Genomic DNA, 72,089 nt, shown 5'->3' on the forward strand with positions numbered 1-72,089 from the left:
CCCTTGCATTGCATCCTAGCAAGTAGGTAGTTTTTAAATTTCAAAATTCTATTATTTGTTTGCTTTGGTCGTGTTGTCATCAATCACCAAAAAGGGGGAGATTGTAAGGAAAATGGACCCTAGGCCCATTCACTTTGGATTTTGATGTTTGATGACCAACACAACCAAATTGGACTAATGAATTTGCAAGTGATTATTTTGTAGTTTAATAGGATGCAAGATGTGACTTGGACAAAGGCGACGTGATGATCCAATGATCAACACCATAAGCAAGACATTAGAAGCACAAGAGAAGACCCAAGATATCAAGCAAAGTCCAAGCACGAAGATACGAACCAAGCCGGGCACAAGATCGTGAAGAAATGAGCTCACAGAGGTGACAAGCACAAGACGCTCTGATGCATAGAACGCTGCATCGGACACTGCATAGGACGCTGCACCGGACGCTCCGATCAAGAGGCTCAGCAACGCAAAGTCAACAGCAGCGACCGGACGCTGCACAGGACGCTACACAGTACGTTGCACCGGACGCTCCGATGCACAGGACGCTGCATTGGACACTGCATAGGATGCTGAGTGTCAGAGTCTAGTCAACATCAGTAAGGTTCTAGAGAGCCATTTTCGTGACCGAACGCGTCCGGTCAGTGCTAACCGGACGCTGGTCAGAGTCCGATCAGTAGTAGAAAAGTGAGATTTCATCCCCAACAGTTACTTTCTTAGTGGGGCTTATAAATAGACCCCCCAACCGGCCATTTGAGGTGTGTGGAGCTGAGGAAACATACCAAGGGTGTTGATACACCATTTTAGTGATCTCCACTTGCATAGTGCTTAGTGATTCATTAGGTGATTAGCGTAGGTGCTTTGCGAAGTGCTTAGGTTGATTAGACCACCGCTTATGCGCTTGCTCTAGGTTTAGGCCTAGTGTTTAGTGAGGTTTGCATACCTCTTGCCACTCGGTGCTTGTGAGCACCATTGTTCTACATTGGAGGGGCTTTTAGTCTTGCGAGATCACACCAACCGCATTTGTGGTGTGGCCGCCACCGTGTACCGGAGGGAACATGGCTTGTGGTGTTTCGGTCGGAAGCTTGATAGTGAAGACGGCGGGGAGCATCTGGGAGAGTCTTGCCGGAAGGCACGTCGGAGACCCACTTGCGCGTGGGGAAGGCCCGAGGCTATCCATAGAGTTACTTGACCGGGAGCTTGGCCCTTGCGAGGGATTCCTTGCGAGGGACTCCAACGAGGACTAGGGGGAAGCTTGCGCGCTTCTCGATACCTCGGTAAAAATACCAGAGTCATCGATGGGAGTTTGCATATCTCTACCTTGCTCTTTAGCTTCCGCATTTACATTGATTGAATTACTCCTTTTGCGGTAGAGATAGCAACACACTAGCAAAACCGTAGCTACACATTTAGATTATCTTTTGCATAGGTTTTGCTAAGGTTAGAAAAAGAGGCCATAGTTTAGAGTTAGAATTTTAAGTTGCCTAATTCACCCCCCCTCTTAGGCGTCACGGTCCCTTCAACCATACTGCTATTCATGTTGTTTATCTTCATTTTACTGAATATGCGAGCAATGCTCACACTAGCTAGTATGCGTTTATGTTGTTTAATTTAACTAGTATTTGGAATTTGCCTACTTTCTCAATAGGTGAATGTGGGCATGACGGTGTCTTGAGCCTCAATGGCCCTAGAGCCTGGTTCTTCATCCGTGGTTGCGCTCGAAAAGTGTCCCACGAGGCATCCCCTGATGGCGTAGCCACTCACGATTCTGTGTCGTGCTACGCCGGTTAGTTCAGTAAGTCATTTGCATTCTCAATCCGATCCCTCTCCCCCTTATCCTATATGGGCTTTAACTTGGCTTGCATTGTGCAGTGCTTTCTCCATGACGGTGCCATCCCCGATCATGGGGCTTCCACCTGATGTTGCCAGAGAGTCATCTCATTACCGCATGACGGCGCCATCCCCAGTTGAGGAACTAAGGACGTGGATCTTGACCCTATAGCTATGTATGCAATCCGCCTATGACACGGCCTTCCTTGTGGAAACAATGGACAATCTGGTCACCGCAAAAGAGTTCCTCCAAGCTCTATCGGCCCGCCTTCGAGCCGTGGTGACTGAAGTCATTCTTCAAGGGGCTACCATGGTGCTAGCTGCTGCCTAGTTTTAGATTGACGTAGCAATGAATGTCCAGGTGGTGGAGCGGGGTTTTTCATTGGGTTCGATGGATGATGACATCACCAATCTGATCGAGAGTTTCGAGCCAGCCACCAATGCCATCTTACCAAAGGTGGACATTGAGTTGATCTTGCATGGCAAACTTGACCCTTGATCTGTGGGACATATCAGTAGTATTAGTAGTCATGAATAGGTTTGATCTGTGGCACGCCCATGCAAATATGTGAACTCTTATTTGCATGTTGGTGTTAACTTTCGTTGAACTTTGTATTAGGTGGGTTAAACTCTATTGATCATGGGGTAGCTCAGGTCCTTTGGTCATTTTGTAGATGGTTTCTAGCCCCTATTGGTTGCTTTTCACTATAGATTTCTTTCTAGTTGTCTTTGATCTGATCAATAATATGCTAAACATTCATGAGTGCCTTTGATCACTGTTGAACACAACTCATGTCTTCAATAAATTTTGTTGACCTTGAAAGAACCATGCAGCAAGGAGTTTATCTAAAAAAGTCTCGCCTCGATCTAATGCAGAACGGAGGAGCCATAGCTGTTGACTTTTACTACGAACGTAAGATAGTCCGCCCGCTGAGTATTTGATCTCATAGGACATAATAAAGTGTCATATAGAGTAGCAATTAGTCTACCCCTTGACTATTGTGACTGCTTGGATTGGAGTGAAATAAGTACATAAAAGACCTATCATAACCGCACTAGGTATTCAGGTATCAAGCGTGTCATGGTGGTCAAAAGCTCTTTCTCTGGATTCACTTCTTGTGTCTAGCTTTGTTGCCGCATTCGCTTCACTCTCGTCAGCCATGCAAGGTCTATATGAAAGGAGCGCCCCCTCTTCCCTCATCTGATAGCATTTTCATCAATCGTCTACCTTATGGCTCCCCCCTCACCCATTTGCATTTTCCCAACCGCGTTCGATGCTGGTTTGAGGATCTGAATAAAGGTAATGTGCTTCATATCAAACCGTACTATTTGTATGAACTTATTATTGCGTTCCATGCTGGTTTGAGGATCTCGATTGACATTTATTCTAACCAAAATCATGCTTATAGATGCCAACTAGTTACCATACCATGGATGTTTACTCTACAACAAACGATCACGACTTTCCCCTGACCATGTTCGTCTATGATATTAGACAAAATGACATTTACCTATTTCTTGTAAACCATATGTTCGCATGATAGTCCGAGCAGCGTAAATTTGAACGTGCTGAACATGTAACTCTTATACTCAGCTATGAGTAAAACTTTTGCCTGATCAGTTGTGCTACAAATAGGAGCTGCACCATCTGTGGCTGCATGCTTGAAGTAGTAAGGTAGGAGTAGTTAGATTCATGAAGCGACAACTTCAAACAAGCTAAGGGAGTGTAGACGATCAGAACCGATGAAACCATGTAGCCATCTCTAGCTATCTGCTGCCCCTCGACTGCTACGAGCATGCGACTCCTTGCATTGGACTGCACTATACTTCACTAGATGATAGAAGATCCGACCATCTAAAATATTCACTACCTAGATACTAGTAATGCTAAACGTGGTGCGTTCGTGTCAGAATCCTATTCCAGCCCTGGCATCCTTGTGTGTACAAAGCCTAGCCTTACTCCCATTGTTTTTATGGTCACCTCACTTCCATTGTTTTACTCCTCATTGCATTGTGCGAAAGCCTTCGCCTTGCATGTCTCGCAAAGTCCCCACCTCTAGCTCTCCATTGGTTCCATGAAGGCCATCCCTGTGAAGTGCTCTAGGTCCTCCTCGAGGAACCATGGCTAGGCTCTAGTCCATGCTTCCTCTAATGCCTTGGCACACCCTGTTTTGATGCCTCCTCGTACCCTACTTGACTGCTGGTACCTGTCGCGCTCCCACACGCCATCTCCAAGGCTACCATTTGTCTCCCCGTCGCCCACAATGACACCATTAACGCCTCTAGGACCATTGGTTCCATCGCCACCGCCACTCCCGGTGTGGTCCACCTCACTATCATTGCAGGCCCTGTCATGGTCCCACATGTCGTCTCCTAGGCTGGCATTGGTCTCCCCATCGCCCACAATGATGATGTTGATGCCACCAGCACTGGTGGTTCGCTCGTCACTACCGCTCTTGGTGTGGTCCACCTTGCCATCATCATAAGCACCATCGTGGTCCTGCACGCCATCCCCTAGGGTGGCATTAGTCTCCCTATTGCCCACAACGATGACGTTGATGCCACCAGCACCAGTGGTTTGCATGCCACTGCCGCTCCTAGTGTGGTCCACCTCGCCATCATTGGTGGCCCCATCATGGTTGAGCTCACCATTGTCGGATCTGCTCCCAGCGCCCCACGGTGGGAGCGGGTCTCCTATAACATCATGGTCCCACTCCCTGTTCATCGAGGACATGTCCAAGGGCTCTACGGTGGTGGCCCCATTGTGGTCCAGCTCGCCTTTGCCGGATCCGCTCTAGGCGCACCACGGCAAGAGCAGGTGAAGTGATCCTCTGGTTCAACGTGGTGGATAGGTTTGCTGATTTCAACCTAGACAGGTTTACCTTGTAGGCATTGGATTTTGATTGGGCCTATTGGTACCCTTATTGCTTAGAGCTAGGATGGCACAGCTCATTAAATTAATTAGTAGTATCAAGTCATGTAAACATTTGTAGTTAGGACGAGTACGCTGTCGGGTGCTCATTACTACTACAAAGTCATGTTAATCATCTGTAGTTAGAACTAGTATGTTTATGTAGTAGTTGTATGACTTTGAGTAGTGTGGCACATTTCTCCTCTTATTATGGTCGATGAAGGCATGGTTATGTAGTATGAACTCGTATCGTTGTTGTACTCCACATAATATATATGAAGTCTGGTTTGATGTTATGTTATCTTTCTAGTAGCACTGCTCTCCTCTTATTATGCATGTAGCCATGCCTAACTTTGCAAAACAAACCAAGACCTAGGAATAGGTGCCTAATCTTTTATGCCACCAAAGCATAGTCCGACCATGTTGTATTAGACGAGGCCAGACCATATATTAGGTGTTCGGCCAGCTCTTTTATCTTGGACATGCAAAATCAATAACCAAAGGACAGTCCACCCCCTTGTTTTGCCATAGGCCGGGCATGCAAAAAAGGGTGTAGAAGCGGAAGGCCAACAAGATAAGTTAGGTGATGGTTTGAACTTAGTTAATTTTGGTATGTATCTGGATGTCAATAATGCCGATGTATCTCAATCTGTAATTGGCAGTGCGCTTGTTTATTCAGTATTTGTTCAGTGTTTATATCAGTTAGTTCATTTCGTCATAGTGGTGTTAATTGTTCAAAGAAAGCCATTACCTGTGCGCCCTCATCAAAATCACATTCCAAAATACATGAAAAGCACTAAAATAGTTAAAACCACCATTATATTGATTCCTAATATTTACTATCTAGGAACATGAGGCCATTAGAAACAGACCAAAAGTACACTACAACACACCTGCCATTGTACTACTACTAGTTCCTACTACACCTACTGCTACTGTACTAATTAACACCTACTGATCGATGCTGCTGCCCCCATCGTCGCCGTTGTGCCTGTCCTTCTCGTCATCGTCCTACTCTAACGAGGAGTCATCCTCATACTCCATGATCATGTTGGAGGATGGAGGGTTGAGCCTATGCTTCTTGTAGCGCGGCATGGGGGCAAACCCCAGTAGAATGGTCTCGATGATGTGGTCCACCTCTTCCACCGGCGCCTCCTCCTTCTCATTGTTGGTGAACTCCCCTTCATCTTCGGTGGGCTCCTCCACCGACAAATAGATACTCCTCGTGCTTGAGGCTCGATGTTGGTTGATTCACCTCCTCACCGTCCTCATCTTCGTAGTCAATGGAATACTTGCCGAATGACTAGTGCCCCATTACTCGCTCTACGCTGTAGTTGGTGCCTGTCGACGAAATATGGTCGGCAGTCTACCTAGGGGTATACCCAAGGTAGTAGATTGTTGGCAGACAGATGCGCAAGCCACAAACAAGATGGTGACGCAAGATAGACACGAGGTTTTATCCAGGTTCGGCCGCCAAGAGGGCGTAATACCTACGTCCTGTGTCTGATTTGTATTGCTGTATGTCAATGAGAGATGATTTTTAGAGGGATCCCATGCCCACCTTATATAGTCTGGGGGGCAGGGTTACAGATCTGGAAACCAATCCTAGTCAGTTACAATTGCTATATGTGGCCAGATAAGGATTCTTATTCTAACCGACCAGGATCCTGCTTGATCTCCAAATCCGCCTTGACTCCTTGTGCGGGACTCCGATCAAGTTGGTTGGGCCGCACGTCGTCTTTCGGGTAGACCGGACCTGTCGATCTGGGCCAGCCCAAGCTTAGCCGTAAGGGTATAGGGGTTAATACCCCCACAGCTAGTCCCCGAGCACCATGTATTATGCTGAGACACACCATTTTAACCTTCTCTGACAAGTAAGGCTTGAGTTCTTGACATTTCTGACCACTGTCATTGCCAGAGAAGTAAGTTGTCCAAAGAATGTATGGTGCTCTTAAGAAAAAAGAAAAAGATTTCCATTCTGAGAAGTGTGCCCACTTGTATTTCTAGAAAGAAATGTAAGTGGTCTTGAAGCCTAGCGTCCTTGAATCGTCAGAGGTGTAGGGGTAAAAAAAACAACACATTCACCGCAAGGTGAAGTGTGCCCACTTAGTCCCCGAGCCTGGTAGTAGGTGACGTAGGCACGTGGTGCCAGGGTCCAAAAAGAATTCCCGGTTAAGTTGAGAACCCAATTGTCGTACAAACAAAAACAAGATGCACCGGCAGGTGCATCGTACCGACGTAGTCCCTGAGCTTGCTTGAAGGTGATGTATGAACCTTGTAGCAAGGTCTAAATAAATGTCTCTCAACTGTATGTGAGTACAACTCACATGTAGCCGAGGAGAACCATTCTCCGAGCAGTGGTCGGGACAGCCCCCGAGCACATTGATAATCCTTACAATCATTCAAAGCACAGGGGTCAGTTAAAACACATTCACCGCAAGGTGAAGTGTGCCCACTTAGTCCCCGAGCCTGGTAGTAGGTGACGCAGGCACGTGGTGCCAGGGTCTAAAAAAGAATTAGCACCGAAATTAAAAATACAATCGTTGTACAGGCGATACAAGATGCACCGGTAGGTACATCGTACCGACGTAGTCCCCGAGCTTGCTGAAAGGCATAATATCAGCCTTGTAGCAAGGTCTAAATAAATGTCTCTCAACTGTATGTGAGTACAAATCACATGTAGCCGAGGAGAACTATTCTTCGAGCAGTGGTCGGGACAGTCCCCGAGCACATCAGTTATCGGAGCAGTCCCCGAGCACGTCAGTGGTCGGAGCAATCCCCGAGCACGGTAGTGGTCAGAGAAGTCCCCGAGCACATCAGTGGTTGGAGCGACCCCCGAGCATGGTAGTGGTCTTGGCAATCCACGAGCACAACAGTGGTCTGAGCAGTCCCCGAGCACGGCAGTGGTTTGGGCGGTCTCCGAGCATTGTAGGAGTCTGATCCATCCTTGAGCACAAAACAAGCATAAAAAATACGAACGCCATTGATGTATTTATTTGGTGTATTTATTTATCTCCCTTCTCTGCCAAGTCTAGTCTAACACGCCTGGTCAAAAAAGCAGATGGGTATAGTGCGTCATTCTGTCTTCTTACTCTTTTCTAGCAAATAGTCGCTTGGCACCTGTATGGAGGTGCGTCAGTGTGGGCCCTCTTACACTATCCACGAAAAGGCGCGTACACTAGTACCGAAGGGGCGCATTTATTGGCGTAAATCTCAAGGTTGTGTGAACAACCGTCTGCGGCGCGTACGCATGTCTCCCAATAATCTCAGGCGGACGAAACGACGGAGCTCTTTGTTATTTATAATGTAGATCTGGTAAGTTACTCATATCATTCCCCATTGTCATTCGCCGCCGCGACCTTCTTCTTCCTCTTGCCGAACCCTATTCCTCCGAAAATCATCGCTAACCCCCTCGCCACCGCATCCACCCCCTTAGTAAAGACAGACTAATGGTGAAGAGAGACGCCCAGAAGAAAGACGGAGTCATGGTGAAGGAGTGGTGGAAATCGTGGAGCAATGAGCAGACCATCGAAGACCTCATTGCCATGGGAGTGCTCCACAACAAGGCACTCGCGGGATGGCGCATGCCGGAAGGAGAAAGCTTCCCCGATCCACAACCAGGTGAGATTGTGGTGTTCGAGGATTTCTTCAAATGGGGTTTCGAGGTTCCAGTGCACCCTTTCCTTTAGGGTCTCTGCTTGTACTACGAGATTGGGATTTGCAATCTGCATCCCAACTCGATTCTTCTTGTCTCCACCTTCATCCATCTCTACGAGGCTTATGGTGGCTTCCAGCCCCATTTTGACCTCTTTTGCCACCTATTTTGTCTGCGAAAGAAAGGGAGCGGTGGCTCAAAGATAGCCGGGGGTGTCTACCTCAATCTTCATGATGGCATGAAGACCCAGTACCTACACTACCCCTGGAACACCTCGCTGGACGAATGGTACAAGAAGTGGTTCTACATCCGTGAAGAGCCGAACACAATCACCCTCTGCGACGTGGGGTTGATTCCGAAGAGGAAGAATAGCTAGTTATACATGTAGCTAGAGGCAGCGTTTCACAGGCCGTAGGGCTGGACCTGGTGGTTCTCCATCAAGGCTTCGTACTCGGAGAGCCAGAGACCCATCGTAGGGGCTGGCCGGCGACGAGCGGAGCGCCCTTCGGGAGTAGATATGACCACGAGATCTGTACTGAGTCGTGCAAGACGACTGGTCCAAGCTGGTCGGGTAGATCTATTATGGGGAGCGGTTACCTGCTCGTTAGGTTGACTTTGAATCGTACTTACCAGAGCTAGGGTTTCAGTGAGTTTGGCACTGACCCGATCGATGGAGTTGAGCAGGTCGGTGTTGTCGATCTACTTCACTTTGTAGTGGGGAAGCGGACGACGAGTCATCAGCGTGGCTGAAGATGATGCAGGCATGGTCGGAGCCAGATGTACCGTGGTCAGAGCCAGATCCATCGTGGTCGGAGCCATACCCGTCGTGGTCAGAGCCGTAGCCGATGTAGGTGAAGCAGTGGTCGGCGCAGATTGAATCCATGCCTCCTCCATGGTCATGGCGATGAAGTCGTCGGAGCCGGTGGTCCAGGTGATCTGGCCAACGGTGAACGTGAGGCCGTTCAGCGTAGCCATGGAGGCGGAGACAATGACCATCTTGTTTGCTTGGAGAGCAGTACGCACACCCCCTACCTGGCGCGCCACTGTCGACGAAATATGGTCGGCAGTCTACCTAGGGGTATGCCCAAGGTAGTAGATTGTCGGCAGACAGATGCGCAAGCCACAAATAAGACGGTGACGCAAGACAGACACAAGGTTTTATCCAGGTTCGGCCACCAAGAAGACGTAATACCTACGTCCTACGTCTGATTTGTATTGCTATATGTCAATGAGAGATGATTTTTAGAGGGATCCCCTGCCTGCCTTATATAGCCCGGGGGGCAGGGTTACAGATCTAGAAACCAATCCTAGTCAGTTACAATTGCCATATGTGGCTAGATAAGGATTCTTATTCTAACCGACTAGGATCCTGCTTGATCGCCAAATCCGCCTTGACTCCTTATGCGGGACTCCGATCAGGTTGGTTGGGCCACATGTCGTCTTTCGGGTGGACCGGACCCATCGATCCGGGCCGGCCCAAGCTTAGCCATAAGGATATAGGGGTTAATACCCCCACAGCGCCGGTGAGTAGGGATTAAAGGTGATGTGATGCACGGGTAAGTTGAGTATGTATGAGAAAATATGCTAGTCGGTGGTGCTCTCTACAGCCTATTGGTCATTTTAAAGAGGGGAGCTTAGTAGTTGCTCTCCCACATGACACAACTCTTGAGGCTTCGCGGTTGGTTGGCATCCCCCGTTTCACATTTTGACTCCTGGGTTTGGATATAGTGTACATTCAATCCATCCGGTAATCTAAACCGTGTCGTCGTTGCGAGTTCCCACGACAGTTCGTAGAGTGTATTTATGAAATCCTACTATAACCCCTACTCAGCCACCTCCCCCGCCTCCTCCTCAATCATCCTAAGTTGATCGTGCCACTCCCCTCTCCAGCCCACCATCTCGCCACCGTCCACATGCCGTAGCTCCATCCATGCCGGCAATCATGTCACTGATGGTGCTCCCTACCAATGTGCAAATTGAGATCACCGGCCACCTCGCTATGACCTTGGATCGGCCCATGGATGACCTCCGTAGCCTATGGGCGACCTGCTCATCCCTACGCCGCATCTGTGGCCACCCCACCAATAGTCGACGTTTGGCATTGGATCGGTTCAAACGTGGGAGGACGGGGCCCGACCCCGTCAACTACTATGCCCTCCTTGCTAACCTAACCCAAGTCAACAACCTAGAGGCTTGCTTCCTCACCAGGATACAAACTTGATTCATGGAAAAGCGCAGCCTCCACCATGCCTCGATGATCTCACCTGTGCCATCGATGGCGGGAACAATCTGGCAGCCTATCTGGTCACCATATTGCTCTATAGGCACAATGGTGGTGCCAGCAATGATGACACTCCGAGGTGGTGCATGATGGGTCAAGAGTGAGGAAGAATCATGGGCGGAGGCGGCAGACAAATGAGTAGGTGGATAAGCAACAATGGGTGTGTGATGGGCCGCCGCCCGACTGTCAAAGTGATCTACAATACGATGTGGGGACGGTTGTCGCTGCCGCTGCCGGCATAGGTGCGCGGCGATTTTCCTTGCGTAGGCGGTGGTTGTAGCAATGCAGACGGATGGGAAGGAAGGGCTATGTATTACAACGAGGACTGTAGGCTTCGCCAAGAAATGCATTTTTTGAATGGGAATTTGGAATAAGAGACTAGTAATTCACTCTTTTCGTGCGAGAGTGAATTACTCCCTCCATCCTAAAATATAGTGTATTCTAGCATTTGAAATTTGTCCTCAAATATAGTATATTCTATAGCTTATGATTTTCTGTTGCTTTTGTTTTTCTGTTGTTTTATTTCAATTATATTTGTTTCCTTTAGGGATTTAACGATAGTACTAGTACGAAATAGGTTTCCCTGTATAACGTGAGATATGTCTGGCCTGATCAAATTTACAATGCTCAGACTTTCTTATGTGTGCAGTCAAATTTGAATAGCTATGTGGCTCCTCCGTTAGGCATTAGATCAACGTGAGACCGGATCAGATGAATTCTGTTATGCATGTTTACCGCACTACAGATCAGTTAGAGAACCAGAAAGAAACCTATAGGCAAAACCAACCAACAAGGGCTAGAAACCAGCTACCAAATGACCCCTGGTTCAGTAGTAGTAGTCATGAGTGGCTTTGATCTATGTTGAACCCAACTCGTCTTATTTTTGTGACTGCTTCAGTCTTCAGTCTATAACTTGTTAGTCTTCAGCCTTCAGTCTGCCCCTCGGCTGTCATGACTGCTTGTGTGCTCCTGCATTGCCACATAGACGCACGCGCGTGGGTGGTGTTAGCAGCGTGTTGCAGTAGGGACATCACCTCATGGCCCATCACATTGACGTGACGTGGCCAAGACACACCGCCAAAAAACTCAAACTTCTCATTGCTCGTTGGTTGTGGGGTGTGGTACTTTGTATTAGGTGGGTTGAACTCTATTGAGCGTGGTGTAGCTTAGGTCATTTAGTTTCTATTTGTTTTTTTGTTGCCTTGGTGTCTTTGTCAATCTTTGTCGAACATGCAAGAACCTTGCAGCGAGGAGCAAGTCTCGCCTTAGTCTAATGCAGAACTAAGTAGCCATTGGTGTTGAAATGTTATTACACACATAAGAAAGTCCGACCTCTATACATTTGGTCATGTTTGATAGTATCCTCCATAGTTTTTCCCCATTTGGACGTGTCTGTCACGTAAGAAACTCCCAACTCCCATCATAAGGAAGATACATCAAATGCAATGTGACAAAACATAAAATGGAACTTTATTTACTCCTCTACTAATGACTCCAAGAACAAGGGAACATAGGACTAAAGTATAACAACAAAGATCCTAGGGTGTTTGGTTTAGGTGACTAAAAGAGACTAAAGCAGTTAAAAAGGACCAGAATGCCCATATTGATTGCCTAGGATCTTTGCTACCGCCGTAGTTTGAGGGGCAGGGGTGTCTTTTTTGGCCCTCTGCATGTCTATGTTTACTTTTTTTCAAATTTGTATTAGGTGGGTTAAACTCTGTGGAGCATGGTGTAGATCAAGTCCTTTAGTCATTTGGTAGATGGTTTCTAGCCCCTATTGGTTGGTTTTGCTTGCAAATTTCTTTCTGGTTCTCTTTCTAATCTGTAGTATGGTAAACATGCATAATGGAATTCATCCGATCAAGTCTTGCATCGATCTAATGCCTAAAGAAGGAGCCACATAGCTATTCAAATTTTACTGCACACGTAAGAAAGTCTGAGCATAATAAATCTGACCGGGCTAGACACATCTCACATTATATAGGGAAACCTGTTTCGTATGAGTACTTTCGTTGAATCCCTAAAAGAAACAAATAAAATTGAAACAAAACAATAGAAAATCAAAAGCTACATAATACAATATATTTGATGAGCTCGAACTACTTCAGCAGTACTTTTTAGCAAATGTACAGTGTTTTCCTCTCACAACAAATTAGCATAAGCCAAATTTCAGTGAATAATTCATTCTTGCATGTAAAGAGTGAACTACTAGTTCTTATTCCAAGTTGCCATGCAAACAACTCAAATTCACGGTGAAGCCTATAGTCCTAGCTGCAATATACAACCCTTCCTTCCCATCCGTTTGTATCGCCGCAAGCGCCACCTACGCACGGAACATCGCCGCGCACCTGTACTAGCGGCGGCGGCGACAACTTTCCCTAGGCCCACCTTGTTTCGTGGATCACCCTGACGGCCACCTCGCAGCAGCACAGCACACACCCCTTGTTGCATAGCCACCTACTTGTTGGTCCACCACCACCGCTTGCCGTCGCCACCCATGATTCTTCCACATCATCAACCCATCTCATGTACCACCTCATAGTGTCATCTTCGCTAGCATCGCCATTGTGCCTATAGAGCAATATGGCAATTAGATAGGCCGCCAGATTGTACCCGCCATCGGCGGGGCGGGTGAGACCATCGAGGCATGGTTAGGGCCTATGGGTTTCCTCGAATACCATTGGTTTCCCGATGAGGAAGCAAGCCTCTGGGTTGCTGAGTTGGGTTAGGCTAGAAAGGATGGCGTAGTAGTCACCGACATCGTCCCACCCTAGCCCGTGTCTGCACTGGTGTAGTGCCATGCGTCGACTGACGGCGGGGTTGCCGTAGATATGGTGCATGGACGAGTAGGTCACCCATAGGCTACGGAGGTCGTCCATGGGCCGCTCTAAGGTCATAGCGAGGTGGTCAGCAATCTCAATGGCTAGCTCATCAGGGAGCACCAACAATAGGGACGTGGGGTGCTGCCTCGCTGCCATGATTGTCAGCGTCGAGATCGCGTGATGTGGAGCGTGAGGAGGCCAACTGAGGGCTCACGCGACGACGTGGATGGAACTATGGTGTGTGGATGGCGGCGAGACGAAGGGCTAGAGAGGCGGAGCAGCCCAATCAACTTACATTGATTGAGGAGGAGACAGGGGACACGGTCGAGTGGGGGTTACTATAGGAGTTCTTAAATGCCCTCTGCGAACTAGCATGGGAACTCGCAATGACGACACGGTTTAGATTACCCAGTGGGTAGGCGACTGGGTGGACGAGACGGTTTAGATTATCGGGAAATATGGAGTTTTCTGGTTCTCTTTCTGGTCTCCACGTTTCTTCATGTTCACATTTTAGTGCACATGCAAGAAAGTCCAAACGTTGTTCATTTGATCTCGTCGGACAGCTACGAGTAGAATTATTGCCTAGGTATGATGTCTTTTGATCTCATCGAACACGTCTCAGTAGTAGTAGCAGTAGTGTTGATATTTCTTAGCATCACTCTTTACTAAGTTGTCATCCCTAGCATGATGCCAAAAATGCATTGTTGGCAATTATAAATGACACTTGTAAACTCAGAGAAAATTATATATGTTAAAGTATCCGCAAGCGCATAGATAATACACCATTGTAGCATTTCACCCGGGAGTATACCAGGTATCATTATTTATATTTTGTCCACAGGGAGGAGCTAGGGGATTGTTGGCATGGAGATATTGACAAATATGTATACTTAAGATAAAATCACTCTCATGCTATGGCAGGGGTAAGTCAAATGATAAATAAATGATAAGTGTGAAGCATTGATAGTAATTCTAGAGATAAAAATATAGACTCATAAAATATAGTATGGCTAGGCAGAAGATTTAGTAAGAGCAAAAATTCCTAAGTCATTCCTTATTTACTAAGTCTTTTGTGCACCCAAGTATATACACTCTCATCTATAGCATAATTAATTCTAGATCGATGCATAAGGAACATTACTAAGGAAGATCAAGAATAGAGCTTGTCTCCCTTTGCAACGGTGTTCTACTTGCTCTACAAACAAGGAGTGGACTGCAAAGAACTCAATGGGAGTGTCACATTCATGATCTACCACATGACCCAAAGTGTAGAATGCATTCATAGGTAAACAATATCTAAGCACCATGCTTACATAATGTCGACCACTTAACCCACGCGCGTCTTCGGCTAAGCACTTTGCGAAGATATGCATAAACTCATCATCAATCACAACTATATCTAGCATATAACTAGAGCAAACTAGGAACATAATAAATAGAAACATAATATTGAAGTAGCACAAAGTCATAAATAAAGAGATACAATGGCTATACCAGTCTCTAGATGGCAGATCCGGAGTCCTGAGCAATATCCCACACTCTTCTTAAACCTTGCTAGCTAGCCTATACTAGAACTTTGAAGAATTGGAGCTCTATTTGCTTCTCTTTGGAAACCCTAGTTTCTGATCAACTCTTGACTTATGGCAGCATGCTCTGGAAGGGGCAAGGGCTGGTTATATAGGCCAAAGCATCAATCCTGAGCCCTTGGATCAAACTGACTTGAATAAATAGTGTAGATGCAATCTAGGATGTGGTGGATAACTGACGTAGCGACAGGGCTTACATGTGGGCCCTGGGGGGCCGAGCGGTCTATAGGTGGGGCTAGCCGACCCCACCTATCATCCCATCCAGGTCTACCTCGAGGGGGGTGCCTTCTGGTGGCCTCTGGAACCTAATAGAGTAGTTTTCACCGTGAATAAGCACAATTTTATTTGATGTTTTGATCCCCCTTGCTGGTTTTTTGGAATAACCCTGCTAAAAGCACAGATTCACCAAAACTCATAAAAATTGTCAGTTTAAACCCCTAAGTCTATGTTGGTGATCCTTTTTATGTATTTATTCAAGTTATGTTGATGGTTTATGATGGATGATAACTACCGTCAACAAGTGGGATGAGTGGCTTCGGTCTAATGCAACGAACCATGCAGCGATGATTTTATTTGGACAAGTCTTGCCTCCAACTAATACAGAATGGAGGAGGCATAGCTATTGAATTTTTTACTACGCACGTAAGAAAGTCCACCTGCTGTACATTTTATCTCATAGGACAGTATATAGTGTCGTCTATACATTTGAAAGTCGTAGCAAATTGAGTGCATCTGCTCACAGTTGACGAAAGTACTCTAGCCCCACATCATACATTAAAAAAAGTTATTTTTTTATGTGAGCAGAACTTGCCTGATTGGTTGTGCTACAAACAGTAGCTGCACTGGCTGTGGCTTCATGCATGAAGTAGTAAGGTACGTTAGTTAGATTCGTGAAGCGACAGCGTCAACCATAGCCCAGGGAGTGCAGTCGATCATAATCTATGAAACCATGTATAGTAGCCATCTCTAGCTAGCTGCTGTCCCTCGGCTGCTATGAGCTTATGACTGCTGGGGTTAGAGTGCACTATATACTCCACAGGATGACAGAAGGTCCGACCATCTAAAATATTCACTACTCAGATACTAGTAATGATGAACGTCGTGCGGTCACATCAAAAGCCTATTCTATCCGTAGCGTCCCTATGTGTACAAAGCGTAGCCTTACTCCCATTGTATAGCCATCTCTAGCTAGCTGACTGGTTCTGCTCCTCCTACCAAGAGAAATTGCTTAATAGGGAAGAAACTCCTCTTCACTCTTCGGTCTGCCTGATTGCCCCTTGACTATTGTGAGTCCTCTTCACAACCGCACTAGGCTTTCAAGTCTCAAGCATGTCATAGTGGTCAAAAACTCTTCTTCTAACACCTCTTGTGTCTAGCTTTCCTGCGCATTCACTTCACTCTCGGCAACCACGCAAGGTCTATATGGGAGGAGTGTCCCCCTTCCCTCAAAGATTCTAAATTTTGACCAAATATACATATAGAAGTATTGATGATTATGATACGTAATAAGTATCAATACATTGATCTTAAATTATACTATTTTCGTAATAAGATTCTATGTCAAACTTTGTTCAACTTGCAAGAATCTTGCAGTGAGGAGGCCTGATTGGTTGGCTTCCAAAAATTTCCAAACCAAAGAATTGGCAAGCCATGATTTTGGCTATTGATTGGTTTGCTACCCAAACTTGCCAACCTCTCACATTCGGCTTGCCAAATCCATACAAAAAATTCTACCTAATTTTGGATTGCTAAATCCTTGCCATGGCAAATTTTGGCCACAAACCAGTCAGGCATGGAGAGGGATGTTGTATGGTGTACCTTCTTCTATTTGCCTTTTACTTAAATTCCTCAAAAAAAAGGTAAAGTTTTGTCTCCTATAACTTGGGTCTAGGATCCTGGCTCCCCCCTCTCTTTTCTAAATTGGTAGGAGTAGCCATTCTATTTCAAACTGGTCGCCCCCTCCCATCTCTCTCTCGCTGGCCCCTTCCCTTGGTGCAGCTCTATTGGCACCATGTCCCATTGGATCTAATCCTCTTGTGGTAGAACCACGTCGAACAGGATGCATGGACAGAGCAGCTCCTGGACAACATATCGGTTGTTAGATCTTGTTGGTGAAGAGACTAGCCTTCCATTGGTGATTTGCCCCTGCTACAAGCTTGCTAGAGCGATTGAGTGACGATCTATGAAAGAAAACCCGAACCTTGGTTGTGTCTACTTCAAGTGCGAGAGGAATGGGATGAGCTTCTTATTTGTCACTTCTTTGGCTATAACTATTGCAATGCTTGGTTTAATATTTTTAAACAAATTTGTGCAATATTTGAAACTTTGTGGTTACTACGTATGGCAGCGATAGTATCTTGAGGATTTGAAAAAGTCAGGCATGATCCAAGTTAGACCAATGGACTCAGAGGAGGAAGAGGAGGAAGGAAGCGAAGGCCACTCGAATGGCGAAGGTGACAGGAAAGCATTGGAACTCAGCATGTAGAACCTCCAGCGGAAGTTGAACATGTTTTTTCTTTATTGTGTTCAAGTTGTTGGATTTGGAATCATGTATTATGTTGTATTGAAGTAGGTCATCAACATGTTAAATTTGGAATGCTCTGTTTCGTACTAACAGGAGGATGTATGAAGAATAGGAACTAATGTCCTTGGTTTGTGAAGGGTGTTTGGTTGTTTGTAGCTATGGATGCAAGCTTAGCTAAGATTGTGTTTGGTATGCTGAATCTTAGGTTGCACGAGCGGATGCAACTTGTTGAGAAGGTGTTTGGTTGTCTGTGTTCTATAAGGAGAAATTACCTTGCATCTAAAGAAGGTCAGCTTACCCCCTCTATGCTGACATTGGCAGTGAGTAAATTTTATAAATCCACAACTCGTACCAAAATGCAACTTTAACAACCATTAATAATATTCATGGTAGGCACTGCACAGACCTTAGCTTACATTACAAATAAGTTAAAGTTGCTGCAAAATAATGACAACATCCATCCAAGACAATCCAACAACATTGATCCATTTAAGCATGTCATGATAGAGAGATACATCATGGAACTCTATTTACTCCTTTGCTAATGACTCCAACTCTGAGAACAAGGGAACATACGGAAGATAGTAAGGTCTGTAGGTATTTTGGGGCAGGACATCCCATTTGAAAAACGCACTCTAACATGTAGGGATGACATGAACTTTTCTACTGTCCATGTTATATGCGATGATGTCATTTTCGTCCCCAACCCCAACAAAGAGAAGTAAATTCCATTCCGGGTGAACCATTGTGTAGTACTGATCAACATCCAAGTAACCAAATTCAATGTTAGTCTCCAAAAGAACGTCCAAAGTGCTGACAATATGCTTCAATGTCCATTTATTTGTACCATAGTCTTCAATAATTCAGATGTTAAGCTTGGGCATATCGCAACAACAAACAATACATACACACAAGTGACCCTGAGCTTGATGGATGGAACCTTCAGAACCACACGGGCAAGGAATTTTCCTCCATGTCTCTCTCTCTCCATATCCACAGCAAGTATCTGACAGCTTGTTGTCATTTCTTAGCATCACTTGTTACTAGGTTGTCATCCCTAGCATAATGCCAAAAAATGTGTGGTTGGTAATTATAACTGACACTTGTAAACTTCAGAGAAAAATATATATATTAAAGTATCGGTAAGCGCATAGATAATATACCATTGTAGCATTTCACCCGGGAGTATACCAGATATCATTATTTATATTTTTACCATAGGGAGGAGCTTATGGAGTGGTGTTGGCATAGAGATATTGACAAATATGTATATTTATGATAATAATCACTCTCATGCTATGGCAGGGGTAAGTCAAAGGGAAAACAAATAATAAGTGTAAGGTAATAGTGGTATTCCAGAGATAGAATTAGAGACTCATAAAATGTAGAAACTTTTCCATAAGAGTTTCAACTTTTCCAAGGGTGAGTGACATAAATGATCCTCCAGCAGTGGCATCGAGTTGTTCATAAGCTTTTTGAGTTAATCCATGGTAGAAACTTTGCATGAGCAACCAATCTTCCATCCCATGGTGAGGACAATTTGAAATGTATTCCTAAAAACATTCCCATGCTTCTGGAATTGTTTCTCCTTTCTGGTGTTGGAAGTTTGAAATCTTTCCTCTTAAGGCATTGTCTTGCCCGCAGGGAAGAACTTTTCTAGAAAGGCCTTTGAACATCTTGCCCAAGTGTTGATATGATCTTTGTTGATGTAGAACCACTACTTCGCAATTCCCACTAGTGAGAATGGAAACAGGCGAAGTAGTATGATGTCTTGAGCAACATCCTTGATGATGACTGTGCTGCTAATCTCTAGAAAATTCTAAAGGTGAGCACTAGCATCTTCATGTGCCTTTCCGCTGAATGGAGTAGCTTGCACCATGTTGATGACGCTTGGCTTGAGCTCAAACTCGGGATTGTTGGTTTTGAGTGTTGGTCCAGTGCGGATGTTCTCAGTGCTTGGAGCAGAGAATTCACACAGAGTCTTCTCAGCCATGACTTCAGAAACTGGTGTTGAGCTTCCTCTTGATTCGGTTGATTCTAATAAAAAATTATTGGTGAATCACAACCAAGTCTGCAATACCCTGTATAAGAAATGAACAAAGACAAACAAGGGTAAGCCTGCTAAAGCAGAGGTTATGATTTTATCAATAAGTATTTATTTGGTCAATTCTCTTTAGCCATGTGCCTCTCCCCGGCAACAACGCCAAAAATGCTTGTTGGCATTTCTTAGCATCACTTGTTACTAGGTTGTCATCCCTAGCATAATGCTAGAAATGTGTGGTTGGTAATTATTAATGACACTTGTAAACTTTAGAGAAAAATATAGATATTAAGGTATCCACAAGCGCACAAATAATATACCATTGTAGCATTTCACCCGGGAGTATACTAGGTATCGTTATTTATATTTTTACCACAGGGAGGAGCTTATGGAGTGGTGTTGGCATAGAGATATTGACAAATGTATATACTTATAATAATAATCACTCTCATGCTATGGTAGGGGTAAGTCAAAGGGTAAATAAATAACAAGTGTAAGGTAATAGTGGTATTCCAGATATAGAATTAGAGACTCATAAAATATAGTACAACTAAGCAGGAGATTCGTTAAGAGCAAAAGATTCCTAAGTCATTACTTAACTACTAAGTCTTTTGTACACCGTAATATATACACTCTCATCTATAGTATAACTGACTCTAGATCTATGCATAAGGAACATTACTATGGAAGATCTAGAACAGAGCTTGTCTACCTTCGCAATCACGTTCTATGTGATCTATAAACATGGAGCGAACTACAAAGGACTCAATGGGAGTGCTACATCCGTGATCTACTACATGACCTAGAGTGCAGAGGGCATCCATAGGCAAACAATATCTAAGCACCATGCTTATATAGTGTCAACCACTTAACTCACGCGCATAATGAGCTAAGCACTTTGCAAACATGTGCATAAACTCATCATTAATCATAATTATATCAAGCATGCAACTAGAGCAAACTAAGAACATAATAAATAGCAACATAATAATATTAATGTAGCACAATATCATAAATATAGAGATATAATGGCTATACCAGTCTCTAGATGGTAGATCTAGAATCCTGAGCAATAGCCCACACTCTTCTTGAACCTTGCTAGCTAATCTATACTAGAAACTTGAAAAACTAGAGCTCTAATCTCTAATCTCTAGAAACCCTAGTTTTCTGTCTAGCCCTGACTAATGATTTGATGACTTGATTCTTTCTGGAGGGAGGGGGGATAAATTATATAGCCCTGAGGATACAACGTCAGCCCTTGGATCAAACCGACTTAAGCAATGGCTTAGATGCATCCTAGGACACGGTGGGAAACCAACATAGCGACGAGGCTGATAGGTGGGCCCTGGATGGGCCGAGCGGCCTATTGGTGGGGTCGAGCGTTCCCACTTGGCAGCCTCTCGGACTCCGCTTTGGTGACGTGGCTTCGAGAGTACCCTAGAACCTTCTAGAGTTGGTTTCAAAGTAGAATTCTGATTTTTTCTTTGATGTTTAAGTCCCCCTTATCGGTTTGTTGATTATACCCTGATGAAAACATAGATTCACCAAAACTCCTGGAAATTGTCAGTTTAAACCCCTAAGTCTATGTTGGTGATCATTTTCATGCATTATCTCGGGTTATATTGATGTTTATAATGGTCGGTAACTATCATCAACAATTCCCTCAAGCTTAACCTTTGCTAGACCCTTAGCAAAACTAAACTTAGCACGAATCAGAAATTTAGGGTCATAACAACTTCTCAAAAGTACACATGCATTCAAACAAGAACTCTCCTCCAAATTAGACCAAACTGATATGACTTTCAAACTTACTCATATTACTTTTAACCATGGGACTTGTAGCCTTCACTTGGGTCTTGAGCAATTGAAAGACAGAACGATCAAGTCAAGCACTATGTCTCATGTTCTTTGTTCAACCACTATTCTAGAGTTTTATAAGTTTTCAAAATAAAAACTCAAAGATTCCTTTGTATGACACTCTCAAGTCTCTCATATATGTGGTATTTGTGGATCCTCACCAAGGCAATAATAATAATGTTATGCCTTTTTCTTCTCCTATAACTAATGCTTATGTGGAGCTCATAGGAAGGGTGAATGCATGAAAGAGCATACTTGTAATACATATATTGTAAAGTCAAACCTCGGATCCAAAGAGAGTTAAGTCATACAATCAAATCAAGATGTGCATGTGTATGGAATATGGTGGATATATATGGTAGTTAACCTAATTCTACTATGCTCCTTGAAAACATATCTCACTTTAAAAACTTGGAAATATTTACAAGAAAACATGGGCTATCTTATTCATCTCTCTCTCTTTTTTCAGGCGGGCATCTAAGTACCCATTGTTTTGATAATTAGGACACTTGTCCATTTTTTTTCTTAACTCTTCTTTTTTTATGAATAACTTTTGCATAGACACCTGCTTCTCTCTGCATAACAATTGTTGGAGATATAGTAACAAGAACTTGGAGCATTTATTTGATGGAAACCTATGAAGAATATTTTTGGTGTTTTCTCCTAGTGTAGGAGTAAAACATTTTTAGATGAATCTAGATGGAAAGCATGTTTTTGCGCCTTCCCCTAGTGTAGGAGTAGTGCATATGCGGGTGGTGTGTACGTGATCTTGATTTTAAGAGCATGACAAACCTCTCATAAGGCATCAACAAAGCTTGACTAAACTCAATGCCAGACAAGCAACATATAAGTGAAAGTTTTCCTAGCCTAAGTATAAACATGTTTGGCTCTGGTAGGAATTCACACTTTATCATACAGGATCTCATCATGTGGAATTTTTATGTTTTCCAAAAGAAATCTCTAGAATTCAGTATCACATGGAATAAGATAAATAGCAGCTCAAACCTTCTCATATCATATCCGTCAATTACCTAGACTTAGATCAAGCATATGCTATCCATGAGTTTCAAGTTTAGAGTGAATTCTCATGCCAAATCAATCTCATCCAAAACTCGGGAGAATTCAAGACTGAAAACTAGGTACTTGAAGGAATTACAACAGAGCAACTATTCATCATTTCCATCATGTGAGATCATCTTCAAGTTTTATTTATTTATTGACTCTTAAAAACAAACTAACGCACACCTTAAGCAAACTATATACACACTTTTTTATTTGGTTTCCATCTTTTTTTACATCATACCATAGTAATATATATATAAGACAAAGGCAATTTTTATTTTATTTTCTTAGTTTACCATTTTTTTAACTAATACAAATTAGAAAATTAAATAAACTAAAGAAAATAATAAAATACTAGAAAGAAAACTTACCTTAGGTAAATGGGGGCTCCTCCCCCAAGCTGGGTGTTGGTATGGTCCTTCAGCAACGCGGGTGGTTAATGTGGAGATGGCCAAACAAGTAGTTCCAGTTGTCATTCTTCTGTTGCTGTTGTTGCTGGATGGCGACGAGGCATTGTCCTACTTCTTGCCACTTGGAATGTTGGTGAAGAGTGTTTTGGATCTCCTGCTGGTTCTCCTCGATGGTGGTGAGCCTGGTGTCGAAATGAGCATACTCCATCTACTGCTGATGATAACCTATGGGATGGTCATGGTAGCCATGGGTAGAGAAGGACATGCATCCTCCCTGGTGTCCACTAGAGACCTCCTTGTAAGACTGCTGCTGGTAATAGTCAAAACTATCGTCCTATCATTGCCCACTTGGGCCCTATTGCCAAGACCTCTCTGAATGATGTGGAGAAGGTTGCTCCCACCCAACATGTTAGGGTTGATGCATACAGGAAGACCCCGGCTAGTCCCATCCTGCAAGCTGAGGAAGGTGAACCTGGGAAGGTCCTGCTTGATCAAATCCTATGTAGCCGGTGAACGTAGGGTGAAACGTCCTTGATTTCCACGAAGAGAAATCCACAGAAACGACGTGTAAAATGACGAACGATTCATCAATTTACCCAAATCTCAGTGATACATCAAGTCATACACGATTATCAGAATACCATAGAGAGTTTTACATAAATTATTCTCTTCGCCACGCAGGGCGGAACACACTCACACATAGCATCCTGAACAGCATCAGATGAGGATAGCAGCGGAAACACGATCTCCTAAAACCAGCTCGAGCGCAGAACAGACCCTCTAGTCTTCCCAGTCATCGCCCTCGTAGTCGTACTCAGGCTCGGAACCTGCCAAAAATCTATCAGTACACTTGGTACTGGCCACGCATCGCCCACCCCATGCTTGCATTGCTTTGCGGAGAGTGGAATGCATTGGGTAAAAATAGAAAGAGACCTATTTAGGCTGTGGGTTTCCTATGCAAGTAGTTAATGTTTAGACAATAATATGTTCATTAGGTTTTCTTTACTTAACCCATCATGTTCACACGTTCTCCCCACCCATCACACACAACTCATCTCATCTCACTCTCTCCCTAGGCGACGAGATCGACTCCCACTCAGATCTCGTCTCAACGGCCAAAGCCGGAGTCCAACACAAAACCCAGGGGAAAGGTAGAAGGGACTCCTCTCTCTAATCAAGTGAAGCGTAGGTCATGGAAAAGTCCATATCCGAGGACGCGGCTATACGTATAGATCGATCAACTCTACAGAGCGTGTACACCTGGTAATCCACAAGATCGCCATCCTCGATGATCCGGCTTGTCTAGGCTGATTCCGACTGCCTCCCAACCGGTACAGTACCACCCTACCACTCAGCCCTGGGCCACCCCGGAGTCCACCGAAATGCTGAGACTGTGAGACATAGTACCGGGCCCCCAAGGTCACTACGCTGTCTTAGGAGGGTGTGGGTCCCCATGCCCGTACCTCCCTACACTATCACCTTCCATCCTAGTAGTGGTGATACTGCCCTAATCAGTCGGGTAATCGTCCCCCGCCCATTGGGAGCGAGTGGTGTGCACGAAGGTCCCATGGTTCCGGTTCACAAGACATACCAGTCCTTAGGGGGACCGGACAGGATATCTTCTCAAAAAGGGGATCACTTACTCCCCGTGCCATGACAGCACCTCACCAGGGATAACCAACACCCCGGTCCACCTCTCTCATATACCCGCCACAGGTAACTCTCGCAAGGGATGCCCAGGTCGCACCCCTTCGGCAAGACTTGCCCCAAAGACTCGTCGTAAGATCCTGTCCGATTGACTCAACCCTCACCACACACCCAAGACACACGCCAAGATCTCCCCATGTTCATTGTCCAGTTTTTACCAAGTTTTACGGCACCTCGTGCCTTACGCACATACGTCTCTCCCTCACCAGCATCACATCACAGATATAATGCGAGTAAGAGTAAAGCAGTAAGTATGTAACAAGCGAGCATCTAGCCTATCAGCGGGTGTGCAGGAGTAAGGTTGCAGCAAGGTATAAGGCTCAAGTAAAACTACCATGCAACCTACATCGTATTATTGCATAAAAGATAAAGCGCTAGCAATTCTAGTTATAGCATGCATAATAGGATCTACGAGTTTGGGTGGGGCGTGGCACTTGGCAGGTCGTCTCCCAAGTCCTCGCTGTAGTCAGGGTCGTACTCCTCGATCGGCAGGTCCTCCGGCTCTGTTAAACGTATCATATGGTCGCGTGAGTAACTCCTATAAAGGTGCACAAAGAAGCAACAGAATTTTGAAAGATCCAAATGCATTCAAACACAAGCCTATGATGTAGAGCTCCTTTTTAGAAAAAATTGGACTCTGGTTTGGTGTTTTTCTGAGTTAAAATGAATTAGTTATGAATTTTCTAAGCTTAAATGAATTCTGAAAAAGAAAAATGAACTGGGAACCCCAGGCAGTGACACGTGGCAGCTCCTCGTGATGCCACGTTGCGCTGTGGATTTGAAAAAGGGTCCTAGTCGCTGTGGGCTTGGTTCACGGTGGGCATGACTGAGCAATCCACGGGTGCACGTGGGGTCTACGGTGGACCGTGTTCACCTTCCTTTTTTTCCCCTTGGTCCACGGCGCACCTGGTGCACCGAACTACTATCCCGGCTCCTCCCCTTGCTTTCCCGCACGGTGGCACGTCCGCCGGCGGTGAGCGGCTGTTTCCTAGCCACGGCGGCTCCTCGGTAGCGTATATAGGCTCAACCGAAGACTTCTCGGCCCGCCCCTGTCTAGCGAGGTGGCTGGGCGATTTGGACGCTCTCGCACGACGGTGCTCTGGAGCGCGGCTCCACCGACAAGGTGAACGTGAGCAGCTCTCCCACGTGGCTCTATTCCTCCTCTTGCTGCGCGCGGTACGTTCCTTGCCAAGGCAAAACAGGTAGCCCTCCTTCCCTCGCTTCTACTGGCCTAACGCGGTAAGAACAGAACCTCACCATGGTGAGCTCTAGCCATGGCGGGCATGCTCCGCAACATGTCGCCCCTCTAGCGTTCCCAGGCCCTCGGTGCTCAGTGCGGTCCGTGGCTTGGACGATAGGTGTACGTGCGTGTGTGTAGGCAGGTTCAGGAGCCAGGGCCTCCTCTTGCTCGTTCCCGGTACGGAGACGGCGATGTGATGCCCGCGAGCACTACGGTAAAGAGCCGAAAGGGTGATGGGCTCACCGTAGGTGGTGATGGTGAAAGGATGTTGATGCCGGGTGAGTCGAGGCAGTGTCGAGGCATGGCCGTGCCGTGCCGAGCAGCTGCTCCGCCGTGGTCGGACGGCACGTCGTCCTCCGAACCAGCGGCTCCTCTTCGGCGGCCTTCTCTTGCTGCCCCCCCTTTCTTCCCCCTTCCCTTCCCTCTCTTGGTTACGACGGAAAATGATGGCCACCAGGGCGGCGGCGGGGTGATGGGAAATGGCTAGGGCACCTCGGGGTGCCTTCTTATAGGGAGGCGGTGATCATGGCGAGGTGAACGGCGGAAGGGAGCTTGGGGCCACGTGGAGGGGATCAGTGCGCTTAGGTTAGGGTTACGGTCATGGTGCGGTCGCGGGTCACCCTGGCGCTTCTGATTCGGCGCAACCACCCGCTCAGACTTTGTACTATGGTGCCAGGGGCGGTTGCGAGGGCACGGGCCACAGTGATGGCGTCATGGCGCGGATGGCTCCAGCTGGGGGCAGAGACAGTGCGGATAGATGAGGTGGCGTCGCATCCGCGCGTCCGTCGACAACCGACGTGAAAAGAACGGCTGGCGATGGAGATTTCCTCCTCCTTTGTCCTGACTCGGCGCAAAAAGGAGAAGAGGCGCAAGGAAGGTGATGATGACGGGGTCCCAGCTGGCGGTGACCGGGAGAGAAAAGAGGGCAGCTCCCAGCTGGGCCGCTTGACGCTGTCGGGCCGCGCCGGATTCGTGGCCCGCCACGGTGGAGACGAGGCTACCTGCGGATTCTCCTTGGCTGGGCCGTTTGGGGCGGGAGTTGGGCCGGCCTACGGCTGCTGGTGTGCGGCCTGCCAGGCTGGAGCTCGTTCGCGGGCTGTGGAAACGGACTGGATTGTGCTCCAGGGCCAAAAGGGGCTCCTCCAATTTAGGTTAATTGAATTAGCTCTTACATGCATACACATTTATTTCAATAATTAAATAAATGTTGTTGCTTTTGTTAATCAATACAAAAGAACATAAGAAGCAACTCATGCAAGTTTAATTTAATTCGAGGATATAAACATCTACAATAGGTACTACTTATGCAGCTAGGGTAGTTTTCCTACAAGACAGTCACCAACCATTGGCTATTTCTAAGAAAAAAAATTTTGTAGTTGTGATTTTTATTCTTTTTGTTTCCAGGAAAATTCTGGGTTGTTACATAGGGCCTTCTGGAATGGGGTTGTCTCCACGGTACCACGACTATGGGTTGCGAGTGATCCTTGTAGAAGCACTCCTGTGAGGTGCTTGCTCTATTTTCTACAAATCAAAGACAAATGAATCTACCACATACAGACCGAGGTTCTAGTCTGGTAACGGAAATTCATTTATGTAGTCCATATACATCATGACTATTTTCCCATCCTTGCCCTTTTTTAACATGTGTGCATGATTAAAATAACCATAATCAATAATCCATCGGGGACTATCAATGTATGTAATAGAAGCGTTTGCTAGTAAACCCAAATTTCTAGCTATGCGGGTGACCAAAGAAGTGCACCCAACATCTCCCTTTAGTCTAGGAATTTCTACCCATTATGCCATTATGAATTTTATAGGTGAGACGTTCTTTCTTTCAACCATGGCATGTAATAACTTCAGTTCATCATTCCTAACTATGCGGAAGTCATTTCTAGGAAAAAGAGAAAATCCTAGCCATTTGTGTATGAACCGCAAAGTAGGGTGATGAATGTCATTGGTGCGAGGGCAGTAGCAAACTATTTCTTTTGATATCTCCCTCCAAAATTTCATCCTATCAAAATCTTGTATAGCTAAGTCTACATCAATTGTGCACTGAGCAGGGAATCCTAGAAGCTCACTAAAGTTCTTCTAGGAAAAAGAAAATTCTTTCCCAAAGAACCTAAATGAGACTTCCGAGTTGGTGGTTTGTAAAGTGCATAAAAATTCAATAGTCAAAAGCTTGCACCCTGACTCATCTATTTCCCATGTATCCTCCCATTCTATGGCCTTAAAAATAAGTTCAAATTTGGAGTCCATACCTATGGACTGAAGTAGGGCTAGATCGAAGGTAGGGGTGAGGACAAAATCCTAGTCCTTCAGCTTCTTGTAGATGTTCTTCTCCCTATCATTCTGGAGCTTGAGCTGCTTTTCTTGTAGAAGAATGTTCCTCTCCACGGGGCTGATCGGGATGGTGCTCTAACAGCAAGAGACGGAGGATCAACCTCCATGTTGGTGCTTGCTCGGGATGAAGAACTTCTTGTTGAACGGAACAATATCGCCCGCTTGAGTTTGCCGGTGATCTTGCTCATTTTCCTGCAAAATAGACAAAAAACAACAAAACTCATGGAACAGGATTAGGAAAATAAAAATGTTAGTGGTTAGTCATTCCAAAAGTCAGTCGTCCAGAGGTTAGTCGTCCGAGATTGCCTTGTGAATATTCTAATCAAGATTCTAGCATGTCTTCCACCCAAATTCTTTTTAATTTCCTCTCTTGATTTGGACAGCACTACCACTCTTAAATTCTATTTTTCTTGCTTAAATTTCAGCAGGGCCTCTTCCTCTCTTTCCCAAGATTTTAACACTACTTCGGACTCAAACTTCCTCTCACTCTTTCTTTTTCCAACACTACTTCTACCAAAGGAAATTCAACTACGAAATTTTCTTCTAGATTTTTGAACTCAAGAGCTAGGATTGTGTTGTGTGATGGCCGAGAGCAGCAAGTTTGGCACTAGGATTTATAGCGGGGGAAACAGGAGGCCGGCCACCTAGTGGTGGGGCTAGTCGGCCCCACACAATGGCCAAGTGGCTTCCTCTTTCTCCTGGTGGTTCTTTGCTTCATCCTTAAGCAAGTGATCAGCTCCGTCGGTGCTCCTTTTGGTGGTGAACTGACAGAATGGAGGTGAGTGGGAATGGAGGTGAATAATGGAGGTTGAGTGGAGATGGAGGTGATGGAAGTGATGGGTGGTGGTTGAGTGGGTCTCATGTGTTTCCCGTATTTCTATCATATAACGATGCAATGCAAAAATATTTTATGATACTACAAGATGAATGATGGTATTTTTAAATTTTTACACCTCCACAATAAATTTTTCTCATGGGTTTTTATGCCATAAAAATTATTTACATGGGGCTTAGATTTTTATAATGCCAAGATGAGAATTTATATTTTATGATGCAAATGTTGAAAAGTAAATATGCTAAGATAAAATGATTAATGCAATATGAAAAAGTAAATATGGATAACTACCAAGTTATCTACCGGCAAGGGTTCAGGATTTTGAGTCCTCTGAACCGAGCTTCTCCGTTTAGGTTTATTCTTCGGGTGCATCCATCGGTCCCAGAGATGGAGACCTTAATGGTTGCACTTGCTTTTCATGCCACTCCAAATTAGAACATTGTTCTGGTCTTGGCTTGAAGGTGAATCGCTCTTCCTTTCCACTGATATGTAATTTGATTTCTCCAGCTCCGACATCAATGTGAGCATTTGTAGTGCTCAGGAAGGGTCTCCCAAGAATGAGGGGTGTCTTCATGTCTTCCTACATATCAAGTACTGCAAAATCTACAGGGATGAAAAAGTTTCATATTTTTACCAGAATATTTTCGGCGATTCCCATAGGGTAGCGGACCGATTGGTTGGCTAGTTGCAAACACATTGATGTTGGCATGAGTGTTTAATAGTTGAGCTTGTCGAAGACCTTTTTGGGCATGACACTAACACTTGCTCCAAGATCGCATAACGCATTCTCAAAGTTCTGGCTCGTGATTGAGCAATCGATAGTGGGACACTCTAGATCCTTCTTCTTAACAGGTGAAGTATTTAGGATGGTCGCACTACACTCCTCTGTTATCTTAATTACCTCAGTGGAAGGCAGTGGTCTTTTGTTGTTGAGGATGTCTCTGAGATACTTCGCATAGGTAGGTACCTATATGGCATCTAGAAATAGAATATTGATATATAGCTTTTGAATTACCTCTACGAACTTACCAAACTGCTCATCCATTTTGGTTTTCCGATTTCTACGTGGAAACACTAGGAGAGTCATATTATGAAAATCTTGTTGTAATTCTCGCTCTTGTGGCCCAAATTCTTCAACTTCATCGGTTGTTTTCTCCTCTTCCTGCACTACCACTGGTGTCTTGCCTATCCTTGTCGGATATGGTGGATCACGAGTAGACTTGCCACCTCTTGTAGTTATGGTGTTTACCTTCTCAAGGTTAGTGGCAAAAGGCAGAGCAGTAGCCAACTAGGCTAATTAGAATTCTATCTTTTTATTATAGCTAAGTTGGTCTTTCATAGTAGAAGAAAAATTATCTTTAACAGTGGGTTTCGACCGGATCGATGGCAGCCATAATAAATATAATAGATTAAACCTTTTAAGCAAACAAATCTATTCACATTTAACAAAATCATGAAGACACACTATAAGCGTTCAAGTATAGGCGATCGGCTATTTAGACGATGCAGGCATAGCAAATAGGCAGGGTCATGCCAAGTCGAAAGCAAATCTACCAACCAGCATACATCGATCTAAAGTACTAACAGTGGGGATCGACCGAATCGTTACATCCATAATAGCAAGCTATAGATCAGGCATGCCTTAACCATGTACTACGCATGATCAAGATCGAAGTAGAACAGCCGATAAAACATAATCCGTCGTTTAAAGTAAGAATCATCGCAATGTGATAGAATAAACGATGGACTAAAAGGGTGTGAGGCCAATCTAGATCGATCTCGATTGGGTAGGTTGATATTGCTAAAACTAATGATAATAAGAACATCAGCAAGATCGGTAACTTGATGAATCTACCCGAAGGATGCCACCCTTAAGTAGAGCCAATAACTTGACCTTAGTCTAATTCGAGCAGTGGAGGTTGAACTTAACTAATGTAGTCGTACTTGAAATAGATAAGGATCGATAACTAGCTTATGCTAGAGCTCGTAAGAGATCGGCCGAACTGATGTAGCATTACAAACAGAGGTATAAGCCATGACGGTACTTATAGACAAGCCAGAGGTTGGCCAGACCGATGCAACCCTGCTTGTTGAAGAACTCACCAAGATCTACACTACTACTACTCCTAAGGGTTGGCGTGAAGCCAAAAAAGTAATTTGGTATTGATTGATTGGATCTCTTTTTACAATAGTCGGGGTCCAATATTTATACCCAAAACCTAAACATGAATCCTATTCAAACATGACTCATTACGATCTTTGGAATAAAAGAAAACATTCCTAACTTAAGATAACTTGGACCCTAATCTTTTCTTTTTTGTAGAGTCCAACATATTTTTCCCGACGCCAACTATAGCTCGTTGATGTTATTTGCTGATGTCATCCGAAGAGAGCCGATTCCAGTTTTGCATCTGAATCAGCTGATACCGATCCTTATGCAATCGATTCCTTGATGACACAATCTTGGAAGCTTCGAGTTCTCGTGTTCTTCTTTCCAAATTTTGGTGTAAACACATGCCCCCAATTTTGGGATAAAAATAATTTTATTCCAAAATTTGTATTTACCTATTCACCACATCACAACCGTTTATTCTGAGATATACGCGTGACTCTTGATATTCTTGGTCTGAATTTTATATAATACCCCAATAGTATCATTTCTGATTCATTCGGCCCATCTACTTTCCCCTTCTTCGAACAAGCCTCAACAACCAAAGTCACTGCTACTAGGGCTCCAACCCTAGCAGTTTTCCCTCTGCTCGAGTAGCTCACCAACTCATTCCTCGGCAACCTTTTCTAGATTTAGATCTATTCCAACTAAAATGGTGACCAGTGACTACATTCCTAAGGTATGTCTCCAAATTTCGGCCCTTCAACTTTCAGTCGCTGCTCTATATTTCTTCCTTAAGTTTTATCTCATCTGGCTTTCTAGGGGATGGAAAATGAAATTCTGATCCCTTCATCTATCGTCCCAATTGCTTATTACCTTGGACCATGGGAGATGTTAATCCTTCGAATTTTATCAGCCAAGAAACCAATCGAATTCCTTTTAGGCAGTCCTTGGTAGATCTATATTCTTGGAACACCAAAAACCCCTTTAGGAATTGGCCCAAAATGCCTAAGGGATGGAGAGATTGGTTCCATAGAGTGTTAGACAAAAAGGACGGAGACTGGGAAGTTCACAATTTAAACCAAGGCCTGACCCTTTCACTGTCTGGAATGGAGAGAAATGATTCACTCCTAATTGTTGCTTCTTACTTCTGGTCCAACACTTTGAATGCTTTCATCTTTGGTCACGGCCCAATGACTATTACCTTGGCTGATATTTCTATGTTGACTGGCCTTAGAATAACAGGACCAATGCAGACATATGAACTCTTAGGTGCTGGATCAAAGAAATTGGCCAAAATATCATATTGCACAGGATGGGCAAGCTACATTCAGAACCACATCAGGAATGAATCGACTGTTAGCAAAAGAGAACATGTGACTTTTCTGAACATGTGGCTAGAAAGATTCATCTTCTATGGGTCATCTTGTGGTCCGACTTATAATCATAAACTCATGGTAGAGAATCTAGCTGTAGGCGTTGAGATTCCTCTTGGAAAGTATCTGTTGGGATTAGCTTACCATTTGATGCATCAGGAGGCCGCTCAGCTGCTGAAGAATGAAGCAGTGCACACCATCAGCGGCCCTTGGTGGTTGATACAAATGTGGTTAAATTTGTATATGCATAAGATTGTAAAGCCAAATCTCCAGAATTTGAGCTTTCCCTCCTCCAACTTTGATGAGGAATACAGAGGCGAAGAAGGAAGAACCCATCAGTGCATGAACTATGGTAAAGCTGCATTGGCCATAACAGTTGTTGTCGATGTTGGCCATCTCTTCAAGAAGTTCTATAGAGGATTTGATGTAGATATTCTAACTTGGCTACCCTATGATGAGGATTAGAATAATGAGTTGGTCTTCCCATTCAAATTTTGATTTGAATCAAGCTGCTCAGACGAAACAACAGCTGCAATTTTCAATTCCTTCATCAAACCTTCTGTTCTTCTAGCCAAATTTCATCATGGCCAAGGCAAAATGTCTATAGGTTCCTTTCTTCTAGGCAACCTCCTAACTTATGAGTTTTACAACCCTTCTTTCATAGCTCGTCAACTTGGTCTTGGCCAACTGCCCTCTAGACTATTTTTTAAAGATATATTGAAACCAAGAGAAGGCATCAGTGAGGCAATGGAAGCTTTTAGAGTATTTCAGTTAGGATCAGATCTTCCTTCCCTCTATCTGCATGAATGGACTAGAGCATCTTTCACTTTCCATTTATATGATCTCTGGTGGCAAGAATGGCACTCCCACCTCTTCTGCGGGCCAGTTCATCCTAGCTGCATATCTCTGGATGAAGATTTGCTTCTGATAGTGAGGTAACTAGCTAACTCCTTTGCTTTCATAAAGATCATCTACCAAAGTCCCTCTGTCAACTTATCTAACACAACTCCCTTCTAGGATGCTGAATTCAATCCCCCAATTGTGGACAGAAAAGGGCATGCCATAGAGTATTATCCACCATGTCCAACCACGAGACTAGGATCAACTACACCTCCACTGAAGAAGCTAATGAAAACCCAGGCTGCTTCTACAATTATAACATACCAATCTTCCAAACACAAGGCAGCCAAGGGGACAACCTAGAAAACCATTATTGGGAAAAGGCTTCGCAGAACAAAACATCAACTGCTCAGATAAAACAATTCATCCTCTTCCAAAATGATATTCAATTTCTAATTCTGATTCTTTCCATACAGTTATCATTCATTGCATCTCAATCTGCTCTTGGCACTGAACTGTTGTCCCAGGCTTTTAAATCAGCACCAACCAAACCTTCATCAGCCGATCCTCAAAAGGAGTAGATTTTGGTTGAAACAACCGATGCTTCTAAGACAGCAGAAGACGAGAATCCTCCCACTTCACTTCCTAATGTTGCCAAGGTATCTCCTCCAAACTCTTAATTTTTTATTCAATTTTTACCCTTCATCTGACTATTTATTATGCCAGACACTCACTGAGGAAACACCCATGCAAGAGCAGGAGTCTGATAATCTACCCATTGAAAATGATCCTATTGTTGTTGTCACCTAGACTATCGATTCCCTAGTTCAGCACACAACTAATGGAAAGAAAATCATATATCTATTTTATCCTTCTGCAACAAACATGAACTAAAAAAATCTTTCTCGATGTTTGCAGATACCAGTGTTGAAACTTCAGAGCCAATTCAACTAGATACCATTGGTGCATCGTTAGCTTTTCCTTCTTCTCAGATAGAGACTACCATAGAAAAGGTATTGTGTCCACTTCACCGTTTATCTTATTATAAACTGATTCAATCCTCCTAACAAGATTTTCTTATATATAGATACTTAATTTTCTAGCTCTGAGCTATTCTTTCAATCTTGAAGAGTATATAGATGAAGATGAAATAAGCTCATCAGCCACCTCTTCTAAAGAAGATTTATCAGAAGAGACCAAAAATTTGCTAAGGGACATATTGCCAATGCTTGAGAAGGATATAGCTGATTTGGTCCAAGATACAGACTCAATGCAATGAGTTTTCTTAGCCATTAAGGATAATTTATCCCTAGATATCATCAAAGTCTTGTCACCTTTATCCATCATTGAAGATCAAGCCTCAAAGGTGAAAAAGGCTTAGAGGAATCTATCTAATCATGAAGCCTTATTTGCCAAGAAGAACTCCAACAGACAAGAGGCCAAAAAACTAGCATAGCTGATCGATAATTTGAAGAACTCCTCCCTCAGGATCGAGCTAGAGCTGAATCAACTAGAAACCAAGCGTGCAGAACTTGAGAAGGAGTTGGATAACGTGAAGGCTACCATCGATCACCATAAGTCCAATCTGGCTCAAATACCTAATGCCATTAAGTAGAAGAAACAAGAACTGCTGACCAAGGTCAGAGAAGGCACGGCCATCTGCAACAGCCTTATGAATATTCCTAGATCAGCCGAAGAAGATAAGCAACAAATCACAGAAGTCGATGCTATCTGGCTAAAAGCATTGAAAGCAATCCAGGATGTTCTAAACTTGTAATTTGCATACCAACATGTATTTTGTGTGGAACTAATGATAACCATATTTTCTGTTGATCTATTGTCTTTCTTGTCTCGGCTAAAGTGCTGATTTAAAAATAGCCGATTCTAGACCCCTGACCTTAATCCAATTAAGTCTGAAAACACGGCCTCCGTTAAGAAAACTCCTCAATCTTTCATCCTCAGTTATCAATGCCACATTCTCTCTGGCATTAGTGGGGCGGCGCTTCACCTTCTATTAATTGCGGTTGTCTTTTGCACGTCCCGAGATATCTACTACCTCACTTCATGGTTATAAATACCAGTCGAGGGCACTGGCCTCGAATAGATCTATAGTTGCAACTATTTCTGTTCTTTGCGCTTCTTTGCCTTCACAAACCCCATAGCGGTTTTCTTCCCCCTTTTTATAGATCCAATCAACCCTATGGCTAGCAAGGACAATCGGGGCAAGCGTGTAGTGGAGGAGGTTCTGGAGAACCTACCAATGAGCCAGCGCCTCCGTCGTATGAGGTGAGATCAATATCTTCTTCTCATGGCAATGAACTTTTCTAACTTGTTTATAGGTTCATCTTGAATGACAGCCTTTGTCCTCTTCCTCCTAAGGCCAGCGAGCCCTCCAATGCCGCATCTGATGCTGCCTCCATGCTGGACTTGTCATCGGACTCCTTCAATTCCTACAAGAGCGATGACGCCTAGCATTTCCTCTAGGAGTGGAGGACAGCCTAGGACCATTATTCCGAGGCAACTTAGGAAAACAGTCAGCTTGAGATCCACCTTGGGGCCTCTCAAGCCACCCTCCTTGCTACCGAGGAAGAGGCTAATGTTGCTTGGGCGTGGCTAGCCGAATCTGACGCCATGGTGGCGAGTAAGATGAACTCCAAGAAAACTCTTCTTCTAATTTCTACTATCTTTATCTTGATAGCTTCTTTGTTTCTATGATCGCCAGCCTTGACGGTACAGTTGGAGTCCCTCCGACTAGCGGTGAATGTGGCTATGGCGGCCATCAACGCCTAGGCCCCCCTCATCAACGCTCGCCTCCATGACATCCTGGCCCATGTCTAGGAGATCGCCCTTCATGGCGTCCGTCGTGGCACATCGGTGGTGCTGGCCACGGCGTAGGTCCAGACTAGGTACGAACTCCATACCATGAAGACTGGTTTCCCAATGGGCGACGACCCTAAGGAGCACAAGGAGTTGATCAAGGACTTCATCGATGTAGCGGAGGCCATCGTGGACATCACATCCACTCAGGATGTGATAAACAATGTCTTTGATTAGTTTGTATTTAGGGCAAACTAATCAATGAATAAAATCTTTTATTTTTCTATGATCATATCTCAGTGTACTTTCTGCAATGTCTTTGTATACATCATGATTGTCTCTGTGTTTGTTTTTGCTCTATAGGCGATACATCTCGTATCGGCTTTTCCCCCTTTTGGGGTAATTTTGAGATAAAGGAGATACCCTTCTAGTACCGGCTATTAGAGCCAATGACTGAACAAATCAGCTGTCAAGTATTGATCCAAATGCTAGGATAATATTCCTTCAGACATTTTCCATTGGTCGTTTCTTGATAGGTCACACCAGAACTCTTCAGACCAAAGATCAAACGATTGATCAATCTAGACCAGGCATCTCATAGTATTACCAAGCAAAACAATCTTTAAATTCCTTCAATAAATCTATCAACTCTTACTCATACTTAGGATACAACTTAGCATTCACATATGTCATCCCAGGTCTATCTCTAGGACCAATATCTATCTCTTCTAATTCATTGGCCGACGTAAAGCCATGTCCTAGTCCACCATCTGTACCATCTATTGGATTGTTCATTAAAACAAACTCTCAGAGCCAATTGCTTGGATTAGCTGTTGGCTTTCATCATTGATTTTAATGAAGCCTCCTTCCCATAGTTTGCTAGAAAAACATTCAAAGTCTTCTAGTTCCCAATATAATGGATCAGTTGTTGCTATACTCACAGAATCATTAGCATGAACCAGCTCAACATCATCTCCATGCCACTGAATCAAGCATTGATGCATAGTCGATGGTACACAACAATTTGCATGAATCCAATCGTGATCAAGGAGTAAATTGTATGAACCTTTCCCATCAATGACGAAGAATGTGGTGAGCAAAGTCTGACTTCCGATTGTCAATTCGACATTTATTACCCCCTTGGTCTTGGATGCATTACCCCCAAAATCCTTAAGCATCATGTCGGTCTCAATCAAATCTCCTAGTCCCTTGCCAAGCTTGTGAAAAGTAGTATAAGGCATAAGATTGATAGAAGTAACCCCATCTACCAACATTTTGCTCATTAGCTTCCCATCAATAAAACCTTTTACATACGAACCCTTTAAGTGTCGATGCTTGACTAGCTTATTGAATATAGCTTGATGTACCACTGTCAACTTGGCAATTGTCTCCTCATACTCCAATTCACCAAAATCTGAATACACTTCTTGATCTACTGGAGCTCTAAATTCTGATGGCAATAGAAAAGCCATTTGAATATTAGCCGATGGTTGATCCCTATCGGCTGTTTGTTTAGCACGTCACATTTGAGGTCTACCAGATGCCTAAGCCTATTCTAGCTCTCTGTTCCTTAGGCGTTGCACCCTTCTTTTCTGGCTTCTTTTCTGCTAAACATATTCTTCCTCATTATCTTCTTCAAAATCAGCCTAGTTTTGATCAACAACTCGCTTCCCAAGCCGATCATGAACACTTCTATTTTTTAAGCGCCGATCCATATTATTATGATGATACTCATCTCGAGTATGGATAGACCAGCGGTTGTCATGAGATTGCCTAAACTCCCAATATTGTTCACTGCACTTTGGACAATCATTTCTAGTAGGCAATTTCAAACCTTTATTCCAACAATGTCCGAAGAAAGAATAATTCCATTGTGATTTAGCTTGCTTTCTTTCATACCTCTCTTTCTCCTATTGATGCTAGTATTCTTTCTCTTCTAACCAACACTGATAATCCTTTTCCTTCTATCATTGCCATTTATTCAACAAAATTTGAGATGTGACACGTGGCCTTATTGCTCCATCCCTTGACGTGTCTCCCTACTCATATCGGCTCTTCTATTGGTCGCAACATCTTCTAATCTCTCTATATTCATCAGCCAATATTTGCATCTCAGGATCGACTGTTCTAATTTCTTTTGCTCTGGTTGATGTTAGGACCTTAGTCTTCCCTTTGAGCAACTTTGAATCAACCATATTCTAATCTCTTGGGAAAGGATTATCATCAACTTTCATCTTTCGATGTGTATCAAATTTGAGCTTCTCTTGCTGAATAGCCCTCTGTATATGTTGCCAAAAAATTCTGCACTCGTTAATAGAATGAGAAGTAGCATTATAAAACTTGCAGACCTTCTTATTCTTCAACTAATTAGGAGGTGACAAAACATGGTTGGTAGGCAACTTGATCTGTCCTCTCTCAAGCAAGAAATCAAAGAGCTTGTTCGATTTTGTGACGTCAAAATCATAGCTCTCTTCGATTCCTCTTCCCCAAGGATTTGGCACCATTATTGTCTTCTTAACCTAATTCCATTCAGCTGTAGCAATCTCTTCTTCTTCATCATTCTCATCGACATCATCAACTGAATATGGATTATAGGCTTCGGCAATTGCGGCATTCTTCTAGAATCGGGTATCCCTATGCATATTTTGGAATTAGCTATTGAGTGCTGCCACTCGAGCCAACTAACCTAAACTATCAAACTCTTGCCCTAGCAGCTTCTCTCTCCACATTGGCAACATTCCTTGAATAGCCAAAGCAGCTAGTTGATCATCAGTTAGATTCAATGAGAAACACAAATTTTTGGTCTCTCGGAACCTCTAAAGAAACTCGACACCCGATTCATTAGTTCTCTGCCTTATGGTCATCAAATATGTGATTTTGTTTTCTCCTATCCTAGTATAAAAATATGTATGAAACTTCTTCTCCAGGTTAGCCCAATTAGCAATGGAATCAACTAGCAACGATGAAAACCAAGTGAAGGCTAGTCCTGATAGGAACATGGAGAAGAAACAAACTCGGTGAGCCTCTTCAATGGATGCTTTGCCCAACTATGTAAGATATCGATTGACATGTTCTATTGTGCTTGTGCTATCTTGGCCAGCGAACTTAGCAAACTCTAGGAGCCTATAATTTGTAGGAAGTGCAACCAAATCATACCACTCTAGATGTGGACATTTGTATGAAAAGGTCTACCCTTTCGGATTCAAACCAAACTAATTCTTCATCATCTCGGTCACTCTGAGCAACTACTCATTAGCACTTGAATCTAGATTTCTCTACAATTGTTGACCCATCCATGGATTAAAATTTTGGGTATCTTGATACCCCGAATTTGGAATCATCTGAAGGGTATTGTAATATGTGCCATAATGATACCCTTGTAGAATCTCTATTTGTTGGGTCCTTTGCTGGTTTGCTGCATGAAGTCTCTAGTTGTAAATGCTGGGATCTGTATCTTAATGAATCCTTTGGACTGATGGCGCTATTTTTTGAGCCGACGACGGTATCTGGTCTGTTGTGCCAAAATTAACCATTTGATTCTGAACTTACCCCATCGGCTGTTGCACATGCGGCACTAATAATCCAGGATTATTTTGTATTTGATTAGTAGTGGCACCTTGAACTTGTTTAGATGAGCTCTAAACTGCCTAGACATCATCATTACCAGTTAGTGCTACTTCTTGATGGCTAGTACCGGCTTGATTAGTCGCCTAAGTTGATAGATGTGGGATGTTGTAGTAAGCCGGTCCAACCTGATCAATTGGATATCCATGAAACACCTCCTTCATGGTATTGTGGAATGTGCTCAAAAAGGTTGTATTATGGTTCAACATGGCGTCATGAACAGATTTGTTTACAGCATCTATGAAGAAACGTCTATCATCAGCTTTGTCTATATCTAACTACACATGCATCAAAACTCTTGGTAGTGGATATTTCTGAACAACTTTATTATCATGTGTCTTGGTGTAGGACAACAAATACTTGTTCTAAAATTCTTCTATTGCTTTACCAATGATATCTTTATCCTCATCAAGTAGGTCTTCATAAGGCAAAATAAGGATGTCACTGTTGTTGTGAGTTTCCATGATGATTGTGGGGTCCCACCAGGCGTGCTAGAACACGTGTCGGCACAAAAATGTCAACACGCAGCAAGCCGGAAGGATCTGCTTGATGGAGCAAGGCTAGAGATCCGCTTGGCTTCAACATAGAACCAGTCGATCCTATGAATTTCCCGAGGGCATGCCAGTCAATTTGACCTGCAATTGACAAGGAGAGAAAATTTATCGATAATTTATGGTGGAACATGCCGATTTTTTCTAGACAGATCTAAGTGTGCTGCTTTGGGAGCAGCCAGACGGGAAAATCGACTAAATAGCCGATACGAGAAGAAATCGACTATTAAGGACTATAACACTCATGGGACATGATTAATTTTATAGTAATGAATGCAACGTGCCTAGATATAAGTAACATCATCAGCTAGATAAATATAACCGGTGTAAAGCATTGAGCTGATAAGTTTAACGAGAAAGGATATAACATGCAAACAAAATCGACTGTCTAGTATAAATGGATCTACAAACGCTCTGAATCTAATATGCTACCATCAATTGTGAGGTTCAACCGAATTGATGCAACTATGATGATAATAACAAACTAAAGCCAAAGAATCCATAAAACCATCTATACATTGACAGGTTTCTGAAAGACATGCTATATGTGTGAAAGCACAGGCAAATCGACTACAATAGCCAATTCAAGTAGAAAAAGGATCATAGCATGAGAACAATCGACTATTTAATATGAACAGATTTATAAACTCATCGAATCTAATCTATTATCTTTAACAGTGGGGTTCGACCAGATCGATGACAACCATAATAAATATAATAGATTAAACCTTTTAAAGCAAACAGATCTATTCACATTTAACAGAATCATGAAGACACACTTTAAGCATTAAAGTATAGGCGATCGGCTATTTAGCCGATGCAGGCATAGCAAACAGTTAGGATCATGCCTAGTCGAAAGCAAATCTACCAAGCAGCATACTCTGATCTAAAGTACTAACAGTGGGGATCGATCGGATCGTTATATCCATAATAGAGAGCTATATATCAGATTCAACTAGCCGGTAAACCTTCTCAAGATCAAGAACGCCTTAACCGCATACTGCACACGATCAAGATCGAAGTAGAACAGTTGATAAAACATAATCCATCATTTAAAGTAAGAATCATCGCAATGTGATAGAATAAACGATGAACTAAAAGGGTGTGAGGCCAATCTAGATCGATCTCGATCGGGCAGGTTGATATTGCTAAAACTAATAACAATAAGAACATCAGTAAGATTGGTAACTTGATGAATCTACCCGAAGGATGCCACCCTTAAGTAGAGTCGATAACTTGACCTTAGTCTAATTCGAGCAGTGGAGGTCGAACTTAACCGAAGCAGCCATACTTGAACTAGATAAGGATCGATAACTAGCTTATACTAAAGCTCATAAGAGGTCGACCAGACCGATGCAGCCTTACAAACAGAGGTATTAGCCATGACGGAACTTACAGACAAGCCAGAGGTCGGCCAAACCAATGCAGCCCTGCTTATTGAAGAACTCGCCAAGATCTACACTACTACTACTAAGGGTTGGCGTGAAGCTAAAAAAGTAATTTAGTATTGATTGATTAGATCTCTTTTTACAATAGCCGGGGTCCAATATTTATACCCAAAACCTAAACATGAATCCTATTCAAACATGACTCATTACGATCTTTGGAATAAAAGAAAACATCCCTAACTTAAGATAACTTGGACCCTAATATTTTCCTTTTTGTAGAGTCCAGCATATTTTTCCCGACGCCAACTATAGCTCATTGATGTTATCTGATGATGTCATTCGAAGAGAGCCAATTCTAGTTCCATATCTAAATCAGCTGATACTGATCCTTATGCAATTGATTCCTTAATGACACAATCTTGGAAGCTTTGAGTTCCCACGTTATTCTTCCTAAATTTTGGTGTAAACACCAGGGTACTTACCTTGGTAAGTCAACCATTGTTGTTGATTCCACCCTTGTCTCTGTTGTTGTGGAGCAGAGTTGTTGATGATGATGTTTGCATCCTCCTAATATTTAGGGAATTCAACCCCCAAATATTCTCCACATACATTCTGAGCATTGAATGCATCTTGAATTGCCTGAGGATCTTTCTTGTAAATGGCTCGTTGTTCAAGCTCATTCAACAGTACGTCCATCTTGGTTGATAGTGCACACACCTCTTCTGGTACTTCTACACTCTTATTACATAATTGAATGTTGCATGATGACCAGCCTTGATCAGAGGCTATCTTTTCCATAAGAGTTTCAGCTTTTCCAAGGGTGAGTGACATAAATGATCCTCCAGCAGTGGCATCGAGTTGTTCATAAGCTTTTTGAGTTAATCCATGGTATAAACTTTACATGACGAACCAATCTTCCATCCCATGATGAGGACAATTTGAAATGTATTCCTAAAAATGTTCCCATGCTTCTGGAATGGTTTCTCCTTTCTGGTGTTGGAAGTTTGAAATCTTTCCTCTTAAGGCATTGGTCTTGCCCACAGGGAAGAACTTTTCTAGAAAGGCCTTTGAACATCTTGCCCAAGTGTTGATATGATCTTTGTTGATGTAGAACCACTACTTCGCTCTTCCCACTAGTGAGAATGGAAATAGGCGTAGTATGATGTCTTGAGCAACATCCTTGATGATGACTGTGCTGCTAATCTCCAAAAAATTATGAAGGTGAGCACTAGCATCTTCATGTGCCTTTCCGCTGAATGGAGTAGCTTGCACCATGTTGATAAGGCTTGGCTTGAGCTCAAACTCGAGATTGTTGGTTTTGAGTGTTGGTCCAGTGCGGATGTTCTCAGTGCTTGTAGCAGAGAATTCACACAGAGTCTTCTTAGCCATGACTTTAGAAACTGGTGTGTTGAGCTTCCTCTTGATTCGGTTGATTTTGATTGGAAATTATTAGTGAATCACAACCAAGTCTACAATACTCTGTATAAGATATGAACAAAGACAAACAAGGGTAAGCCTGCTAAAGCAGAGGTTATGATTTTATCAATAAGTATTTATTTTGTCAATTCTCTTTAGCCATGTGCCCCTCCCTGGCAACGGCACCAAAAATGCTTGTTGGCATTTCTTAGCATCACTTGTTACTAGGTTGTCATCTCTAGCATAATCCCAGAAATGCGTGGTTGGTAATTATTAATGACACTTGTAAACTTCAGAGAAAAATATATATATTAAAGTATCCGCAAGTGCACATATAATATACCATTGTAGCATTGCACCCGGGAGTATACCAGGTATCGTTATTTATATTTTTATCACAGGGAGGAGCTTATGGAGTGGTGTTGGCATAGAGATATTGACAAATGTATATACTTATAATAATAATAATCACTCTCATGCTATGGCAGGGGTAAGTCAAAGGGTAAATAAATAATAAGTGTAAGGTAATAGTGGTATTCTAGAGATAGAATTAGAAGACTCATAAAATGCAGTACAACTAAGCAGGAGATTCGTTAAGAGCAAAAGATTCCTAAGTCATTACTTATCTACTAACTTTTTTGTATACCCTAATATATACACTCTCATCTATAGTATAACTAGCTCTGGATCTATGCATAAGGAACATTACTAAGGAAGATCAAGAACAGAGCTTGTCTACCTTCACAATCACGTTCTACGTGCTCTACAAACGGGGAGTGGACTACAAAGGACTCAATGGGAGTGTCACATCCGCGATCTACCACATGACCCAAAGTGTAGAGGGCATCCGCAGGCAAACAATATCTAAGCACCATGCTTACATAGTGTTGACCACTTAACTCACACGCATAATGTGCTAAGCGCTTTGCGAACATGTGCATAAACTCATCATTAATCATAACTATATCAAGCATGCAACTAGAGCAAACTAAGAACATAATAAATAGCAACATAATAATATTAAAGTAGCACAAAGTCATAAATATAGAGATATAATGGCTATACCAGTCTCCAGACAGTAGATCCAGAATCCTGAGCAATAGCCCACACTCTTCTTGAACCTTGCTAGCTAATCTATACTAGAAACTTGAAGAACTAGAGCTCTAATCTCTAATCTCTGGAAACCCAAGTTTTCTGTCTAGCCCTAACTTATGATCTGATGACTTGATTCTTTCTAGAGGGAGGGGGCTGGATTATATAGCCCTGAGGATACAACGTGAGCCCTTAGATTAAACCAACTTAAGCAACGGCTTAGATGCATCCTAAAACGCGGTGGGAAATCAACATAGCGATGAGGCTGGCAGGTGGGCCCCTGATGGGCCGGGCGGCCTATAGGTGGGGCCGAGTGGACCCACTTGGTAGCCTCTCGGCCTCCGCTTTGGTGACGTGGCTTTTGAGTCCCCTGCAACCTTCTGGAGTTGGTTTCACGACAAAATTCTGGTTTTTTCTTTGACATTTAAGCCCCCCTTGTTGGTTTTCTGATTAAACCCTGCTGAAAACACAAATTCACCAAAACTCATAGAAATTATCAGTTTAAACCCCTAAGTCTATGTTGGTGGTCATTTTCATGCATTATCTCAGGTTATATTGATGTTTATAATGGTCAGTAACTACCGTCAAATCAGCCCCACAAGTACCCCATAATGTGCAGAAAATCATAAAGATACACAGTTTATGATGATCTCCTATATGATCTATCAATTGTCACACAAGCATTCCTGCCCCATTTAGATTTCTTACAGATCCATGCTACAGTTTTAGATGAGTAGATGTCCGCACCCCTGCACCGATCAAACTGCTCCTCTTCTATATATTCAATCACATGGAAGTGCAAGGAGGCTTTCGGATCGAACCCAATCGAGCCTCACCAATAGAATGGATGCTAGGCCATAGTTCCTTGAACTCCTTAGTTGCCGGATTGCAAATGGCATAGCAGTATGATCCATCAACCCCTCGGCACCAACATAAGATGAGGCCGTTGTAGATATCTGATATAGCTACATTGGCCAAGGTGAAGGGCAAGAAGGACAAGGAGGGGTGTTCACCAGTGACTCTGGTGTAGCATCGATAGCCTTGGTCGGTGTCGTAGAAGAAGCATACCACAGTCTGGGGTAGCTTCTTATGGTTGTTGGGGTCCGAGATGAGGTTTTTCCAGGAGCGACAGACACATTTGCAATAGAACAAGGAGCGGGCGGGGAGGCAGCGGAGGATCTCGAAAATGACATCCTCTATGAGGCTGGCCAGTGTGTTCCTCTTGTTGGGGGCCTACTCCATTTCGTCTGTGTGCAGTAGAATGAGACCTTGCTCAGTAATGAGATCACTAAAAAGGAAAATAATCCAACAAAGATCCAACAGTGAAGTCCACAACTCATACCAAAGTGCAACTTTAACAACCATTAACAATTTTCATTGTACGACCTCAAACAAATTTAGAGTAGCACCACATAGATATATATATAACTCAAACTAGAGTAGCAGTTAATGGAGCTATAACCATTACAATTCCAGCTAAATCAAGTCTATCTATCACACTTACAATCAGTACACGAGCTCAGAGCTTAGGAGGCAGACAAAGATTAAGAGGATGACACTTACAATAGTTTTGAAGGCAGAAGCAATGGCCCTATTTGTTTGCCTAGACAGATAGGTATAATCAAGCAAGCACTTAACAATTAACAGGCCTAGTTGCACACAGGCATTTACAGTAACAAAACTGAACAAATGTAGAAAACTAAGACATCAGTAGAAAACCAACCAGTGCCGCCTCCTAGTTCTTTTCATCATCATATCATTGGCCTAACTAGATCTCCAATGCTAGAATGTTTCTTGTATACCTCATGTTCAAGCAAAGACCAAAACAGTGAAGCGAACAGGAAAAGACGAGAAAGGAGACCTATGGATCGGATCCGTCGCCTCTGCCGCGGCACACAACGGACACGGACGCCAATGCTATCGTGCTCCATCGGCAACCCCACCGCCTAGCCTCCAAAAGAACGCCGGAGCCACCACAGCACATTAGGGATCCGCCGCCGCCGCCGTTACAAGTCTAACGGGCACAGATTTGTTTCCACTTGAAGGGGAAATATCCAATATAGGTCAACTTGTAGGGCATCCACACAGAGAATATAATACTATAACGACTCCAAAGATACGTCAATACAACCAGGCATCTAGCGCAATGGTAAAGACCGTGCATTCCTTCCTCTAGGTCCTAGGTTCGACTCCTAGGCATTGAGTTTTTTTTAATTTATGAGACCCCGGCGGCACAAAAGGTACAAGTGACACGTAAGCCATCGGGTCCCATAGGTCGGATGGAGATGAAGAAATGTCCCATAGGTACACGTAACATGCGAGCCGTCAGGTCCCACAGGTACATGTGACACACAAGCCATCGGGTCCCATACGTCGGATGGAGATGGAGAACAATCCCATAGGTACATGTGACACGTAAGCCATCGGGTCCCACAGATCGGATGTTGAGGGTCTCGCAGGTACATGTCGGACGGAGAAAGGACTGAGCAGAGACTTTTATGACGAATTGCAAGCGTCACGGATGAGTAACTACAGGTCCCATAGGTACACATTGGATAGAGAAGGGTCCCACAGGTACACGTCGCATGAAGAAAGAATCAAGCGGAGACTTTTATGACAAATTATAAGCGTCATGGATGAGTAACTGCAGGTCCCACAGGTACACGTCGGATGAAGAAAGTACCATGTGAAGATCTATGACGAAGCCATTCGTTACTGATCAAATATTGTTCGTCACATATGTGTAATTAGTTCAATGACGAAGCCCTGTTCGTCGCAGTTTTAAAGAAGATCGTCACATATGAGTCACGCGGATGATCTGTGATGAAACCCTACGCTCTTCTATGACGTTTTTTTGTGACGATGTCTGATTTCGTCATAGAAAGGGACAGTTGCAGGATTGTCACCACTGATCTATGATGAACCAAAAATATTCGTCATAAAAACGCTCTTCTACGATAATTTCGGATTCGTCATTAAAATTTTCGTCATAGAAGTGGATATTTCTAGTAGTGAGCTCCGCGGCTGTGGCCACGGACACGGAGCTCCGGCCAAGCCCTAGCGTGCCACGGTGGCGGGAGGAGGCAGCAGCGGGGGCGAGGCTCACCGGTGAGGAGGAAGAAGGGGAAGGGGGCGGCGCGAGGTACACGACAGTCAGTCGTGCGTTAGGCAAACGCACGCATGGCCGTTTGCCGTGTCCTAAAGAAGACGCAAGGGCTGATTCTAGGGAAATCATGGTATGTTATGCAGACGGTGCAATACACATTCAAATCATATATAGACCTTTATTCCATTATATTGCCACAAGTGGCGTTACATAAAGCTAGTCACTGTGCAGCTGAATGAACAACGTAGCCTGCACAATTGGTTCCTATGGCCAAGGCGTTCCCACACACTCTTGTTACCCTAGCCCATTTCCATAGATCAATTTTTGCCTTGTCCTGGTCAGTAAAGTCGTGACAAACACTTACGACGTTTGCTCGTCGCACGTCCTGGCAGCAGAGACTACTATATTTCGGGTCCGGTGTACCGAGATTTTTGAAGATGTAAAACCTGCAGTTTTGCATGATGCCGTCTTTCACGTCCAGCACCTGGTACGCGCTGGGGTTAGAAGAGAGTATCGCAAAGATGACGAGGATGATGCACACGTACACTCCTGTCGCTCTAGCACTACCCATCTCTCTTCTGTGTTTTGATCGATGTGCTGTGCAGATGACTCTTATGCACTCCATGACTCCATGGTTCTATTTTATATATATATATATATATACACACACACACACACACACCGGCAGTGCGGTGCAGATCCTTTAATGGAATCAGAATCTATTGTTTTTATTTAGTATATTGCTATTATGAAATCCATGGTAGCAGCACTGTATCCTAACGTATTTGCACCTTAGTATTTAATACGAAATCTAAAATATAATAATTAGGATATATATTATATGTTACATGAAAATAAGATATCTAATCATTAATTTCAACCGCTTATTAAAGATATGGGCCTTTGGAATTTCCAAATATAGTCGAAATTATCAGTAATAAATAGTATATAACTAGGGTACGTATACTGGCTCTCTCCGTCGCATAAATGTAGGTTATACTTCCTGCGTCTGAAAAATACTGATGTTTTAAGATTTAGTAAGAGAGATTAATGGATAAATAAATTGTGGTATCCATGGTAGCTGCATTGTATCCTAATGAGGATAACATACTTACACCCTTGCATTTAATAAAGAATATGGAATATAATAATTAAGATATATTATGTTTTTTAGGGGAAATTAAGATATATTATGTTCTATCCAAAAAATTACTAAGATATCTAATCATTAGTTTGAACCGCTTATGAAAGATATAGGCCCATGGAATTTTCAAATCTAGTCACATTTATTAGTAATATAGATAGATAACTAGAGTATCTCTATCCCATAAATACAGGGTATACTTGGTCTGTCCTAAAAATACTGATGTCTTAGGATTTAGTACGAGAGATCAGTGGATATGTAATGAATTGTGGTATCAGCATCGTATCCTAACGAGGATAGGCACGGCCAGCGTCCGGATATTCGAACGGACGTCCACGGCTACCGTCTGTTTCCGCTTCTTTTCTTGCATCCACGCAAGGGCCCGCACCGCTCAGCGTCTACGTTTCATGCGCCCACGCAGGGCCCGTGCCGCTCGAACGTCGCTTGCGCCACGCGCCCGTGCGGGGACCGCTCGCGCCCCCTCTCGTTTTTCACGCGCATCCCATGTGCAACACCCGATCTACTTTTGAAACATCCAGATGTAATCCTTACAACATACAAAAGAAGAAAAATGAAACACTTGAAATATGTGTCTGAAACACTTGCAAAAATACATAAAAAAACACTTGAAAACAATTGCAAACATATGCGATATCCAGATAAAACACTTGCAACATAAGTGTGAAACATATGCAACTTCCAGATAAACACACTTGCAACATACGTCTGAAAAAATAGATAAAATATTGGGAATAGACGCTTGCAACATACGTGTACAAACAATTACAACATATACAACATCCTGGTTTAATTTTGCAACATCTATATGAAACACTTGCAACATACTTTTAAAGCATATAAAATATATGGAATATACGTTTGCAACACGCAGTTTTCAACGCAACATGACGAGGGCGGCGCGGCGAACTAACATTGTGGAGGTGGCCGCAGCAGTAGAATGGAGGTGCCCACCATGGTGGAGTTAGTCGCGGGAGGCCTACCTAGACGCTGCGGCTCGGGGACGGCGGTGAGGAAGGACATAAGGCTGGGGCAGCTGAAGAGCTTGGTGACGAAGATGGTGGCGTGGCCCTATGCCTCGGCGCCGTTGATCCACTATAGCAGAGCGGGGCGAGTCTACACGGGCGAGCGGCACGAGCAGGAGCGAGGTGAGCGGGCGGGAGCGAGCAGCGCTTGCGGAGCGAGGCAAGCGGAGCGGATAGTTTGATTCGATGCGTCCGGATGAAAACGGGACGTCTGAACGACTTAAACAAAAGCACTACCGTAACATATTTACACCATTGCATTTAATAAGAAATTTGGAATATAATAATTAGGATATATATTATGGTCCAAAAAAACAAAAATATCTAATTATTATTTGTTTGAACCGCTTACGAAAGATATAGACCCATGGAAATTTTGAATCTAGTCGCATTTATTAGTACTATATAGTAGATAATTAGTGTATGCTCTCTGTCCCATAAATACAAGGTATACTTGCTCCGTCCCAAAAGTACTAATATTTTGGGATTTAGTAAGAGAGATCAGTAGATATGTAAGTTGTTGTATATGCCCCTAGTAACCTGTATTAATTTTTTTCTTGGTGGCGGTTAATGTACTTGGGCTGTGAATGAAAGCTGCCCGTTGGGTGCCGGCTGGGTGAAAATTTTAATGAAGAATGAGCCCAAAAGCTAGTATAACCTTAACATTAGTTATTTTAAGATAGATTTTGAATTCTAAAACATCGGTCTTTGTGGGCCAAAGGACTATGTCTTATTTTTTTTGCGGAAAAATTTAACTTTATTAATAATCAAAGAGTATGATTACAGACCAACGAAATAACAAACTCAGAAAAAAGAACTAAAAAAGACTTGACTACCACCCGACCTAAGAGCAAAATGAGCTAACTCATGAGCGACATTATTTTGACTCCTACTAATTTTAACCACCTGCAAACTACACGAGCCCACCATATCGCGACGCGCTTCCTGCAGAATCGACCAGGTCATCGAATAGTCGTGCTCCTTTCTTTTCAGCCTCCCAGCCACGACAGCACAATCGGTCTCAAGAATCATAGGGATGTCCGGCCATCTAGCAGCCATAGCAATCCCTTCACGGCACGCCGCTGCCTCCGCTTCTTCAGCATCCCTGCAATGGTGAAGTAAACGCCAATCTGATAATCTTACATGGCCCTCATGGTCCCTAATAATCACCCCCACTGCCGCTTTGCCTGAATCAGGGAGGAAAGCCCCATCAACGTTCACCTTCAGATTGCCAGCTGCCGGTGGTAGCCACCGTTTATTCACGCTCATTGGCTTCCTGAAAGATTGGCCCCCAGCAGACAGTATAGAGCGTTTGCCTTTGCCATCATCCTGCAAATTCTTTTTCGTCAGGAGCCTGAAGGAGTCCATGTACCTGGTGAGAAAGACAACGGATCCATCAATAGAAAGCGTCTGACCGGCACGTAGGATACCATTCCGCACACTCCAAGCACGCCACATAATCATGAGTAAATTATCAATCACTTCTGGAGAGCACTGATTCAGAAGCACTAGTAGCCAATCCGGTCCTGTGAAACTCAACTCCTCTTCAGACGGAAGCAACCAATGAGCTCTCATGGCCTGTCTAAGAGCTGCTGCATGGGGGCACTGCACACAGGCATGAAAACAATCTTCACGCTGAAAGCCGCAGAGTTCGCAGGCCTCCAATTGCGAGAGATGGCGGTAGCATTTATTTGCGTGTGTAGGAATACCATTATTAGCAACTTTCCACGCAAAAACGTTCACTTTTTCAGGCACTCGAGCAGCCCACAAAGTCTTCCATACCTTCCTGCCATCCAGATTAGTGGAGCTGCTGCCAACAACACCCTCGCCGTTCTCCCTTCTCATGGCCAGCTGATATGCACTTTTAACAGAGAAAATGCCATTCTTTTCAAAATGCCAGGCAACATAATCCTTGCATCTATTGCGAGGAATTTTGATCTTGAAGATTTCATCAACATCACAGGCATAGAAATATCTCCGAACTAGTGTTTCGTCCCAGGTTCCAGAGTCATCATCAATTAGGTGAGACACCCATCTGAGCCTGCATGGTCGACAGCTCCCAACTGGTTTCATTCCATGTGCCCTTGGTATCCAATTATCGCGCCAGATACGTATGCTCTTACCATCACCCACCCTGTGCACAACACCATGCTTCAACAGATCAAGGCCGTGTTCAATACCCCTCCAGGAAGGGGAAGCATCACCAGCTGTAACAGTGTCAAGTAAGTTGCCATTTGGAAAGTACTTGGCCTTCAAAACTCTTGCACAGAAGCTCTCAGGATAAAAGATCAATCTCCATGCCTGCTTAGCTAATAATGCCTGATTAACCAATCGGAGATCTCTGAACCCCATCCCTCCAAATCCTTTAGGCATGATTTTTTTCTCCCAGGGAATCCATTGAACCTTTCGACGTCCCTTTTCTGAACCCCACCAGTAGCCTCTGATATGGCGCATAAGATCCTCACAAAGGGTGGCTGGTAGCTTGAAGACACTCATCACATAATTTGGCAAAGCTTGTGCAATTGATTTAATAAGAACTTCCTTCCCAGCTGCAGATAATTCTTTTTCCTTCCAAGCCGACATGCGCTTCTGAAATCTTTCCTCCAAAAGCTGAAAAGCCCCTCTCTTAATCCGGCCATGTGGAGTTGGAAGCCCCAAATATTCCGCTTCAAAATCTACTCGCTGGACCCCCAACAGATCACGCACTTGTCCGCAGACAGCTTCATCTCTGGACTCATTCATTAATAGGGAGCATTTGCTCGGGCTGAGCAGCTGACCAGTGCATCTCTCGAACACCGAGAGGAGGTGTTTGACAACAGCTGCTTGTTCCATGTTTGCACGAAAGAAAAGGAGACTATCATCGGCAAATAATAAGTGCGTAATGCTTGGCGCACGTCTACAAACCTTGAGGCCATCAAGAGCACCCAAACTCTCCGACTGCCTTAACAAAGATGAGAGACCGTCAGCAACAACAAGGAATAAATACAGGGATAGTGGATCACCTTGACGTAGACCGCGAGTCGGGGAAAAGGAGCACGAAGGCACTCCATTGAAGCGAACTGTGTAGCGAACAGTAGATACACATGTCATGACCCACTGAACCCACTTACTTTGAAAGCCTAGCTTCTCCATTAACTTTTTTAGAAATCCCAAATCAACTCGGTCATACGCCTTCGACAAGTCCAACTTGTAAGCACAAAATTCCTTCCCATAATCTCTTTGTATGGCTTGAATACATTCAAAGGCAATTAAAGCGTTATCCGTGATCAGCCTGCCGGGCACAAAAGCACTCTGCTCCTTTGAAATAATTTGGTCAAGGAAAGGGCGCAAACGGTTCACCAGACACTTCGAAATGATCTTGTAGATTACGTTGCACAGACTTATAGGACGAAAGTCTGAGTTCCTCCGGATTTGCACCCTTTGGAATAAGAACAATCGTAGTATCATTGATTCCCTCTGGTAGGACGCCATCCACAAAAAAATTCTGTACAGCAGCCACCACATCTTCTTTGAGCACCTCCCAGTGACGCTGATAGAAACGTGCAGGGAACCCATCTGGCCCCGGCGCTTTCAATGGCCCCATCTGGAAAAGAGCATCTGAAATCTCCTCAACAGAGAACTGCTGGCACAGAGCTTCATTCATTTCATCTGAGATTTTCCTATCCATCATATCGACAAGTTCAGTAGGATCCACTGACGGGTCTGCAGAAAAAAGATCACTGAAATACTCAACAGACATATCCTGCATTAGCTTTGGATCTTCACACCATTCATTCTCCGGGGTCTTGAGCTTTGTAATTTTATTCTTCCTCGCCCTCCACGCTGCCTGTCTATGGAAGTAGCGAGTATTACGATCGCTCTCCCTAAGCCAAGCGATACGGGAACGCTGAAGCCACATCATCTCTTCCCGGTACAGCAACTCGTCCATCCGATCGGTGACCGTTCGAATATCTGATCTGGAGACCTGCGGATCATCCTTCATGGTTTCCAGCTTGTCCCGCAGCCCATCCAGTTCCTTAGTGACAGCCCCAAAGTTTTCCTTGCTCCAAGCCCTTAGCGCACGCTGCACATGTTTCAGAGCACAGGCAATACCACCCAGCCCCTCTCTACTAGGAGCAGAACACCATGCCTCTTTGATTTCCAGGGCCAAGGACTCTAAACGTTCCCACATGATCTCATAACGAAAAATCCTCGGCTTGTGCCTTTCCCAACTCTCCTTTTTGATCTCCAACATCAAAGGACAATGGTCAGATCGTGAAGACACAAGGTGGTGCAATGTTGCGTCACTGAACAAATCCCTCCATCTTGTATTCGCCACTGCCCTGTCTAAGCGTACCTTCACATTCGCATTGCCATCCCTTCCATTATCATAAGTTTACCGTAAGCCGACAAAACCCAGATCCACCAAACCACAGTCTGCCAACACGTCCCGAAAAGCAGCCATCTGCCGCTCAGGTCGTTGACACGCTGAAAAATGCTCATACCCCGACATGGCCTCGTTGAAATCACCAATGAGAAGCCACGGCTCCATCGACGCCTCATGAAAGCGTTGGATCAGCTCCCACATCAAGTGTCTGTCTTCCGTGCGTGGTTCACCATATACGAACGTGATCCTGAACCAAGGAGATGTCCCAGACTCGCGGACATGAACATCAATGAAACGTCTGTGCTTCTCAATTAGCGAGACCTCAACAGCTTCGTGCCAGAACAATGCCAAACCACCATCACCAGTACTTGAACTATCCACCGCAATACAGTTTTTCAAGCCTAGACGCCAGCTCAAATTTGCAGCACGGGCACCCGACATTCTCGTCTCCGATAAGAACACCAGGAGGGGACTTTTAGCTCCTACAGGAGCAATAAGTTCTTGAACTGTCCGAGGGAGCCCCAACCCTCGGCAGTTCCAACTTAGAAGATTCATTGCTCCTGACGGGCCTCGCCTTGAGGACCCGTCAGGTTGAGACATAGTTCAGAATTTCGGCCGAAATTCGCCGAATTTCGGCGAAAATCGGTTCTATCGCCCAGGCCCGGTAACAGCCCATACCAGTGTATAAATTTCGGCCTGATTTAAAATTTTTTTTGGCCCAGCAGAGTCCATACAGCCCATCTATCCACTCCGATCACATAAAGTCCAACTTGAAACCCTATCCGACGGGAATTTTATTTCTCTCCTCCTCAGACACTCCGTCGCCGCGCCGCTAGCCTTCTCTCTTCACCTCTTCTCTGGATCTGCTGCTCGCTTGCTCCGGAACTAGTAGTGATGGAGCTGGCGGAGGCGTACGCGCCGGACCACCACGCACGGGCTAAGGCAGCACGGCTCCTCTGCCGCCACCTGTGATCTCTCTGCTCCAGTTCCCTTCCGCTTGCCTTTCTAACTCCGGCCATGAGACGAGCCGATGCGCCGTCGCAGCTGGAGACACCCCCGCGTGGATGGCGCTGCAGTGCAGAGCCTACACTTTTCTTCCGAGTCTTCGTATGATTGGAGTATTCGATTGGCCTTCTATCGTCTTGTTCATTTGCTCCTCTGTAATGTGAAAGGTGTTCTAGTTGACTATGAATTGGTAATAAAAAAGGTGAGATTATGCATAATCTATTAGTTCTCAAATTTCGACTGATTCTTGTTTAAATTCCTGTTTGAACTAGTTCAAATTTTTAGACAAATTACGGTCAAATTCAAATTTCTGTTTGAACAAATTCAAAACTTTTTGTAGCGATAAATCCCGAAAATCACCGAAAATCGTGAATTTCGTTTCTCTCGCTGGGTACCGATATTTTTTGAGCAAACGGTAGCCCGAACTAAGGGTTGAGAGACAACTGATCACCATCAGCTCCCTTCCTCCGCTTGCAAGAATTATCCTGCACCTCTGAGTTTGCACTGAGATCTTGATTTATCACATTTATCTCCAATTCACGTCGCTTGCCAAGTATACCCAGGCTCTGTTTAACGAGAGCAGCATTCTGTTGAACAATTTCCCGCAGCTCGGGTTCAAGATGGTCCCTCCGACAAACTGCGACAAGTCACTCAGCATCACCTGCAGACATAGTAGGAAACTCAGCTCGCACCTTTCAGATCTCATCTGAAACCGTGTCCAGACCCACAGCAGCCCCGGCCACTGCTCCCAACGGCATCTGAAATGTATTGTCGGACGAGGAATAGTGACGTACTTTGAATTTAAGCTGACTTTTTGGACGCTTGGATTCTGCCATCCGGTCCTCCCACTCCCTAGCGACACTACGCACCGCCTCGGCCACCGCTTTGTGAAGGACAGATTTAACCGGGGCCTGAGGTTCAAGTCCATTGTCACCCACTTCCTCACCATGTCTACAACCTGCAGGGACATGCAAACAGCCCTGAAACACCAGAGGAGGTATTACCTAGGGAGTATCCTGGACCCCCAAGGTGAGTACCTTGCGAGCAATATCGTTTGCCGCATCAGCTCCAGTTAGACCTCCCCCTGTATTGGCGTGCTAGCTCCACGCTGCTCCTTCTCCTTGTTCACATCACCTCCTTTCCCATGACGTTCACCCTGTCTCCTATCATCGCCCTGGTCATCAAAATTCAGACTCTTTTTGGCCAATGCATTCTGACGCTCCGGGGTCGGAGCCACAAATTTCTTCTTCGGGGACGCACGAAGGTGCAGCCCAAACCTCACTTTCTGCTCTTTTTTCGGGAGCAAGCAGTCCTTCTCCACATGCCCCACATGACCACAATATCTGCAAAATTTTGGAATTCTCTCATACTTGACACGGAGACGAAGCATATCTCCAGTTTTCTCATCTTGCACCTTCAGCCACCTCGTCAAGGGTTTATCCACAGACATGAGAACCCTGATACGCATATGGTCATCCCAAAACCGCCCTTTCGAGTCTTCGCCTACTACCACCACTTTACCAACATTACTCCCAAGAATCTGGCCTGTCCCCTCGTTCATCAGATTGAGAAGCATGTCCTCAATTCGTATCCAGATTGGCATCAAATTTAAAACAACATCCGATGGACGAAGCTTACCATCATAAGCAGCAACGAGAAGAGGATCACCACGGTAGATCCATGGCCCCCCTTGCAGCACATAGTTCTTGTCTCCATCCGATCTCAACTCAATAAGGAACCGATTGTCCCTTAGCCTCTTGATATCAGGAGTGTAGTTTAAACGCCAGGCATTCTTCATGGTCTCGAACAATCCCATGAAGCTATATCCATGTACCGTAAAGAAACGGCCGATGATCACAAACTGGTGGGCAGCTGCGGCATCTGCCGCATCGAAGTCAAGGACGATCGGTGGTGAGTCGTCGTCCTCCTCTGAAAGCAGCCCCTGATCTTCAATCTCATCCTCATCCATGGCGCCGCCAGCCTCCAATGGACCTTTGTCCGCCCGAGAGCCACTTCCTGTCTCCATCACCGCGGCCAGGATCAAGAGGAACGCCTCCACAAACGAGCTCAGGTGGGAGATGGCTGCTTTTCGTTGTGGAAGAGCGAAACTCTAAAACCTAGATGAGACCGCTGTGAGAGAAAGCTGCGAAAGAACCTCGCCAAAACCCTTCTGTACAGAAGGGAGATACCCACTCAAACAGATAACCCAGCTGGGAGGAGGCAGGAACTCCTCCTATCGTGAGGAAGACGGACTTCCTCGGCGCTCCCGTCAAACCCTAGTCGCCGCCATGCGTCGGCGCGAGAGGAGACGTAGCGCTATTTGTGTGCTTGTTGGTTCTAAAGGACTATGTCTTCTCGGTTTTGATGGGAAAGCTAAGGGTTGGTTTTGTTGTCCTAGTAACGACACCAAGAGGAACTGACTAGAGTTTAACATAGGGATATGTTTACCGCCTGTTTGGTTCAACGTATACGCGCATTACGACCGAGAGAAGCAATCGAATCCCGCCAAACGCCTCGCATCGGTCGGGCGTTTGATGGCCGCCCACCACGCGATACGCGGGAAAATGACCTACTCAATCCGAAATCGCGAACGTAGCTCCCGCGCCGCATTGGCGTTATTGCGGTCGCGCGTTCGAATACCGCGGAACCAAATAGGGCCTTAAGCTCTCGGATTAAGGGCATAATAGTCCAGGTAACCACCGGGGCTCAGGGGCCACACCTATCGGACCCTCTAGCAAAGCAGGGTATGACTCGTAGGTCCGCAAACAGCCTTCTCCGGGGGGAATTCCCAGTGTCAAAACAGCAAGCTAAGAGAGGTTACTTCTACTCGAGATTGTATAGGAAAATCGAGAGTGAATAGGGGGAGCAGGTTACTTCTGCTCCCCACCGTAGGTTAAAAACACAAATCACCTAGGAGAATAATCACTTAGACCCTGTTTTGTTTCCAGAAATCAAGAGAAATTGAAAGGGAATATAATATTGGTTTCAATTTGAGATCTAGATATTGGTTGTAATTTGGGATTCAAATAGTTTAGGAGAAACTCGAGGCTTGAGCAGTTGACCGGAGCAAAACGCTCCGTCCTCAGGCCCGGCTAAACAGCCCTCCCTTCTTGAGCCACCAGCAAAGCCACTAGCCCGGAACCTGTTCACCCTCCCATCCATCATGTCCATGAAACAAACTTTGTAATACTATGCTGAATTGACATTAACTTGTCTCAAAACTGCACTTCCTTTTAACTCTCAGACAACACATACAAATATTTTGAGCGTCATATCGCATTATGCCTGACCCAAACCAAGTTCATTTTTCATCGCAACAAAGAAAATGCCTCACCTTGGAACACTGTACTTTCAGATGGATTGGTTCGATTCCCGTACCTCAGAACAGTGTTCCACTTGCTTGTTGACCTCAAATGTCACTCTGCCATATCCAGGGTTGCACGTTTTGTTTTGTGATAATATAGGCCAAGTATGTGCAGTTACATGCAATCGATTAAAATGTACCAAATGAATAAATTTATTTAGTTATTTAAATTTACTCAAACGAAACTGATACCGCTCTCCATGAAAATTCTGGACATCTGAATTTCCCCCCAGTGGCCTTCTCTAGACAAAAGGACCATGTCCCAAATAACAGTATCAGACGTGTAGGGCCAAGTTCCCGTGGAACCACTCGAATAATTATTTGGTTACCCTTCGCTTTCTAGCGGTAGTAGTGGTGCAGAACTTAACCCCACAAGATTAATGTTGTTACATAAACTGGGCTGCTTTGCCCAGCCGACCAACAAGTCTCAAGCCACTACAAGCAATGACGGCCATAAAAGGTCAGACAGTACTGAACCCCGTCACCCTCGAATCACCTCTCCAATGTGATAAGCAGGATTTGATACATGGGTGTCTTCGATAATTCTGTCCGCTGACTCTCTGCTTACCGCAAGAACCATTCCAATGCCCATATTGAATGTTCGCCGCATCTCTGCATCATCAATGTTTCCAACCTACAAAATATGTAATGATAGATGTTAAAGGTATCTAGATCTAGGTACAGAGTATCTATCCAGCACATGCAGATGCTGAAAATCATAGGTGAAGCTTGAGGATCATTTGTTCTTGCCTGTTGAAGCCAGTTGAAGACAGGAGGCACTTCCCATGACCCAGTAAAAATCTTTGCCCCGAGTCCAGAAGGAAATACTCTTGGGATATTGTCAGTAAAACCACCACCAGTGATGTGGCGCTAGTCCTTTCACACCACCTTTCTTAATAATCTCAAGCACCTTTTTCATTTCAAACAATTTAGATTAAAACTTCTGTAAAAGTCTGAAGGAAATATGAGATATAGATACACATAAGAAAACCCAACCTGCTTAACATAGATGACAGTTGGTGCCATTAGAGCTTCACCAACAGTAGTTGTTATGCCATCATTTCTTGGGAGCATGGTCACTCAAGGAAAGTCCGCTTTTCTCCAGTACCCTTGAAAGTTAAGGATTTTCAACCATCATTAACCAGATACATATAATGTTCAACAAATAGGAAGTAGGAAGAGATAAATAAATAAATTCATAATCCAATGATATATTACAGATTGAAACAAGCGGAATTCAAAAAGGTACAATACCTTCTAACAAGAGAGAACCCGTTAGAATGAACCCCACTGGAAGGAAGACCTATAAGGACATCTCCCTTAGCAATGTTTTTTCCATCAATGACTTTATCCTTCTTCACAACACCCACAGCAAAACCACTTAGATCATATTCACCCTCTGCATAGAAACCAGGCATTTCTGCTGTCTGTAATGATCAATTATTCAATGATCAGTTCAACTGTTTTTGGCTTTTCATAAAAGTAATACACATGAAATGCTTCATGTGGATTCATTTGAATTGATATGGAATTAAAGGTATAAAAAGCAAAAAAATAATCAGAATATTTTGTTACACTGATATTATTAATCAACAAGCATAAACATTGAAATCCCTGCTTCTTAGTAAAGGGAGTTATGCCAAATGATTCCAGATAAATAATCGAGCAAACAATTATAAGATAACAAACATGCAGCAATAGGTAGACAGTCTGGCAGTTCGAGACATTTGATCCATTCATATACAGCTACTGCAGCTTACAAGGATAATACTGCAATACCGCATGGTTGAATTGCTAAGTCATGGTAGTTTAATTTCAGAAAATGTTACCTCGCCCTCCTAGGAGAGCACAATCTGATTGTTCGCACCCATCCCTAATCCCCTTGATAACCTACATAATTTATACAAGTACTTATGAGGCAAATTGAGCAGAAGACCAAGTAATAAGTATGAGCAGGGCAAAAATATTTTGTTTCAGGTGAGAAAACAAATGTAAGTGCAAGTACCTTCTCCTGCAAGATCAACATCAAGCTTGCTCGTTGCATAGTAATCTAGGAAGAACAATGGTTTTGCACCTAAAGTTACAATGTCATTGACACTCATTGCCACCTGCCACAATAACCTAAATCCATTCAATCAATCTGCGACAGAGATAAGGAAAACAGCGTACATGCATGCAACTAAGCTCATACCAGGTCAATGCCGATTGTATCATGAATACCAGTTTCAAAAGCAAGCTTCAGCTTTGTCCCCACCCCGTCGGTGCTAGCAACAAGATAATCGTCATCTGTTCAAATAAAGCAACAGGAAAGCAAAATTTCAGAATTGGCAGTGCAAGGAAGGATCACAAAATTGGTATTATATTGCTGCATAAGGTGAGCAGTAGCAAATAAACCATCCAACTACATGGTGCATACTGCAGACTTCTACAATTGTCCCACTGACAAATTTCTAAAAAAAAGCGTTAGATTTGCACCTTTCACCAGTTAAAATTGATAATTAATTTACACTTAATCGACAACCATTGTTCACCCAACTTATTTTTGCTTACTTCCTGCTTGAGTTGCAAATCGCGGCACATGTAGAAGAATCCTCAGGAAAAAAAACGGCTGCTTCTTTTTACAACAACAAAAAAATGGATAGGTTAGCAAAGATGAAGTGATGCTAGCGCATTACTGTAGGGGAAGAGACCGCCGAAGCCGCCAATCCCGGGTGCCATCCTGGCGATGCGGCGCACGAGCTCGGCGCCGGCGTCTATGTCCACGCCGGCATCCTTGTACGTTAGTCCCCCCTCCCCGCCAGAGCCAGCGCTCGAGCAGGATACGGACGCGCGCCGCATCCCCGCAGCACCCTGACAGAACTGAACGCGCTGCGTCTGTGGAGGACCCCAGCGAACCGCGCGGGTGGAGGCGGCAGCCGGAGAGCCTGTCGGCGCTCGGAGAAAGTGGAGGAGACGGTCGGTGGTCATGGGTATGGGAGGGGGATGCGCGTCGAGAGGAGGCCGGGAGGGCGGGGGGGGCGGCGCCGCCGAAAGCGATGCCTTTGTAGGCGCGAGTGGAGGTGTCGTGAGTAGGGTGCGGCGGCGGCGGCGCTGTGTTGGGCCGTGCTAAAGCAAGTGGCAGGTCAGCCCACTAAAACGAAACAAGGTTCCTTCGACCCAATAATAATAATAAGATTAAAGGGCCATTTTCGGTAAGGCCGTAATTTCGACAACCAACGCTCTTCTCGACCGTAAGAGCATCTTCATCCATATTTTTTAACTCACTCTCTAAATCTTTGTTTAAGAAGCCATTCCAATAAAAAGCATTCAATATCTCTCTCCACCCACCAACAATTTATCTCTATCTGATTTTGGCATTTTAAAGAGCCTGTTTCACTCTTTGTCCTTGGCGAGCGATAAACTAGCTAGGAATAAAGCATGATAGTATTTGGAGATTTAATTGTAAAAAAACTGTTGAGGGTTTTTTTTTCCACCAAAATATATATTACTATCACTATGAAAGTTTATAAAGAGACTCTTAGAGTTACTCTAAGGTGCAAGCCGAAGTTGTCATCTTCACTTGGGGCGAGTCCCGATGTGTTCTATACCTCTAGTCGCCTACGATTGTTTCACCATCATGATTCTCGTCTACTTCCTCTGCCCTCACGGTGAACAACCAACATTAACATGGATCATCAATCTTTTCTAATCCCCTATGAAACCTTGACACTGGTTGTGCTTGGCGAAAGTGATCAGGGCGACGAAGGGAAGGGGGTGCCAAGGGGGCCAACCCCCCCCCCCCCCCCCCCCCCCCCCCCCCCCCCCGCCTCCCTGTGCCCCCACTATATAACCCATTAATTAGCTAATAAAAAATACTAATTAGTGTTGTATTTATTTCTCATCTCTTCTTTGTGTTAGTCCTTATTGATATCCATATGATTTCTCCCTCTATTTTGTTCTTGTTATTATTAATTGTTGTAGTTTTTCCTACACAATATCTTAGTTGATCTGAATAATATACGACCAATTAGCTAGTTATGACGTTAATTATTAGTGCTTTATCTTTCCCCTCTCTTTTATTCCAGTTATTACAATGATTTTTTCTATGAATTAGATTAGTTGGGTAGAGACTAGAGACTTAGGGCTATTTAATTTTTTATTTCGCTATAACTTTCAGTATCATTTAGACTTTTAACTTTCATTTGTATCACAAAACAAATATTGATTTGATTATTATTTATACTCTTGCTAAGTCAATATTTATCTATATGTGTATGTACGCGCACGTATTTTATCATATATGGTTATCATTGGTAATACCAAAACGGCCCCCCTGTGGTTAAATCCTAGCTGTCCCTCGGAGTGAAACGGGGACAACCGAAAAAATAGGGCCCCCTCAAGAGCCCCTGGGAATGAGGGCTTGAGGATGGAATTTAAGGGACTCCTACTTTTAAGGGTTTGAGTAGGGCCCTGCCGGAGTTTGCTAAAGTTGCTCTTAATTTGTTTATTTGGTAAAAATGAAAAAAAAATTACCCAATACTCTCTCGGTTCCAAAATAGAAGTCGTTCTCGCTTTACGAGAAGTTAGCTTTTTTAACTATGACCAATTATATATAAAATAATATTAATATTTATAATACATAATTAGTATCAATAGATAGATCGATGAATATACTTTCATAATAAATTTATTTGGAGATATAAATGTTGCACGCATTTTCTACAAATCTAGCCAATATTGAGAAAGTTTAACCTGCACGCATCCCATAATAACTTTATCGTGGGACGGAGGGAGTAGTCTTGTATCTCCCTACTTCCCCTCATATCAAAAATATGTGTGTGATTTGTTATTTGCCTAGGACCCACTTAAAAGCTCTAGTTTGCTTTTGGTGATTTGATGAAATCCTAAGTGCTAACCTTTGGCTCTAAGTGTGTATGAGATAGGTTAGCACAATCCAAGTGAATGAAGATCATGATGATGGTGGAGGCCATGGTGATGATCAAGTGCTCAAAGCTTGAAAAAGAAGAAAGAGAAAAACAAAAAGGCTTAGAACAAAGGTATATTTGATATGAGTTTTTTTGTTTTGGCACTCAAGACACCAAGTCGGTGTGAGTGTGTTTAGGATAGATAGACGTACTATTCAGAGAGGTGAAACTCGTCGTGAAATACGGTTATCAAAGTGCCACTAGCTATTCTAATTTATTGCATATGCATTTAGATTCTAGTGAGTGCTAACGCCCTTGAAAATGTTTGTCAAAAGTTGCTAACACATGTACACAAGGTGATACACTTGGTGGTTAGCACATTTGAGCAAGGATGGAGAAGTTGGAGATGAAAACGAGGAGTTGCGCAGGGACCAATCAGCAACTACAGTTATGGTGAAGGTTCGTTACGCCTTCGTCCGGCTTCTATGCTTCATGAGATATCCATCGCTCAGTGCAGGGATAAACCTACAGTCATCGCTAAAATTTGGCTTATGCTAATGCTTGTGTTGATTTGTTGTGAGAGAAAAATACTGTTTGTCCACTGAAAAGTAATGTTGAAGTAGTGCTAAATAACAAGGCCAAGGTTTTTGTCATCATAAATGTAGATGCTGATAGATCCTTGTTATTGTACGCCCAGTGAATGAAAAATATAACAGAGTTAATCGAAAAAGAATGACTTTTGTTGATTTTGAACACCGTTACCTCACTTGAAGAGTGATGTGCTCTCGAGGGGGAGCTCGACCAGATCCGCAATGTCGCCCAGGTCGTTGTCTCAAAGGTGTTCAGGTCAGTGCCAAGCACCAGCACACCCGCCATCCAGCTAGCAGAGGTCCCAAACATGGTTCGAGCGCTTATCTCCGACGAGATGTTCTACGGGATGTCGGGGGTGCTAACCTTAGTGGCGACGCACCACCCGGACTTGGACTTTGCCGCCATCTACAACGGGTACACCGACGGCTAGAGCGCGGATGCCATCCATGCGCTCAGGGATAGCTTGATGCCATGTGCACAGATGGTGGCCGAGCAAGTCTCTACGCAGTTGGGGATGGAGGCTCGCCATGCGAGCGTAGCTGAAGGCGTGCATCAAGAAGACGTCACCCAGCCTGCAGATGGAGTGGTGGCCAGGTCAGAAGCGAGCATCATCCCGCCTCCGACCGAACCGAACGTCGCCCCGTCAGAGAGCGAGCGGCCGTTATCTTCATCAGTCGTGCCATCAGTAGATGCCGCCGGGCGGCCACAGTAGTATTTAGAGTAGAAGTAATCAGCATATGTAAAGGATAAGTTCGTGAGGAAGCCCCTGTGTGAACAGTTTGTTATTCATGAATACATGAATTTTGTTTTGTGATGAATCACTTCGTAAGGGGAAGCTTGTCCCATCCATTCTTTGTTTTTACCCTAGCATAGCTCTGTTTTTTATCCTTTCTTTTTTGCACCTGCCCGTTTGACTCGTAGGCTGCAACCTTAAGAACCTAGGCATGGCCCGCGACGCTCAGCTGCTCGTAACCATAGGTCATGGCGGGTGTAATCAGTTGAGAATTTAAAACAAAGTTACGTAGGGTAATTAAAGGAACAGACTGCCCTTTCGTTTGGGTGAAAAGTATTTACTATATGATAGCAAAAAAGAGAGGTGGTATCGCACCCTTATGGAAAAAAAGAGAGGTGGTATCGCACCCTCATGGAAAAAAGAGAGGTGGTATCGCACCCTCTTAGAGCCCCCGAGTGACCCGAGCCAAAAGTGTTCGGGCTAGGGTGCTTGTAGGAGCGAACGTTAAATGAAAGAAAACGGTAAGACCGAATTTTTAGGGGGAAAAATGAAACACTGTTCAATGTTCCAAGTGTTGGTGAGAATGTTACCGTTGTCGTCCTTCAGTCGGTAGGCACCCGGTCGGATCACCTTGGTCACCATATAGGGACCTTCCCATGGGGGAGAGAGTTTATGTTTCTCCTTGGTTGATTGGTTTCTTCAGAGTATGAGGTCTCCAACCTTGAGGATCCTCCCTCTGATTTTCCTTTCATGGTACCTGTAGACAGTTTGCTAGTAGTGAGCAGAGCGGATGATGGTCGTCTCACGAGCCTCCTCGGGCAGGTCGACCGCGTCTTGCTAAGCCTCCGTGGCTCGGTCGCGGTCGAAGGCCTTCACTATTGGGGCATCATGGTCGAGGTCGGAGGACAGTACTGCTTCAGCTCCGTAGGTTAGGAAGAAGGGTGTGAACCCTGTGGTTCAGTTTGGGGTCATTCTCAGGCTCTAGAGGATCGTTGGGACCTCTTCAACCCATCGTTCGGCGTACTTACTAAGCCGGTCAAAGATGCGCGGCTTGAGTCCTTGGAGGACCATGCATTGGCCAGCTCGACCTGACCGTTAGTGCGTGGATGTCTGACCTAGGCCCAGTCGATCCTGATGCCGTATCCATCACAAAAGTCCAGGAACTTCTTGCCGGTGAAGTTAGTTCCATGGTCAGTGATGATATAGTTAGGAACGCCGAACCGGTAGATGATGTCAAGGAAGAATTTGACCGTCTCTTCTGAGCAAATGTTGGTGATAGGCTTTACCTCTATCCACTTGGTGAATTTGTCCACTGCTATGAGTAGGTTAATAAAGCCACCCAGGCCCTTTTTGAGGGGTCCTACCATGTTGAGGCTCCAGACCAAGAACGGCCAGGTGATGCGGATGGTTTGAAGCTCCTGTGCTGGCAGATGAGTTTGTCGAGCATAGACCTGGCATCCCTCGCACTTGCGGATGACCTCCTCTGCATCTCATAGCGCGGTGAGCCAGTAAAAACCTTAGCAAAAGGCTTTTCTGGCCAGTGACCTTGGGGCCACGTGATATCCATAGATTCTGGCATGGACCTTGAGGAGGAGCTATTTCCCTTGGTAGGGACGCACTTCATGAGTACTCACAACAGACTTTGTTTGTAAAGTTTGTTACCAAATGCGATGAACATCTTGGCGCTTCGAGTGATCCATCGTGCTTCAGTCCTTTTGGGTGGGAGAACCTCCTCGATGAGGTATGCGAGTAGCGGCGCTTGCCAGTCGGTTTGATCGAGTGCTATCACGGCGACGTCGGTGGGCGATGTCGTCATGGAGGCACCGAGGTTGGAGCCCCTGAGCGCCAGGTTGGCATCGGGGTGTGTCTGAGTTGGACCTTCCAGGATGCGGGTGGATGGCTCATGAAGGTCATTGATGAAGACCCCATCCAGAGATGAAACCCGCCTAGCGGCCAATTTTATGAGAAAATCGGTGGCATCATTGTCCTTTCAGGGGACATGATGTAGTTCGATCCGCTAGAATTTATCCTCGAGCTTGCGCACCTCCTGGTAGTATGTTGCCATGAAGGGGCTTTTGCAAGAGGACTCCTTTATGAATTGGTCGATGACCAACTTTGAGTCACCATGGACATACAGCCACATAGCACCGAGGTCGATGGTGATGCGCAGCCCGTTGATGAGGGCCTCGTATTTTGCAGCATTGTTTGAGGTCAAAAAATGGAGGTGGATCACGTAGCAGAGTCTGCTCCCTTCCAAGGAGATCAGAACCACTCCAGCCCCCAAGCCAGACGCCATTATAGACTCGTCAAAGTACATCGTCCAGTACTCATGCATGACGTCTAGGGTCGGTAGCTAGACCTCAGTCCATTCTATGACAAAATCTATGAGAGCCTGAGATTTAATAGCGGTGCGGGGGATATACCTGATGTGATGGCCCATTAGTTTGAGTGCCCACTTGGAGATCCATCCCATGGCATCATGGTTGCGGACGATGTCTTTCAATGGGTATGAAGTGATGACTAGGATTTCATGGTCGGGGAAGTAGTGTAGGAGCTTCTGGGTCACCATCAGCACGGCGTATAGAAGTTTCTGCACTTGGGGGTACTGAACCTTAGAGTCGGTGAGTACCTCCCCGATGAAGTATACGGGTCATTGGACCTTAAGGTGGTGTCCTGGCTCCTCCCTTTCGATGACTAGGGTGGCGCTCACCACATGGTTGCTTGCCACAACATAGAGGAGGAGGGGTTCTCCGTGTTCGAGAGCGATGAGGATTGGAGCCAATGTCAGTGATGCTTTGAGGCTCTCCAAAGCCTGCTGTGCTTCCTCAGTCCAGACGAACATGTCCATCTTTTTGAGGAGCTTGTAAAGAGGAATTCCCCGCTCGCCCAGCTAGGAGATGAATCGGCTCAGGGTGGCTAAAAAGCCGATGAGCCTTTGTACGCCCTTGACATTACGTATGGGGCCCATGTTGGAGATGGCTGTGATTTTCTCGAGGTTGGCCTCGATACCACGTTCGGACACGATGTATCCAAGCAGCTTCCACTTTAGAACCCCAAAAACACATGTTTCGAGATTCAATTTAATGTTGAACCTTCGAAGGTTCGCGAACGTTGTGGCTAAGTTTGTGATCAGGTCGCAAGCTTGAGCTATTTTGACCACTATGTCATCAACATAGACGGCGATCGTTGGTTTTGGCCGCTCAACTTGGATAGGCTGGTCGAGCGGGTCGATTTGATCGGCGAAGCATTGCTGCATGCACCGTTGATAGGTGGCGCCAGCGTTCTTTAGACTGAAAGGCATGGTTACGTAATAGTACGAACCATATGGGGTGATGAACGAGGTTGCGAGCTAGTCGGACTCTTTCATTGAGATCTAGTGATAGCCTGAATGGGCATCCAGAAAGGAGAGGATTTCGCATCCTGAGGTGGAGTCAACTATCTCGTCTATGCGTGGTAAAGGAAAATGGTCCTTTGGGCACGCCTTGTTGAGGCTGGTATAATCAACGTACATTCTCTATTTCCTAGTCTTCTTTTTAACTAGAACAGGATTGGCAAGCCAGTCGAAGTGATATACCTCCTTGATGAATCTGGCTACCAGGAGTTTGGTGACCTCCTCACCTATGGCACTGCGCCTCTCATCGTCAAAGCGATACAGGCATTGCTTGGTGGGCTTTGAGCCTGGGAAAAGGCGTAACGCATGCTCAGCGACCTCCCGTGGTATGCCTGGCATGTCAAAGGGTTTTCATGCGAAGACATCATGATTAGCGCATAGAAAGTCAGCGAGCTCGCATTCCTATTTGGCTGGGAGCTAGGTCCTGATCCGCACCATCTTGGTTGGGTCGGTGGGGTCGATCCCCACCACCTTAGTCTCCTTGAGTGGGCAGAAGGCAGTCGAGGAGGTTGGCTTGTTGTAGTCTAGGACTGCTAGGGTCGACGATTCTCTGAGTTGAGGGAGCTCGACTGAGTTGATGACGGTAGTGGCGAGCTCATAATGCTCGCGGTCGCACATGTAGGCGTGCAAAAAGGTGCTACCCACAGTGATGACGTCGTTTGGTCCCGGCATCTTCAACTTGAGGTAGGTGTAGTTGGGGATCGCCATGAACTTGGTGTAGCATGGCTGCCCCAAGATGGCATGGTAGGACCCTAGAAAGTCCACCACCTCGAAGGTAAGGACCTCCAAGCGAAAGTTGGCTCGGTCGCCAAACATGAAGGGCAGATCGATCTGCTCTAGCGGGTATGCCTGCGTTCCTGAGATCACACCATGGAAGGGAGAGCTCACTAGGCAGACGTCTGACCAGGGGATGTGCATGGCATTGAGGGTGTCGATGTAGAGGATGTTGAGGCCGCTGCCTCCATCCATCAGCACCTTGGTGAGGCACTTCTTGTAGACAATGGGGTCAACGATGAGTGGGTAAGGACCCGGTCTGGCGATGTGGGAAGGATGGTCCCTCTAATCAAAAGTGATTAGAGATTCCGACCAGCTAATGTGGTAGAACCTCCTAAGTTATAGGGCCCACATGCACCTGTCACTGTCCGACGACCTTTGACATCTATGCATATGTTTCCATTAACTTAAAAAGACTGTCGGGTGTCCTCGGGGAACCCCGAATCATCCACGATTTCCGAGCAGGATCACGTTACAGAGTCAATGCAGTATTACAACATTTATTCAAATATCAGTACCAGAGTGAAAACAGCGGAAGTCTTACGATAACATAGTTTACAAACCAGTTGTTTCAAACCTTACAAACTAAGTTCGATAATTATTACAAACCATAGTAGTAGTGGAGTGGCATAATTAACATATACATTACACACAAATTAAACATCCTGCCCCAGGATCACACATTTACTTCTCATCATCAGAACGAATGATAGTCATGCAGCACGATCCAAAATAGATCTGCTCATGAGGCTCACCTGCATCAAGGGTCAACAAACCCAGAGTACAAAAGTACTCAATAAGACTTAACTGAAATAAAACTGATAGAACTCAGGAATGCCGGCTCATGGGATTCAAGGTATGGCTTTAACAATAATCAAAGTTCTTTTGCGTAAAAGCTCTTTAACAAAATTCTTTACTTCAAAGGTAAAACTTTATAAGTACCACATATGAATCTGCCATGATCCGTAATGAGATCATGAACTTCATATCAATCTTTTTCGCCAACCTTTCTCAAGTTCCAGTTATTAATACTACGATGATGAACAGTGAGTTGAGTCTCCATAACCGAGGAGCAACGACGATTCGAACCGATTAAGACCCAGCTGAGAATTCCAGACCACACGACATATGCAGGTCCCCAACCTACATATATCAACCTGCACTCAGATCCTCTAAAACAAGAACGGGTCCGCGCCACCCGAGAGCACAGCACACCTCCAATCCGGCCACATTCCAGCCACGAGGGTACACGCTACTCCCGCCATCTCTCCACTCCCAGTGCGCGAGTAGCCATTCTCATAATAGAATAGCCAAGTTAAGGCTTACCGGAGTATGCGGTTAGTACTACAAATTCTCATCTCATGCAATTCAACAACGGACGTGCCTTAATCGACACAGGCGGAAAGAACCCGCTCACAAGACCTCCATGTCTAGTGGCTCACACTCACCGAGTTCGCCTGGTCTAGATTTATTACTCCATATTCCCATATCACATGCTAACATATTTAACCAATGTTCCATTAAAAACTTGCGGGTGGTAGGTAGTCACCCGACTTTCATCGTTCTACGCATAGCTAAGCAAGACTAGGTATATACGAGTTTAAAACTGGTAATATGGTAAATATGGAATATCAAGGGTGGTAATGCACCAATTAGGCTTTTACTTAACCCCTAATCACTTAATGCAGTAACAGAAAGCAAAAGCGAAATTAATTTGTAAAACACAAGGTAGGGTTGTATGCATCCGGGGCTTGCCTTCGTTGACAGAAAAGTTTGGTTCCTACGACGGTTCACAAGTATTTGATCCGACCTCAACAGACGGATTAACCTCCTCAACAACTTGATTAACTACCACGTGTTCACCTTCGTTCACTACACGTAATAACAATGCCATGTTTAACATGATGCGGAATACGAAACGTGATGCTCGATGATGGATGCAAAAATTAACAATTTGAATACAACTTTCCTTCGCGGTACATGTTGATGCAAAAGTGGATCTACAAACACAAAGGGCTAATACCCGAATCGATATCCAAAGCGTGCCAGTCGATTTGACCTGTTAATCGACAAGGATGAAGATACGAGCACTTTGGTCCTGACAACAGCGATACGCCCGGAAGTCACGGCCAAGAGGTACTCACACGGAACTCGAGAATTGCCGAAGGTCGCACTGAAGCGATGCAGCTCGCCGAATCAATGAGAACTCGTAAAAAGGAAAAATATGCAAATTGACGAAGTCGCCGAAAAGTAAGTAGATGCAAATAGGAGTAAAAATTGGTTTTGATATTGATTGATATATATTACATTGCCCCTCAATCTATATTTATACCCTGATCTAAAGAGACATAACCAAATACGACTAGGACACTAAGTCCATATCTAAGGAAACACGTGACTCTTACATGAATCATATTTTAACAAATATAGAAAAGGAAATCAACTCATATCTATTTCCCTGTCCGCCTCAATTACGATGGAATTCTCACCGACCTCCTTTCTATCGGCATACTTCCTGTTTCATCGGCAGTAGTTTTCAAGCCTTCCTTCATTGGCATCGACAATAACATCTCCAACCTTATCGGCAACGCCCGAGTCTAAATCAACCTTTCCATCGATCACCACCATTCATCGGCAACCATCTTTACAAGCTGATTTTCATCGGCTGTCAGCATATACAGTAACTTTCCTCCTGCCGATTAGCCCACTCTGATCATTTTGACACGTGTAAAAAACGGTGTCAACACATGCCCTCCAATTTCGGAGTATAAAACCATTAATGCTCCAAAATTTACTCCAGACAACGTTTGCCTTCGCCCAATTACCGTAACTCATCCTCCAAGCCAAAACTTGATCTGTTATCAAATCTAATCAAATCTAGTCCTGATTCACGCACCTCAGTAAATATCGCACAATTTCCAACCACTCTTGCCCTGATTATGGTTAAGATACCGAAACAATAATCCATCGGCAAGATCCTAACATAATAATGCCGCCATTTTCAGAATTAAAATATCCTGTACCGAGATCTCTTCCAAGTCATGATTACTTGCCATCAAATCATCTGTACAATCCCTTGATTATCGTGTGAACAGTTACCATATCCATCTGAACCACCTTGACCCACATGCGCGCGGCATAGAGATAAGTCCAGAATACCCCTACTCCAAGCGGCTTATAAATAGATTTCTCCGGAACGCTCGTCTTCTACCCTCAGACTCCAATCTTTGGCATTCTCTCTTTCCGGTGGCGACTCTGATGAACAACTGCGCGACCTCAACCAACAAGAACTTTTCTCCAGCGTCAACCTCGAGTCTCCAGCTCGTGCCCCCATCTACCTCAAGATAATG

The 72,089-nt window shown here is 44.4% G+C and overlaps 1 protein-coding gene, 2 non-coding genes and 1 pseudogene across 3 annotated transcripts; 2 read left to right on the forward strand and 2 right to left on the reverse strand.

The window, feature by feature from the left end:
* The first annotated feature begins 19,130 nt into the window (after positions 1-19,130).
* LOC136519334 (small nucleolar RNA R71) lies at positions 19,131-19,237 on the forward strand. Its single transcript, XR_010774885.1, has one exon. It is a non-coding gene; the product is annotated as a small nucleolar RNA R71 (small nucleolar RNA).
* Positions 19,238-28,365: 9,128 nt separating this feature from the next.
* On the reverse strand, positions 28,366-52,443 carry LOC136515531 (uncharacterized). Its single transcript, XM_066509094.1, has 5 exons — positions 51,394-52,443; positions 51,164-51,216; positions 50,539-50,983; positions 32,419-32,538; positions 28,366-28,461 (listed from the first exon to the last, which is right to left on the reverse strand). The coding sequence occupies exons 1-5, from the start codon at positions 52,441-52,443 to the stop codon at positions 28,366-28,368; spliced, it is 1,764 nt and encodes a 587-aa protein (XP_066365191.1).
* LOC136519322 (small nucleolar RNA R71) lies at positions 42,730-42,836 on the forward strand. Its single transcript, XR_010774872.1, has one exon. It is a non-coding gene; the product is annotated as a small nucleolar RNA R71 (small nucleolar RNA).
* Positions 52,444-58,827: 6,384 nt separating the features above from the next.
* On the reverse strand, positions 58,828-61,352 carry LOC136518619 (phosphoribosylformylglycinamidine cyclo-ligase, chloroplastic/mitochondrial-like; annotated as a pseudogene).
* Between the last annotated feature and the right edge of the window lie 10,737 nt (positions 61,353-72,089).

The sequence above is a fragment of the Miscanthus floridulus genome, chromosome 17, assembly GCF_019320115.1.
Source record: "Miscanthus floridulus cultivar M001 chromosome 17, ASM1932011v1, whole genome shotgun sequence".
NCBI lineage: Eukaryota > Viridiplantae > Streptophyta > Magnoliopsida > Poales > Poaceae > Miscanthus > Miscanthus floridulus.

Excerpts from the sequence above, each read along its gene's own strand:
- LOC136515531 (XM_066509094.1), bottom strand. The coding sequence starts at position 52,443 with ATGGAACAAGCAGCTGTTGTCAAACACCTCCTCTCGGTGTTCGAGAGA. Across the intron at positions 50,984-51,163 it reads AGAGCTCATTGGTTGCTTCC|GTACATGGACTCCTTCAGGC; the intron begins GTCTGAAGAGGA and ends CTTTCTCACCAG. Across the intron at positions 32,539-50,538 it reads AGGAAGCGCGTCGCGATATG|CTTGCCCATCCTGTGCAATA; the intron begins GTGGGCTCGTGT and ends TTCTGAATGTAG.